The sequence below is a fragment of the Gadus morhua genome, chromosome 21 (genome assembly GCF_902167405.1).
Source record: "Gadus morhua chromosome 21, gadMor3.0, whole genome shotgun sequence".
NCBI classification, from domain to species: Eukaryota; Metazoa; Chordata; class Actinopteri; order Gadiformes; family Gadidae; genus Gadus; species Gadus morhua.
The window spans coordinates 9,399,927-9,462,426 of NC_044068.1; the positions used below are offsets into that span (position 1 = coordinate 9,399,927).

At 44.5% G+C, this 62,500-nt stretch overlaps 2 protein-coding genes across 5 annotated transcripts; both read right to left on the reverse strand.

Moving 5' to 3' along the window:
* Positions 1-410: 410 nt before the first annotated feature.
* Positions 411-32,704, reverse strand: akap7 (A-kinase anchoring protein 7). 3 transcript variants are annotated; one of them, XM_030346085.1, is made up of 10 exons: positions 32,053-32,704; positions 31,414-31,539; positions 30,859-31,010; positions 30,266-30,402; positions 29,242-29,402; positions 26,808-26,920; positions 25,739-25,785; positions 25,353-25,453; positions 5,040-5,078; positions 411-2,949 (listed from the first exon to the last, which is right to left on the reverse strand). In XM_030346085.1, the coding sequence occupies exons 1-10, from the start codon at positions 32,177-32,179 to the stop codon at positions 2,729-2,731; spliced, it is 1,224 nt and encodes a 407-aa protein (XP_030201945.1). In that variant the 5' UTR covers positions 32,180-32,704; the 3' UTR covers positions 411-2,728. The 3 variants fall into 3 exon arrangements, with proteins under 3 accessions (XP_030201945.1, XP_030201946.1, XP_030201947.1); XM_030346086.1 differs by lacking the exon at positions 5,040-5,078; XM_030346087.1 differs by lacking the exons at positions 411-2,949; positions 5,040-5,078 and adding an exon at positions 14,943-17,365.
* Positions 32,705-37,434: 4,730 nt separating this feature from the next.
* On the reverse strand, positions 37,435-57,683 carry hbs1l (HBS1-like translational GTPase). 2 transcript variants are annotated; one of them, XM_030346052.1, is made up of 18 exons: positions 57,506-57,682; positions 56,830-56,895; positions 56,318-56,449; positions 54,986-55,240; positions 46,805-46,913; positions 46,008-46,258; positions 45,200-45,365; positions 44,330-44,447; positions 42,420-42,566; positions 41,899-41,973; positions 41,537-41,654; positions 40,924-40,992; positions 40,693-40,797; positions 40,356-40,446; positions 39,920-40,028; positions 39,475-39,575; positions 38,812-38,956; positions 37,435-38,472 (listed from the first exon to the last, which is right to left on the reverse strand). In XM_030346052.1, the coding sequence occupies exons 1-18, from the start codon at positions 57,546-57,548 to the stop codon at positions 38,461-38,463; spliced, it is 2,112 nt and encodes a 703-aa protein (XP_030201912.1). In that variant the 5' UTR covers positions 57,549-57,682; the 3' UTR covers positions 37,435-38,460. The 2 variants fall into 2 exon arrangements, with proteins under 2 accessions (XP_030201912.1, XP_030201913.1); XM_030346053.1 differs by lacking the exons at positions 37,435-38,472; positions 38,812-38,956; positions 39,475-39,575; ... (9 more) ...; positions 46,008-46,258; positions 46,805-46,913 and adding an exon at positions 52,439-54,590 and having other exon boundaries at positions 57,506-57,683.
* Between the last annotated feature and the right edge of the window lie 4,817 nt (positions 57,684-62,500).

The window sequence follows — 62,500 nt, forward strand, 5'->3', positions numbered from 1 at the left end:
TCAACTCCAGCCAAGTCTGTTGTGCTAGTTGCAACAATTTAACAACTTTTAAATACAGTAGTGTTTAGGCCTTTTACATCTTAAATACACTTGTCACTAACAGACACACACACACACACACACACACACACACACACACACACACATACACACACACACACACACACAGATGTGAAATCAACACTAGGGACCACAGCAGGATATTGGTGTCCAAACTTCATATCCTGTTTTATTGTTCAAATATTATAGTATGACATGGTACAAATATCAGCAGCAGCACACACACACACACACACACACACACACACACACACACACACACACACACACACACACACACACACACACACAGGACAATACGTGTGTGTTAAAGGGGAACAAAGGAGTCATTAAGGATCTGGTGACAAAAATTAGGTTCAAAATATTCCTTCGTTCTTTTTATTGGAGAAATCTCACCGTATGACAGAATCAGCACATTGTGTTTACTCGAGGAGAATAGGGGAAATGATGTGCAGGTGACAGCGTTTACAATTACTTTATGCACACATTTGCTGTGAACGTCGCGTCGGCCGACAGGCCTCATGTCAGAGCTGTGTGTACCATGGTGAACGCGGAGGAAAAATAAAGCGTCAAATGAAATGACTGTTGCTATAGGTGCCAAACATACACATCCATGTATGAAGGGCGTTGACTAAGGAACTTCTAGCGTGGGGTCGTCCTGTTGGCCAGGATACCATGAATTCTGCCCTTGGATTTTTTTATGCTTTTGTTTCCTTTTTTATTGGTAAGCAAAAAGTATCCTCAGTAATTTCTCCTCATCAGTCGAACTTCAAATGTGTGGGGAATAAATGAAAAAGCATCGCAACCTATTGAGCTGTTGCAAATGACAATGTAGAATTTATCTAAATCTTTCCTTCTTTGTCATCAGCACCATAACCTCCATCAATAAAATATTGAATTCAATAATCAATTAAAAATGATTCAACACTTGATTAGTGCAGACAAACGTCTTGATTTACACTGAATACGTTCCATCATGACTTTACGATTTTTAATAGACTCCCCCGCATCATAGCCAAGTAACATAAGAAGCCAGATGGAAGACATTGCAATAGCATGTTGAGAGGTTTTCAGGCAAAAACAGTGAATATGTGATTCATCATCATCGTGGCAGACGTCTTCACCACCGTCGTCATAGATACACACTGGGTTCTGTGGCTTTGCTAACCAGCAACAGTGCTAGCCAAGGCCTGAAGTGCTCTTATAACATATGCTTCCGTATGCTAAACCTACCAATTAGGGATGGATCAGGATGTAGCAGTCAGGCTACGGTACATTAACCACCTGGACCATAAAAAGGGAATATACATCATCCATAGCGTGTGACGTTTGGACTGGGACTATATTTGGTCTATTTTTAAAAAGAAATCTCTTTAATGGATGCCAAATTATGATCGATTTTCAAATAAGTGTTTGTCCTAATAGAAGGGCCAGTGCTTTTATTAACTTGTTTTCATAGAAAAGGGAGTTGGTATTCAAAGTGTTTGTATACTATAAGTGTTATAAAACGCATTGCAGCAACAAGATTGACACGTTCCATTGCAGACATTTACTATGGGAGCACTCACCCAACATACATTTCAGCATGTTTGTTTTAGTTGCTGGAGTGTACATCACTACACTAAAAACTTGAGGGGTTTAGTGTATTTCGTAAAAATGATTCATAACTTTCGGTATTTATTTTTTGTTGCGCTGCCTACGCTGAAGGCAGTTAGCAGAAATGTAGCTACATGCCCAATGCTGGGATCAGGTTACTTTCAATTCAGTCGGTTAGGCCTTAACACATTTAGACCAAACCGGGTACAAAAGGAGATCGAAGAAGGGTGTATATTTGAATAAAACGTGTTGAAATTAAAAGGTTTCTTGTACTACAAAATCGAACAAGTCCATCCGTACAGGCCCATGATGGCATAAAATAAAATAAAAACCAAGTGTAATAAAATATCCAAGCCACAGTCAGTTCAAACAGTAGTCACCTTGTCCCAGGAAATGCAGTACCGAACAGTACAATATCCTTCCGGGCACTCCATGACATCCGCTTTTGTTTATCAAATCTCCTAGTGTACTATGTGGGGAATCACATGTTTCAAGACAAAGACAGTTTATACCAACAAAAAACAAAAACAACCAACAAGTTCCATAAAAAACCTTCGGTTTTTTCAGGACTTATTCAAAACGAAAGATGATCTGTAGGAATCGTATCACATGTTGTCCATGTGGTGCATTGAAGTGCAAACACAATGAACAGAACTCATACCGAGCTGTTGTCTCATAAACTTTTTGCACTGAATGAATCCGTGCTGCCGAAAAACGAAATCAATCTATCAATCAATCAATCATTTCCTATTGGGCAGCTGACACGACTGGATAATTAGCCTGTTAGCATGAGGGGACAGCATACACGGATACATTTTCTCATTCAACTGGAATGGTCTGAGTGGCTGAGTCTTACTATTTCGCTGGCCACAGCTAGTGTCATCCGCTAGCTTAGATGGTCAATGAACTAGGCGGAGCCGTTGGTTTGCTTGCAAGAAGTTCAGATCGTTCCTCTAGCGCCACCCTAGCACGTGCTTGACCGTTGACCTCCTAGGTAGCCCCGGCTGGCAGACTGTTTCTCTTGGCTCCCTTGTTTTCTTTTCTTCAGTCTCCTCCTCCCAGTTTGATGCGCTCACTTCCTGCTCTCTGTGGTGGAGTTGGCGCTCGTGTCCAGCTTTGCCGTGCTCTCCTTAGTGTTTTCCGGGGGCGGCACGGCTGCCGTATTAGGTCCACCCCCGTTCTGCAACGTCTCCTGTTTGTATTGGTTCAGGGCGCGATTGACGGCGTCCTCGACTAACCGCTTGCTCACCCTCTGTAGCTCCGCCTCACTGGGCTCCTGATGCTGGCGGCCACCTGTGGAGAGTAGTAAGGAGAACGTTACGTCCTGCCCACACACACACACACACACACACACACACACACACACACACACACACACACACACACACACACACACACACACACACACACACACACACACACACACACACACACACACACACACAGACGTATGATTATATAGAAAGAAAAGGAGAAATCGAGAGTGAAAAAGCTAAATGGGCAAAGAAAGAGTCCAACAGCCCTGAATTAAGCACGCTAGAGTGATCATGGAGCAGACACACAGCCCTCTCTGCAGCTTTTCATTCAAAGACAAGAGGTGTTTGATGAATAAAAGCATAACCTTCCATGTGCAGAGCTTAGAAAATGTGGGTGCATTCACACACACACACACACACACACACACACACACACACGCACACACACGCGTTTGAGTACGAAGCCAGCTACACAATGTAAACACTAATCGTGGGATCATTGTATAACCTATTTCCCACTCAGAGCACCTCCTTGTTGACATTTGGAGTAACAAATCAAGAGTGTTGCTATAAAAGCATTGAACAACTCTTCTATCTGACTATTTTACAAACTGGCAGAAGATAGCACTAGAAAACAAGCTCTAATTATTTAAAGATCTCTTTCAAATTTGTATTCTGTGTGGGTTTCAAGCAAGCTATTTATTCACAGATTATCTATATTTACAACGGAACGAACATCAATGAACTAACAGCCTACCCGACTCATTTCAATGTCTTCACTGCGTGAATAAATATCGTTAATAAACAATGTGTTGAGCTGCACTCAAATGCATTTAATTAAATAACTAATGTTTCTGTTTTAAATTTTCACGTCAACACTAAGACATTGGAAAAGTCCCCTGAATTCAAGTGTCTGAGCAAACCAGAGAAATATAATGCTGAGTCCTAAGCATGGTTTATGTTTTCATAAAAAATATTGTTTGTCGTTATTTTCCCCCCTCAAGGGATCTCTCGGCTCATAAATTGTGCAATAGAATAGATGTCTTTTTGTTTTTACTACTCAAGTGAGACCAACAGCGATAATGGATCGGTTTTCTCCAACACCACTTTCAACTCAATTAAAGCTCCCCAGAGGAATTGACTAACAGGAGTGTTTTCCATCATCCACACTACGTTTACAGTAAACTCTCAGATTCTCCGTTGACCCACGCGTAATGGTCATGAATTCAATTGGATACAAGTCATGGGGAATTATATGCAAATGTACAGAGGTTGTTTAGCAATTTGTTAATGCATCGGTTATCTGTTGCTGTGACTTGTATAGTGTGCGTCGTAGTATGTGGATCGCACTCTACTCAAGAAATGTCAGACTCGTCAAAAGTCATTGATAGATAGGTCAATGTTTGAGTGATTGCAGAAGATGCAACTCCTTGGGAATACTTTAAAGCTACGACGGGCCGAATTTTTTCCAATTGAGTGATAGATACTGAAGATTGTAGTGAATTCCTCCGTCACCTGCTTGGAACAGGAAACGGATGGAAAAATGGACGTTGTTTGGCTGCAATATTTACTTCGCCTACTTTTTTTATTAATTTTCACTTTACTGTTTCACTTTATTTTTGATAGATCTTGGTGTAAAAAAGACCTTGCATTTACATTCGATGTGTAAAAATATAGATAATCATATAATAAATATATATAATATACAACAATTAAATTATTAATAATGATTTCTATCTATGGTTTTAGTAGTCAATGTATGCAAAGGCGAAGAAAAAGATAAATGCTTTTAAACTAGGTTAAAGGTTGATTAGAGGCTTGTGGAATGTATAATCAGCATGTAATTACTCACAATCAATTCCAGAGCAAGAAGACACTTTTGATTGGTGTGCAATTATAAACGTTTTTCATACTTTTCTTGAAAGATTTACATGAATTACTGCAGGTTCCAACTCTGTAATTTGAACTATTCAATGATTGGATTTGGTGACTATATTTGAGTGCATTCCTTTGATTACATCCAGGATAGAAATCAGGGCATCATTGTGAGCTTTTGAAGGATGGCTCGCGCCACTGGCGATAGCCATAGTGATCGAGAGGGGCGTCGCGGAACGGGGGGAGACGTACTTGTGCGTTTGGAACGAGTGAGTGGGCTGCGAACCAAGTCTGCAACACAGAACACAAACAGAGAATGAAAACACTCAATTGACAAAAACAAAGACCAAACCAAAAGACATAACAAGGAAAGGACATACCAAGACATGTTTTCACAATACCAATATTGCTCTAATATTTTATAACTCTTCTTCAAAATGCAACCAAAGTTCAACAGCTATGGATACAGTTGTCTGTCCCTATTTTTTATTTATTTACCACCTACCTTTTGTTACCCCTCTCTATGTTACGTTTTTTTTGCTAGCTCTGTTGTCATGGTGACATTTGAAACCGTGCACTTCAACTTTTAACAATCCATGTGGTTGTGACATCTCAGTTCCTGTCATTACTGTGCAATCTGCTGCTCAGTCTCTCCATCAATATGGAGAGACTATCTCTCCGTATGGAGACATAGAAAGGGAGAGATAAAGACAAAGAACACAAGGTACCACTATACACCTGCTCACAAACCATCCCAGAAATAACCGATAGAAAGATGTGTGCATGTAAGTGATATTGGAGTGATCATCTCTCTCCAATATCTCTCTCATCCGCTTGTGGTCTGCAAACAGTCGATCACTTTGCCTGCCTCGCTCTGTCTCTCGCCCCCCCCCCGCCCTTCCTCCACCCCACTGTCTGCCCCTCTCGCTCCCCAGCCACACTCACTGGTTTAATTCCCCGCTTCACATCAATTTGTTGTTGTATTTTCAGTTGCATCCAGCTTGTTTGTCAGCATACATCCTTTCAACACACACACACCAATGCGGTGTGTGTGTGTGTGTATGTGCTAATGTGTGTGAGTGTGTGTGTCTCCCACAAGCGGCGCCAGACAGACCGGCTAAATGCACCCGGCGGCCTCGCCTGGCATGCTAATGAAACCACGCCGGCTCCCCGGTAGCAGAGGCTCTCCGTCTCTCTGTGCCTTATCAGACACAGTCAGTCACTCTTGCACTTTAATCCCAGGTTTTCGGTGCTCTGCTTCCTGTGACATGGCATTACGACTGAGGGGAGATAAATGTGTGTGTGTGTGTGTGTGTGTGAGAGAGTGAGTGAGTGAGTGAGTGAGTGAGTGAGTGAGTGAGTGAGTGAGTGAGTGAGTGAGTGAGTGAGTGAGTGAGTGAGTGAGTGAGTGAGTGAGTGAGTGAGTGAGTGTGCAGAGCTTGAACCATGGGCGTCTTGCATAGCATCTGACCTTCTAACGCAGTATTTTTCCTTCCCTTTACCGTGGTGGCTGCCTGCTGTCCTCTCCTGTCAGATCCCGCCTACATCACTTTAGCACAATTGATTGCCTAACAATCCTTCTCTAACCCCCTCCGTCTCCCGCTCTGCCGAATCCCCCCCCCCCCTCCCGCCCCGCCATCTACTGTCGTTGGATCAGAGAGTCAGCTATTCGGATCGCTTGCCAGTCGGGCTCAGTGAAGTCCTGAACTTTCCACTGTGGAAAAAGAAACACGAAAACAGCCCCGGGAAGAGGAGCTCGTGGATTGGCTGATGAGGCGGCTGTCTTTTTTTTGAGAGTTCATCTGAAGTTCTCGCCCTTTACAAAAACTGTGCTGTAGTGGACAGGAGGAGCTGCAAGAGGTGTGTGTGTGTGTGTGTGTGTGTTTGTGTAGGGTTGTGTGTGTGTAGGGGTCTGTGTGTGTGTAGGGGTCTGTGTGTCTGTAGGGGTCTGTGTGTGGGTGTGGAGTTGTGTGTGTGTGTGTAAGGGTGTGTGTGTGTTGTAGATGAGGAATTACAAGGACAGAAAAAATGTTGAGGGGGGGCTTAATGGAGGAGCAGCTTCCTGAGGAAATACCAGAAATCTTCTTGTGCTCTCGGCACGCACGCACGCACGCACGCACGCACGCACATGCAACACACGCACATGTAACACATGCAAAGCGAGCATTGCATGTGTTACAACCGATAAGCCGTCCGCATGCCTCTCCATATCCCACTCTGCAAACACGGCATACATTAATAATCATTACCATGGTAACCCCTCATTCACCCACACAGGCAAGTGGGAATCAAACGCGGACACCACACCGGTTGTGTTGCCGTACCGCAGGTTAGACGAGCATGCAGTTAGCCACGCGGCTTAGGGGGGGGGGGGGTTCAATGTTTCGCCAATAAAAAGCTTAACGCGTGCGGAAACTAAATGGATCTTAGTAATAGGTGGAGGAGGGGCCTTCACTCTGCGGCTCATCAGCAAGGTCAGGCTGACTCAGACGGAGGCCAAAATACATCCATCATCTACAGGAGGAGGCAGGCCAGCTGGGGGGGGGGGTCACCGTGGAGTATATGGTTCAGCTCATACCCGGTCAGGTCGGGGAAAGGTTTGATTGCGGATTGTGCCTTGGCGACGGGGGATCTGACTGTTCTCTGGGGACAAACTGGCCTTTTCTCAGCCTCTCCTGGAAGGCTGCGTTGGGCAGACCCAGCAGGCCAAAGAAAAGCTTCACTGTGGTTTGTGGCGGTGTGTGAGTCTTTTAGTTTCCCAGAATGGGGACAAGCACGTGTGTGTGTGTGTGTGTGTGTGTGTGTGTGTGTGTGTGTGTGTGTGTGTGTGTGTGTGTGTGTGTGTGTGTGTGTGTGTGTCGAAAAGTAACCAGGCAGTTTGGAATTTGGCGGCGCAACGAAAAACCCCATGACTGGCGACCATTAGCTCAATTTGACTGTTAGAGGGTGAGTGGTGGTTTAGAGAAGAGTTCATCTGGCTTGTTGGAGGGGGGAGGTTTCCTTCCATGAAGTCAGATTTGCGAAAGCCCTCTGCAAGTCACATAGTAATCACAGTAACTTGTATCGGAGAGAATGCTCTAATTCTGTACAAGCCCTGCCCAGAGCTGTGACTGAGCGGTGATGCACCGTGTCAATAACAGACCGCACTCTGCAAACAACCCGCGTTAAAGAGCTGAACGTTACGCCGAGGGATGGCTCCGAGCTCCGCAGACGAGCGCGTCCAACAGCACAGCAGGAGTATTACGAGCGCGTGCCTCTCTATAAGCTAAGTCACGGCACGAGGAACGAGTCCCTAGCCGCTCTTATGATCAGGCTGGTCGCGCGGCGCTTTGATCTCAGCTGCAGCCCGCCCCGGCTCTGGACCTCCTCGGCCCTGGAGGGACGATGGATCATCAGCTACTCAGCAGTTTTGCGGGGGCGGTGACGTAGCCGTGCTGACCTAGTTCACCAGGCTGGTCTAGTTTTTGTTGATTTAGTTGATGCTGCTGCTGATGCCGCTGATGCTTACTGGCCTTCGGGGCCCGGCATCTGTGCTGCGCTAATCAAGGCATGGCAAGATGAGAGAGGGTGAAGGGGAAGAAGGGGACATGGAGGAAGCATGAGGGAGGAAGAAATAAGGACCTGATGAAGTACCTGAGGAACGACGGCGGGAAATAATGCACGAGAGAAAGAATGCTGAAGGGTCGACCAGATGGAGAGAAAGACGGATGGGTAGGGGTGAACCAAGAAAGATGGATGAATGATAGTAGCTGAAGAAGGAAGCAGTGAGGAATATAGAGAGATGGGACAAAATAAAACAAATGAAGTAAGAAGTACATACAGAGATCGTGGGGAAGAAAGAAAGAAAGAAAGAAAGACATGATGGGAAATGAAGGAAGATAGCGAGTCAAACCGTTGCGAAAAAAGGTTCAGGGAAATGCCATCTTTGCCCTCCCACGTGACCACTGTGCTACACGCTTCAGCAGCCATGATGAGCTGTCACCCGTCATCACTCATCGTCGTCTCCTGGCCCTGTCTGAAGCCACCTCCTCCGGCCCCCTGCATCTCCCCACTGTGTATTTATCTATTAATAGATATCACACACACACAATGCATCTCGTGTCTCCCACTGGGCTGATTATTTATCACACTTGTATCCCGAACAAACCCACCCTGTGTGTTGGTTTAGAAGCCCGTTATTCTTCCCCCCCCCCACTTAATAACACCCAGCTACTCGTGACCCAGAGAGACGAGTTTACAATGCGTTTACGGTGTGTCAGGGTGAGTCCAAATACCCCATCCGTCTGCACCGTCACAGCTCCATAGTGCCATGATACACGCCCCACTGTGCGTGAACTCAGTGTAGCGTAGTTCGACCGGGCTCAACCCCCCGTCTTGATAAATGTGTGAAGATATCCCCGGTGACAACAACAACAACAACAACAACAACAACAACAACACCCTCACGCTCGCTTGCACCTACTCAGAATTATTTCCAAACACGCCAACAGAAATGCGCCGGAAAACAGAAATCGATATTAATACACCATAACCGCAGGTCCCGCTACAACACACGGACCAATCACAACCCGGCTGACCCCATTAGTGTGGAGATTAACTACGGCCGCGGCAATCAAATGCTTTATGGATTAGGATCAAAAATGGAATCGATTGCAGCAAAGCTGAAGTAAGTGGTTCCAGAGGAGAGAGGAACAGACGATGTTCCACCTCGCCTGTGGGGTGTAGCGGGCAGGTCTCTGGTCAGGGATCATCGCCTGAAGGCAGGTGACAGACCCCGTTTCCCCGATAACACGGTGTGTTAAAACACAGGTGCAGCAGCACCCCCCCTGAGGGGAGTCGAAATGTAATCGCTCTCCGCAACTTAACTCAAGCCCACAGCGGTGTCGTTCACCGTGTTGACAACAAAGTCAGTCAAATAGCGTCCCGATCGCATGTAATGGTTATCGTACATTTGAATCGAATCAACGGAACTCCCTCCATAGTCCGTGAGACTGTTTCGTTGCTTTGATGTCTGGCGACAACTCCCCACTCACTGAACATTTCAAACCAATATGATCAACCATGTCTCAGCGTCCCCCCCCCCCCCCCCCCCCCGAGACCATGCGGCAGACTCTTGAGTGAGGTCACTGTGTCACGATCCAATCCTGGAAGATCAGATGACATTGCCCCAACGTTTACCGAAGGGCTAGTCTCCCGTTTCAATATTGATAACGTGTCCGATTATAGAAACGCAGTATGAACGGATGGCATTTCCAACGTCTTTAACCTACGGCGGCTCACGGTAAACCCGCTGGGGTAGAGATGGCAAACAGAGCCTCCCTATGGGACAGTGACTCAGATGTGGAAGCCAGCGTGATGAGCCTCAATGTGCTTATGCTCTGGGCTCTAGACTTAAGGCAAGCCCACACCGGACCGAAGATCGGCGTCGGTGACGCGAGTCTATTTGGTGTGGTCGCTCAAATCGGCCACGTCGGCGTTCATTGCAGCCGATTCAACATGTAAGGGATAATGCCCGACGAGGTGTCCATTATCAGGAATTAATGGACGACGTGGAGGCGTGAACCGTCCGACGCGAAGCGGAGGACGGTTGGACACCTCGAAGGGCGTTATCCCGCTTATACCACGGTCACTTACCAACGGTGACCAAATTAAGACCATTAATTTATATTTCCATGCGTTTTACAATCTGAATATAAAGTTTTCCACAAAACATACATTTGTTTCCCTGGTTACGCCTGAGGGTCCGACTAATACCCGGAACCACCATTACACGCCCGTTGGGTTCTCATGCAACAGAAACGTTGTTCACTCCTCCAGTAATTAGGACGGACCATAGCTACGACTTTAGAACGGGAGGTAGCGGGAGGTATTATAGTCCGCTGAGCTTTGCTTTGTTTCCCGTTGCTATGGTTACTACTATTTTAGAGACGATACGCCAGCTAGCGCATTAATTGAGAACGGTAAACAGACAATTTGACGGAACTACTTGTCCAGGTGTCCGTATATCAGGAGTTAATGCACACCCTGCATCCAATCAGAATCGAGTATTCCCGCAGACCGTGGTATAAGTGTAATTAATCGGCCATTCGAGTCGGTCATTCTTTTACCATTCTGATTGGGGGAGGTCTAGCAGCTTGACTAGCGATTCAGTGAAGCCCGGAAGTGAGGATGGTAAACATACCAGATAAACAGTGTAATCGAAGAAGAGGACCTGCTACTTCAGGTTTTCGTGTTTTTTGACCCACAATACAGATTAGCGCCGCCTGTTGTTTTGGAGACATTACATCTCGCGCAAGCGCGGAACGTCCGGCGTCGGCTGTAATCCCGTAGGTGGGTACCACCCATGACGTTGTTCGAGTCGGCCAGATTAAATAGCCCGACTTCATTTACCGACGCGAATCGGGCAGTTGGTCCGGTGTGTGGTTAACTTTAGGCCTCCTTAAAAAAAGGCTCTATATACTGTATGTGGGAAAAACAAATAATGAATCACAGCCCAAAAATAAATGCTAATTACGCATCGAATTTCATACTGTGCTGCGTCAGACATACTGAACAGAGGGAAAGAACCAGCACACTTTCTTCTGAAGGCCTTCCATAAATAAAGGCTCTAAAAAATCCAGGTAAAGACCGAAATAAAACAGTAACACCCACATCCAAAGCCTGACTCATCACAAAAGTAGGCGAACTGTGTCTTTATCACTCATAAGACATGCATTATCAACGCTGCAATTTACACACACACACACACACACACACACACACACACACACACACACACACACACACACACACACACACACACACACACACCTAATGGCTTCATGTGGAATGTCAAAGGTTGAAGGCAATACGTTTTTGTTTCCCATGAGAAGGCATTTATCTTATCTTGTTACGGTGACACAAGGATCAATCACGTGGAAACTAGATAGAAGCCTGGGAGCGTAAAACAATAACGACATATTGGGACTACTAAAACAAGGCACTTCTAAACGGACGACTAGCGCACCATGCGTTACTCTGGCTGTCTAAACACATTAGGGTGTATGTGTGTGTTGTGGGTGGTTGTGTGTTCAACACCCGCACTGAGTGCGAACAACGCTGCATGTCGCCTTGTCGAATCAACAATGGTTGAACACACACACACACACACACACACACACACACACACACACACACACACACACACACACACACACACACACACACACACACACACACACACACACACACACACTATGACCCGATCCCTGTTGGTTATGCCCCACCGTACTCCTAAATCTCCCTCGACCTTCCTATCTCGGAATAAAACTCATTGCCAATCCCCAAAAATGGATCGATCTTACTCTCTCCCATGTCCCCCCCCCCGACCCAGAAGTAGGACACAGTGGTCTGACTGTGTGGAGCACTGTGCAGCTGCACCCAGAGAGGGAGAGAGAGGGGGAGGGAACGCTGAGGGGGGGGGGGGAGAGAGTGGGAAATAGAGATGGAAAGGGGAGAGAGTGTAAGAAAATGGCAGTGGTAAAGGAATAAACTCAAACCGAGAACCAGAATGGGAGCTAAAGAAAAGCAAACGGCAGGCAATGGGAAAAACAGACTTGTGCGTTTATATTTAGGAAAGTTTCCCAGATACAAACACACAGCTTGCGTTTCCCAGCAATAACCTCTCTCTAGCGATAGTGTCAAAGTCTGCATTTACGACCGGACGATAAAATTGAGCGCAGTGTGTACACACAGGCCAGAGCACAGCTAACAACACAGAGACGTGAACGTCATAAATGACAGGTGAGCCGTATCGCTTGGCACTAAATGCTCGGTAGTTGTTATCAGTGAGTAATCCAAAGCTATTACATATGAAAGGTAAATCATAAAAAGTGATAAATGTGTTACTTCATAGTTAACAGATTTGACTGCATTGCTCAGGGTTGGGAGAATGGTGATACATTTGCATCTTGTTTACAGCGTTCAAGTGGCCTACCTTCAGATAAAACATTATACTGAACACCCATCTGAAAAAAATAAGCAGGTTCAACTGCATTGTGTTGTCACTTCTGTCATGGGAAATAACCATAAAGCCATCCATCGTCCCTTTTCTATGTCCTCTTCTCACGACCAGGGGCATACAAGCGGCCTGAACCTGATTAACTGAATCTGAATGCTGAATCAGAGCATGTGTAAACAGCTGCAAAGGGGTTCAGACCACTTTGATATGGAATCCGTATAGATCTGAAACATTTATGTGGTCCGTCTTAAGCTACCATCATTCCCTGACAACATGCATCACCCTGCTAGGGTGGGAGATTTTGAAAGGTGGAAGGACTTCGAAGTGTTTGGAGTGAGGCGACTCTTTGAGTTGTTTGGACTTCATTATCTAGCTAAAAATGACAAGTTTTGCTTCTGTGCATTATGCCATCTTTTCAACAGGACTTTATGTGTCTTACGGTGACAGCGCACGTCAATTACTCATGGATGGGGAGATTTGGAGTGCTTATTCGACATGCAAATTACCACGCACAATCTTTGTTTGTGAGTGCAGGCCCCTGGAGTCATTTACAATAATGTGAACAGCCGGATAAAAAGGGGTCATCCAACATGGGAAGAGCGTTGTAATTGAAATCTAGCGTGAACTTAATCTAATTAACGTCACTTCTAATTAATCCCTTCTCTCGACCCCAGACAGGCAAGGACCTGTGAGTGTGAGGTTGTGATATTCTTTGTCAGGATGTTGGTGATAATTTGCTTGAATCCATAGCTTCCTGGGTCACCCTGGGAGTAAATCAAACAGCTCGATTCCCAGATCACCACACAAAAACCCTGTGACTGAATGCCCTGCAAGTGTTAAAAGTGTCAGGCTTGGCTCTGAACAAACACTCTACGACACTGGGTATAGGGGCACAAAGACAGGAAAACGAATCAAAGAGCCAGCCCCTGAAACGTGCATGCACCCACACACACACACACACACACACAATTACTTACTTCATGAATCACATTAAAATCAGACGCGTTTCATTACTCAATACACAGGAGAGGACAAGTTGGTCCACCAAGGTCCCAGAGCAAACTCACACCACATCCACGTTAGCTTACAGCTCTACACAAGGATGGTGAACTACACCACCAGAACTGAGCCTCGGCACAATAGGGGAGTGGTGGTGCCTCCACACTAGTGGTCTATGTCTAATCTGACACAAAGACACATACTGGGATCCCACAGAGCTCTAGAACAGTAACACCCTTGCACAAATCCACAGGGCACCACAGGGAGACAATAAAAAGGAGCTATAATCATTAAATTAAACAGCCATCATCATCATTCCAGCACACACAAACACAAAAGAACACTTACTGATTTTCTCCTCCGTTTGGTTGAAGGGAAAACAGCATAACTGCCCCATGGCGCCTCCTCTCCTCTCCTCTTTCCCCCTTTCTCGTTCTTCCCCCCCCTTGCTAGACCGCCAGACGCAATGTTACGGGCGGCTCCAATCTGACCGTCTCCCTCCTCTCTCTCTCCCGTGTCACTTGCTGCCTTGCTCGCCCCTCGCTCCTCTCTCCTTCTCTCCCTCTGTGTGTGCGTCTCCCCCACTGCCTCGCGCTCCTTCGCTGTGCCTTAAAGGACAGACGACGGATCAGAGCACACAATGTGTCTTCTACCACTCTGCAACGCGACGGCGCTCCCAGTCGGAGCCAGGGAACAAATGAACGAAAGGGAGAGAGAGCGAGACAGAGCGAGTGACTCCGCTCCTGCTCCACTTTACACCGACACACAGGGAGGGAGGGGGAGCGAGGGAGAGAGATAGAGTAAAAGAGGGGGGAGAGAGAGAAGAGAGAGGGGGTGTGTGTGTGTGTGCTAGTGTGCACGTGCGAGGATGATCACGCATGTGTGAAAGAGAGAAAGTGTGTGTGTGTGTGTATGGGGGCTGGTGGAAGGGAGATGCGTGCTTGTGTGTGTGTAAGATAAAAAAAGGAGTGTGTATGAGGGCAGCTGAGCGTGTGAAGGGGGAAAGGGGAGGGTTGAATAGAGGAGGAAGGCTGTGTGTGTGTGTGTGTGTGTGTGTGTGTGTGTGTGTGTGTGTGTGTGTGTGTGTGTGTGTGTGTGTGTGTGTGTGTGTGTGTGTGTGTGTGTGTGTGTGTGTGTGTGTGTGTGTGTAAGAGAAACGTATGTGCTCTTCACATGGCTTATAATGTGTGGGATCAAAAGTGTCACTTGGTCTGGATGGAGGAAAATATAGTATATTCATACATATGTAAATGTATTCAACTCTGGTGGAATTTGTTGGAGCATTAAAATAATAACTATTGCCATGTGACGGTTAGCACAAATAAAAATTCACTCGCTAACACAAATCCTGCACTGCACACCGTCATAAAACAAGGAAGGAGGAAAACATGTCCACTTCAATCTCCCATGATCTTGAACTCCATCGACATCTGTATTGCTTTAAGACTGTGCAGAGCAACATCAATTAAAGCAAAAGCTATTCTCCACCCCAGGCCCAGAATCGTCCAGGTTCTCCAGAGACGAGCACATAGTCGTGGTTTACCTCCTCACCTTTCCCCGTCAGCCTCCTCTTCCTCTTTTTCAATTAGTCCCAGTCCCTCTCCTTTTATCTTCTCCTCTGTGTGAATACCCATCTCTTTCTCCCCCCTTCTCTCCTCTATTCCTCCTCTCCTTCTCTCCGCAGCCCCCTGTTGAGTACGATCGATCAGGTCACACATTGATTTTCCGTGTAACCGAGCGTGGGATCACTGAGAATAAAAATCTGGTCCTTCCTCGAACCTTTTTGAGACCTCAGCTACAGTTGCCACTAGCAGCTGACCATCAGTCAGTCAGTCAGTCAGTCAGTCAGTCAGTCAGTCAGTCAGTCAGTCACACACACACACACACCAGTGGCCGAGCCAACAAGCCTGGTCAGTGTAATTAGCCTAATGAATGCTGCGCTGCACTAGCCTGAGCCAGATAAGCCAGAATGATGCAGAGATTCTGTACGCTGCAGTCATAAACAATCATTTACAGGTGTTCACCGCAGGTTCAACTCCTTATAAAACAAGCAGAATACAGAAGGAAATACAAATCCTAGAAATGTGGATGAAACTACCATATCATTTTTTTTTTGACCCATAAATAAATTCAAATGTCGACCAAACAATTGCCCGATTTGGTGATTCGATGATGGGTTGGATAATTACACGGCATGTCTGGTTGATTTATGTTGGTTTTAAGAAGTAATTTTCCACCTTTATTAACACAGCTATTGGGACCATTGACATTAAGGCCCAATCCCATTTCTACCCCTTACGCCTTCCCCTTACCCCTTACCCTTACCCTTACCCCATCAAAACAAGGGGGAGAGGGAAGGGGAGGGGTAAAAAGGCTGCCGGGTTTATATCCCCTTGCCTTAGAGACAAAGCAGGTGGGAAGTGTTGAAATGCATGGCAAGCACGCTTTACTTAAGGCTTTCAAAGTTTGGTTGCCAACAGCTGAAAGGATTTCAGCATTAACTAATCCCTATATGCTCCATAAGTGAATCACAACGCACTTTGTCGCCAGCCTCTTCTTTAGAGGTTGTTTCATCCCTTGTGACCTTTACGACGTGAGAGAGAGAGACGTGTAGTTAATTCAAATGTAAAAGTGTATAAATATATAAGCGGTCCGTGTTTGTACACAAGGGAAAAGCATACGGTTCTCTTTAAAAAAAGGAAGAATGAGTTCCAAGGAAAAGGGATATGCTCGTTTACACATGCCAAAATAAACAACGGTTTTGCATTTCTGCAACTCGGCTGTAACTGAAGACAGTTGAGCCACAAGGACCGTAATTCACTCACAGCTGCACTTACAAACAGTACGCTCAGTATGCTCAAACACACACACACACACACACACACACACACACACACACACACACACACACACACACACACACACACACACACACACACACACACACACACACACACACACACACACACACACTATTAAGCAACATTGTTACACTTGAGGCCATTTTCAAAGATCTTTCCGTGGATGAATTTGGATATTGACTTTGGATACACAAAGACTGTTTGGGCCCAAAACAACACAGTTTGAGGTTCCAGCAGATGAGGCAAAACGGGTAGAATACACACAATGTGAATGCTATTTACATTCCCTTGTAAACATGCATTAAAAAAGCATAATCTAGTTTCTACGGTTCATTGTAATTATTTAACACATATAAAAGAAAAAGTATATATACGTAGAATAAGTATGACAATATTAATCGGTCTGTACATCATATCCGGTGTTCATTTTTCACACGAAAATAAATAAAATAAACAACCTTGAATTGCTAAGGTGGATCAATATTAATTGCATGGAAGGGCCTCACCCCACCACCGGCCTCTGCGGAAGATGAATGTGCTCTGTATGAATAAATTACTGTAGGACTCAAAATAGCACAATGGAAGACGCTGGTGTAGACTGCCATCCGTAACGCAGTTGACCTTGAGCTTATCGGGGTCAACTCCACCACCGCGCCCGAGGAGCAGCCACAGCATGACATGGCCACCACACAGCAGCATGCAAAGGGCTTACTCATGTACTGAGAGGGCGAGAGAGGACGAGAAACAAAGAGAAGGTGAGAGAGGGGGAGAGAGAACCATACAGGGAAAGAGAAAGTAAGATAGAGAGAATGAGGGAGAAAAAGAAAAGAGTAAGTGAACAGACAGACAGACAGACAAAGAGACTGAGTGTATCAGCCGATAATGGTGACTTCAATATCCTTACTAGTCCTTTTCATTATTATCTACAGTATGTGCACCTGGGGAGGATATGGAAACAAACAGTGAACAGGCAAAGCAATAATGGGATCACACAGGGCGATGGTGGTGATGGGGTGGGATCCATCGGCAATAACTTCCTGAATCGATTAGATTCCGATTAACAAGGGTCCGATGGGATTCAATTTCCGAAACCCGAGTAGATTCAGTAAGGGATATTTTACTTACAATACCAACTAGATCGTTGAGAACTTGTGTTGTAAATTGTACCAGGATACCTTCTAACCCGTTGCATTATTTAGAGGATTTATATTTACATTAAGAATTCGACCCAGAGCATATACATTGATGCACTTTTAAATACAATAAAATGACCAACAGACTGCAGAAGTCAACACAATATAACCACTATAACCAAAGGCTGGCCACGCGGTACTCACGAGGACAGCACTTCAAGCATCCGCGAGAAAAGCCGTGTATAAATGAGCAATCTCTGGGGTGTCTCAGCGGCTCACCCTGATAGCGCTAACCCTGCAGGCTGTACGCCTTGTTGCGAAGTGGGTGTCTGTACCCACCTGTGGTTCGATGCTACATGTCACTTCCTGTCCCCCGCCGCCTTCCTTTCCATAAAAAGCACAACAGAGCCCGTGAAAAAAAAAGAAAAGGAAAATGAAACAAAAGATTGATCGCCGCATCATACAAATCAACACCAGATATTTTTTAATTGAAGATCAATTAGATTCAGGCAAATCTATTTTCGTACACCCATCCCTAGGCTCTACACCAATGTCACAAATAGCTTGCTGTTGTCGTTTGGTTTGCCCTTTATCGTCACTGAAAACAGCTTACTCAACTCCGTAGAACACATCGTCTGTATTCCTTTTAGATTGTATTCATCGATCTGCACTAGACTAGATACTTTGGGGGGAAAAAAACGTGCAAACAAAAGCAAACAAATCAGTACTATTATCATCTAATGATGACGGGGTCCAAATGGTCTACCATTACCACACCGGCACACGCACGTATACTCATCTCATCACACAAGTATACGGTTGCAAGGGGTTAGGCCAATCAATAAACGCACGTCTGCAGCGTATCCACCATTGGTAATAGCCTGGCCCAGACTTCCAGCCTCCATCTCCTGTCATATCGTGCTGACATTTACAACGTTGATCACGACACACAGCCATATTTCATGCTTCTCCTTTTGCTATTTTATCCTGCATGCAATCCGCCAATGCCCCCTTTACATACTAAAACCGTCTTGTCCCCCCCCCCCCACACACACACACACACACACCGCCTCAGCCCATCCCCACTCGCTGAGACAGAGCGTCTCGTCTTCCCCGGAGCCTTATCAGGAGACGAAGGCTGAGTCAGGGAGACTCATCATCCGTCCTCCGGTGGACAAAGACGAGGGTGCTCAAGGCTAGGGCCAATCAACTGAAAGCCCCACGAAGGCCCTAATTAAACTGTGAACCCCCCCAGGGTGCGAGCGGGGAGCCTTGGCTTGGGTTGCCACTGATGGGAATCGCGTGCTGCCGTCCACTCCGTTAAGACCCGATGTTTGGATGCATTTTTATTTATTGGCCAATATCTCGTTATTGATGAGGTCACTTGATGTTTGGGGGGGTTGCGATAATTGATTCACACAAGGCGGGGGGGGGGGGGGGGGGGGGGGGGTTAGAACTTCCACTGCACGTTGCAAACGGGGGCTGGATGACAGTGCAGGGAGGGGAGACATGCATCATGCAGTTAGAAGACAATATTTAAGATGTGTGACACATACCCCATCGTCCAAAGCCACTGCAAAGGAAATCAACCACAGCGGTACTATAGTACTATTCTTTTTCCGGCGGAGACCTGACCTCCCGAACTAATTTCAGAAACCTCTCAACCATGGTGGTGGAATGGAAGCCCCCTTTGCTGCCCCAGGGAGCAAAGACAGTCAGGTGGGCAACAATATGACATTGTTGATGCTGGCTTATCCCTAAACACAAAAGGAGGTCACACACTCGCAGGATGTTGCATGTGTGATTAAGTATACACACAAGCTAATGAAGCTATTAATAAATGCTAACAGGGTGATGCATGACGGCAATTAGAAGATGGAGGACAAGGTAAAAAGCGTGAGGGAAGGAAATGTTGGCTTGGTTGCTTCTTAATTTATTAATTGGCATGTACAGTATATACAAAGTTAAAAAACGAGCACATTTTGTGTAAAAAAGAAAATGCCTAGCATAATTAAATAGATCTCAAATAAGCAGAAATGTGTCTAGAATAAAAGAGCATAGTATGATAAAAAAGAAGAAGGAAATAATATAAGAGAAACAGAGAGAAAGGAGATCTCCAACCTATTTCGTTGGTTGCGGCGGAGTCTAGCCCTTTTTTAGTCGCTTAAGCTGTCAGCGCTGGTGCTTGGATTCTCCCTGGCCACAGCACTTCCCTTTTAATCACCACCCCTCTCTTCCTCTAGCTCTCCCTCCCTTTCCTCCCCTCTCTCTTCACCCTGCGTCCCCCCCTCCTCGACCACACCCACCATTCTGCTGCTCCATCTTTTTTTTTCCTGGACCAATATTTCATTCTAAAGGCTCCATAATGTCACCTGTCCTTGCGCCCTCTCTCTAGCTTCCTTCCCTTCCTTCCTTCCTTCCTCCCTTCCGTGGCCGGCTCATTTCCCCCGGCTCGCCCACCCTCCCAGGCCTCAGTTTAATCTCTCTCCCTCTCTCCAACTGTCCCTCACTCATGTGTCCGTTTAATCTCACTTGTTCTCCTCTTTATCCTCTTCGATCTTTCCATCTCTTTTTTTCCCCCATGGCACTCCCTGTCTGGGCTTTCTTTCTCAGAGCCTTTAGTATACAGTCTATAGTCATGGGGGAAAGCCCTATTATTGTACATATAGAACGCCGTGAAATGCTGCTTCTCCTCCTTTGACCAATGAATCAGCCTTCAGAACAGCTTGAACAATTTCTGAGTCAGCCGCCACATGGCTAACTCATGGTTATGCATTTGACCTTCACCATGTGCTGCACACACACACACACACACACACACACACACACACACACACACACACACACACACACACACACACACACACACACACACACACACACACACACACACACACACACACACACACACACACCTGTTGTTAAAGTCGAGAGCAGTAGTTCCCAACCTTTGAATCTAGATATAAATTGTCATCCAAACCTTTCGCGGACCAATTCACATGCAAACGGTCAGAAAGGGATAAAATTCACGTGCGGTGGCTTAGCGTAGAGTGACAACGCCTTAATACACAATTATTATTGTGTGAAGGCCATGGCCAGTGGGAATCAGTGGACAGGAATAATCGGCCACTCTGCTTGTGCTCCCAGTGTGCTGTTAAGCAAACAATTGTACACAACACATCAGTGGAAAACGCCCCAATAGAAAACCCATGATGGAATACACAAAGCGACAATAGTTTCTTTATAATAACAAGCCGTAAATCTATATTTATCTAACAAATATCTACAATATGTTGCATTACATTTTCTACCTAATTTCTATTTCCGGGATAAAATCCCACATACCACCAGTGGTACGTGGAACAGAGGTTGAAAAACACTGGTCTAGAGGGTAGGTTCGAAAAGAAAAATAATGGCCTGACTTACACAACAGAGCTAAATTGAATGTTGTGTAATGTCAACTGAGTTTGTGTGTGTTTGCCGTGTTCATCTAAACCTCTTCACAGTTTGTGTCCACGCTAGATTATTCTGGGAACAACCATACAACAGTAATCTGATCAAAAAAATATAAAAAAAATAAAATAACCGTGAATTCCGGTTTGGCTGATGAAATGTATGCACATTTAAAAACACGTGGTTCACTCTGTCCACCACTCAGGACTGCCTCCCTAAAGTCATCACGGTACAGCGAGCCCCTAGAGCCACGCTGGGGAAACATGATGTTCTGCTGTGAGAGAGATCATTGTCTGGGTATGGACACAAGACCAACAGAACACAGTCATGTGAAACACACAGAAACAAACAGACCCACACACACACACACACACACCCAGAGAGAGAGACGGTGCAAGCAAGGTGAGGGTGCGAGAGTCCGGGCGAGGGAGAGACCGAACGAGAGCGAGAGAGATGGAGCAAGGGAGAGAGAGCGAGTGAGAGAGCAAGGGAGAGAGAGAGAGTGCAAACGAGCGAGAGACAAAGAGGGGGCAAGGGAAACAGAGCGAGAGCGCTAGTGTGCAAGCGAGAGATAGATAGGGAGCAGGAGGCAGACCGTGAGCGGGGAATAGGTGCTTACTATTCAGTGACCTAGTTCTGAGGAGCCGTGTTCTTCAGCCATATTTGTTCCCTTCGGTCTAAATTCAAACGGACACGACTGCTTTACAACCCTCAGCCCTTTTTCCAAACCTCGCCGTGCAGCTGTGTCTCGTCTGGCGTACACAACGTAGCCCCCGGCTGACGGGAGGGTGCCAAGCGGGCGGTCACCAGCTGGATTCGAACCCGCGCCACATCCCCCTGACGCGCCAACCCCCAGGCCTTCAGTGGGATGTACACGCGTGACAAGCTGTATCGCAGACCTCCGTGTCCCGTCTGTTACCGCTATTCTGTCCATGGCAAACCCCCCCCCCACCCCCACCTTCTTCCGTTAGTGAAGTGGGTGGAGGGTGATCATGGTTAGGGACGATGGAAATCAGCTAATTTAATTAGCACACAACCAGAAGAGGTTAAATGGATGGCTGTGCGATTGCAAATGAGCATCTTGCCTTAATGGCTTCTTCCGTTCATGTAGGGGGAAACAGGGCAAACTGAAGAGAATAGAGCAGCAAGAGGGTTTTGCAGAGATGTCACCATCGCTTAGGTCAATTGATGACAAGGAATTCATATTAAAAAAAACGGTATACATAAGGCCAAATAGCAGGCTGAAGCTAAATGAATATGACTGCACAATAGAGAATGTGTCTTGTTCAGACACATTGTTCACTACCTCGTTGACGGACAGGAGGCAACGTAAAGGGCTCCCACAGATGAGGGCCTCCCCTCCTATTACGCATCACTGGAGGCCATGCCTCGCCCTCCCAGCCTCACTGCTGTGGCTTTGAGCAGTCCCGGTCCACACGCCTCCTACTGCAGCTACAGTCCATAGTCAGCGGACACAGGAGGGGTACCCGTCGGCCAATACCCAGCTTAGCATGTCCATCGTGGGTCAATAACGACGGGTCACCGTAGCAGCGTAGTTCTTTGCGTTGTCGTTGCGTTTGTATGTCGTTTTATGTGGAGCACAGGAGCACTTGCTTAGGGTTGCTTAGCTGCCAGCTCACGAAGGAATACTGTTGGGCAGCTCACTTAATTTCATTAAAATGATTAAAACAGACAAAAAAAAAAAGGGGGGTTTTGGTTTAAGGTTAAACAAAAGGTGGATGTGCACAACACGTGCTTGAAATAATGAAACACACCTTGAAGAGAATACTCCGGAGGAACTAGACACTGCCGGGCGGCCCCAGGTGTCCACCGAACGCAGGTGTGATTGAAGATCATGACCCTTTAGCAGCAGCTCCTTCTGGCTGCTACCACCAACTCACACTGCCGCCTCCATTTCAGAACTCATCCCCTTGTAAACCGCCATGACCCTCTGAGGAATACCATTGATCCAGCACAAGGCACTTTTTCGGTGTGTGTAGCTGGCTACGTACTCCCAACACAACTGTGTGTGTGCGTGTGTCCATTTCCCAGAGGATCTCATTCCCTTATCTTCTAGCTGCTCTGACTAGTGGCAGGACATCAAGGTCAACCACACAGAGACAGAAAGAGAGAGACCAGGAGGGAGAAACAGAAGAAAGAAAATAAATTGTGTACTGGAGATATCATGAGGCAAAGAGAGATCAAATCCAAACTAAAGAAAATGTACCATTTAAAATGTATGAATGTATGAATAATTAATTCAGTTCATTTTTACACGTTGACATCCACGCAAACTCATCAGTCAAAAGCAGATCGATATGTTTACGGCCCCTTGCTTACGGACCTGGATTCATTTATTATTTCCAACCTTTTCTGCTAATGCAATATTAATTGTTTCCATCAAATCTCCCGCACTGCCTGAATATTTGATGAAGACAACGCTGTTTGGTTAAACTTAAAACTCAGGTTGCTCCGCACACAGGGGGGGATACAAAGATCCTTAGCTTCCATCTAATATGAGGACTCGATTCATCCTAATCTGTCATTTCTGTTTATTGGCAATACATAATTTTGTGGGGGATTTTTATATATTTTGAAATATATAAACATCTGTACAAATCCCACAGTCATGCGTCATTCTTCTTCCTCGGTATGTCGTGAATTGCTTTTGAAAAATATGAAGAAGTCCATAATTTGGACGCTTTGTTGTGGAAGGAGAGCCCTTGACTAGAGTTCCCGCCTTTCAATAACAGCGAGTGTGTGAGTGGGGCCACTCTTCCTGTCGTCCCTTCCTCCCACACGCCCACACGTCTCTCTCTCTGCCACCCTCTCCATAATCACTCGTCCACAACGCATGCATAAGACCACAAGGACATTCTAGCATTGAGTATGGGTGTCAACACCCTCCACGTTGCCACACTGGCTGAGAGTCAGGGATGGTGTCCACGTGTGTGTGGACGATCGCCAACACGTTAATGGTGTCATTTGGTAAAAAAAAGAAGCGATGACTGAAACCGGCACCGCTATAAAAATCGACTCAAGCTGTAAAATACTGAATCACAAAATTGAGCATTGTGCTACGTCCTCATGTAGCCTGGACAGTTAATGCCATTATAAAGACAAACATGGGTATAGCCTTTTTATTCCATTTGCATGGATCAGTATGTGTTATGGATCCATATCTATCGCCATCCTACACTGGCACACATCAGACCACACACATAAAAAACACAAACAGGGGCAACTGCGTTTTTACTAGGCCACTCATCTCCTTGGGTTTTTTCATGTTATTATGCAATAGGGTTTTTTGTTATTTCCCTGCCCTCCACAGTAGTGGATGTCCATAATACCCAGGCCTAACCTAGACTTGACCTTTGCTGTGATTTTGGTTCTCGCTCCAACCAATCAATGGGGAGATGATGGGCTACAAGCCAGACACGCCCCCCCCCCCACCCCGCAGGCAGTGGACAAGCTCCAGTGGAGGAACACACAGGCTCTTCAGGGGGTGATGGTGCTGCGAAATCAGCGCTACGTGCTAATTAGCAGGCGAGTCCATCACACAACTGAAGTGGCGTTGAGAGCTGCGGCGTGCTAATGGCGCTCTGTGGCTACGCTGTCACAAAGGGGAGCAGGGACAGGATTTTTTGGGGGGGTATTTACTTTATGCGAAATCAACAGGCATTTATTAGGCATTTATAAAATAATTAAATAAAAGGACAGTTCAACGCTTGCTCACTCTCACAAATGTAACACTTACGACTTAAGTTTCGATTCATAAACGCCCATCATTTGATGATTTTGAATGACCAAATACGTCCAGAATGCTTAACTGTTTAGATAACTGAGCTCCTGGAAAGCCCTAGTGAACCATATGGGTTAATAGCGCCCTCTGGGGGCTCAAAGAGGGAACAGAACTACTAAATAGTTTGAGCAGTATCCAAATTACAAATGTAACTTAACCGTGCCATAATAGTATAATATACTGTCACTGCAAACAATGATGGTTGTGCCATAATGAGATGTGTGTGTGTGTGTAGGGAAAAGGAAAAAAAGAAGATCAAAGCAAGGGAGACAGAGGGACAGAATGAGAGCGTTCGAGAGGTTCTCCACACAGACTGACCTAACTGGAGGGAGCTCTCGGTGTGGTAATACCCGTCTTCCTGCTTCTTTTTCAACATGGAGCAGAGATCCAGCCGATCAACCCTCTGGTCTCCAAAGAACCTGCATGGGAACATGAGCTCATATTCACACCGACAATAGCAGAAACAATATCTACAACCACCTAAATGAAAACGTCGTCATGGATCAGGTCCTACATCAATAAATGCTAATGCACGTTGACAGACTTTCATTTTATGTCTGAACTCTTGCTAACACTGGCAACATCAAATGGCTCATTTACTGCACCAACCAATGTATTTTGGATAGGTGTGTTTGCTTAGATGTGGAGACTAAGTTAATCTAGTACAGAGATGAGGCTAACTGTAGGTAGGAACAACCACCTACCTGTCCGTATAGCTGGAGAACAAATCAGGATTAACTCTTTTTAGGCCCTGGGAGACATGAAGGAGGACCAAGTAAAAGGAAAAGAAATTAAACTAATCATCAAGTACTGTTACTAACTAGTAATAGTACAATACAAATAAAGTATTATATTACTGTAGAATTAATTATAATTATTATTTGTATAACTATTGTTCAACAAAGAAAGAAAAGAAAACATGCTAGACAAGTATTGCATGTATTAATAATTCTTCTACAACCATCCTCCTGCATCCCATGCAGGGTGTTTTTGTTCTGAGTTCACCACTCCTTTTTGTGGGCAGACACACACACACACACACACACACACACACACACACACACACACACACACACACACACACACACACACACACACACACACACACACACACACACACACTGTCTGACGGGCACCAGACAGGATACAGCGTCATCAGTCGGATAGATTTATTTTTTAAAAGACGCTCAGTCCTTCCCTCCCCCATCACTCCCCCATCCCTCCCCCATCCCTCCCCCGCTCCTTCTCACTAATTCCGGCCTCTCTCCCTCGACTTTGCCCCACACCCCCGACACTCAACCAACTTTTACACTGTTTGTCAACGGTTTCACTGCAGCAAACATCAAATACTTTTAGCTTGTTGTGCGTTTAACCTGAGAGAATAGTTAGTTTGTGTATCTGCGTGTGTGTTTACCTGGGGGAATAGTTTGTTTAGTGTGTGTGTTACCTGAGAGAATAGTTTGTTTAGTGTGTGTTTGTTTACCTGCGAGAATAGTTTGTTGAGTTTGTGTGTGTGTGTGTTTACCTGAAGGAATAGTTTGGGTATAGGTACCTGAGATAATGGTTTGTGTATCTGTGTGTGTGTGTGTGTGTTTACCTGAAGGAATAGTTTGGGTATAGCCTATACCCAAACTATTCCTTCAGGTAAACACACAGGTACCTATGCCGTATAGGTACCTGACGTTTTCGTTTGTTTAGAGAGAGAGCGAGAGCGAGAGCGAGAGAGCGAGAGCGAGAGCGAGTGAGTGAGTGAGAGTGTGACAGTGTGTGTACCTGGGAGCGTAGTTTGGGTGCCTTGGAAAGCTTCATAATAGTTAGGTGGGGTTCAAACCCACGGCACTCTCCCTGGAGGAGACCCTGCTCCTCAAAACACCTCTGCAAAACCTCTGCAACACAAACACAGTATTTGTTTCATTATGTTATCAACCACAAATTTTAGAAAGCTGGCCGGAAAGCTTTTATTTTATCCATAAACTATGAGTCATGTTCCACTTATTTTTTCCTAATGCCAGAGACAGTGGCGAGACAAATTGCAGTGTACAGACAAAATGAAAAAAAGAGACAACATTAGTGTGGGCAGGTTACTATGTATTAAACAACGCAGGCCTTCTCGTTGTGTGCCAGAGTTGATGCTTGTGTTGGCCAAAGTAGAGCACTAAATTGGATGTTAAGTTTCCAATGAAATAGACATTTTATTTTAGAAAGGGATCAGAGCCATCCCCCTTGAACATCCAAGTAACAACAGGAACAGTCAACCAAATCTGCTATTGAATTTAATCTGACTGCACTAGCAGGTGAGTGAAGCTTGAGGAAAACTATATATATATATATATATATATATATATTCTTTTTACTACTGCAGACAAGAGAAAACTCGCTGCAAGGTAATCCTTTGGGGGTATAGCACCGCATCAATGTACGCCCCTCTAAAAGTGATTGTCCCTCTGAAGGGACCCTTTCAAATTTAATATGAGCCCGTCAGTGGCAAACACGAGCACTTTTATAAGGCCTTACACCAACAGGCTGTTATTGCCCCAAAGGAATACACTGCAGCCCATTTTTGAGGATTAAGGCTGGAGCGTTCTCAATCAATACTGGAACAATTTGACAAATTGTTGTTCACATTTTTCCCTTGGGCGCAAAACGACCGTAAGATAGGGTCCAGGTGAAAAAGTCACACACACACACCAACACCCACACACACTAACACAACTGGTGAAGACCAATGCTATTTTTGGACAAGCGACTTGAGCAAACAAAGGTAGGATGCAATCAATAGTGAGGGAGGGGAGTGAGAGGTCAAGAGACGGAGAGAGAAAGAGGGAGATAGCGAGAGAGAGCGAGAGTGAGAGAGAGACAGACATGGAGCAACATAGGGAGAGGGAAAAGGAGATAGTAGTACTGTGATGACGAAGAGGATATTTGTGTCAGGAAGGGGTCATGGAGGGCAGAGGATAGAAGAGAAAGACATCCTGAGTCTGTCTCTACGTGTCTGCCTCCCTGTCTGCCTGTGAATCTGTGCATTCTCCATTTATGTGTCTTCCATTAAGGATATGGAACTATACTTCCACTTAGAAGCACAGATCAATAGGTTATGATGTGTAAACGTATATGGCTCTTACAGGCAAAGCCAGTCACATTAGTTCTTGCTATCGTTTCCACATTCAATCCAAGTAATACCACTTATTAATATTAACAGAAGTGGTGTGTAGGATTTACTGGTAGCAATGACGTTGCAGATGGCAACAAAACAGCATCGAGGGTTGTCAAAAGATGAGGTTCCTTTGATTTATAAGTTGTATTTTGTTTTTTGTCTTGTATTTTGTACAAATAAAAACAAACTGAAAATCAATTGCTGTGTATCCCACTTTATCTAACACGACATAACACACTCCGAGAGATTTAGTCTTAGTGCCATCTTGTGGTGAAAGATAATCCCTGTTTTGACACTGGCTCTTTAACAACGCAAGGAAAGGTCTTCACTCTGTCCGTGCGTCTTTCTTTTTAGGTTTGCACAAAAAGAAGTCCCAGAGTTATCCTTATTTACACACCCTGTTGGTTTAAACTATTGAATCATCTATAGACGCATAGATAAAGGGTTCTCCCTGCTCATTCTCTCTACGTTATATGAGACTAGTGGGCCACCCTGACGCTTTAACGGAAGACGAGCGAGAGCACACACATTCACATTTTAATTGATGTGAAACCTTGAGCACTTCCATTGCATGCAATTTTTTCTATTGAATTAATTGAATCATTGCTTCAATGCGTTATATTTCCATTAAATTAGAGCACGGCACAGAATCTGATGTATGTCAAACCAATATTCTAACCAATCTCCAACTTCTATTTGTCTTTATCACCAACGAAACCAGGATTTGTTGCAATCTTAAGCATTGAAAAAAGGCATGAATTCAACAAAAGTTATTTAATTCATTTGTATAACTAATGTATCCTTGGTGCTGTGAGTGGTATTGAGCTCAGGTGTAGCAGAGTGCTCTGCTATAGAGCGTATACACAATGCCCTTTAATATCAAGGGAGCCCTGCACACATGCACACACACACACACACACACACACGGAAAACATTTGAGACAGTCATACTACACACTCACCGTGAAACACCAGACACAAACATGAAATATAATATAAAACTGAGGGGAGAGAAACAATGCAAATACGATGTGTGACGTGGGGCGTGACTCACCTGCCAGCTTCTCCAGCGTGTCCCTGTGTTGTCCCGGGGCCAGCCCTACAAACACAACCTCCTTTCTGAAGTGACCGACCCCAGAGAAGGGCAGCACCAAGGCCCGCCCCACCAGGAGCTCGGCCAATGAGGGCATGGCCTTATCCAACGCGGTAGCTGCACTGAAAGGGAGAAAATATTATACCAATAAGCAGACAGGCAAACTCTACCTAATCCTCCCTCCCTCTCCTCTCGCATTACATAAGAGAGGATCCGGTGGTCATAAGAACACAATCTTCCTCTTAGTGCAGATTAACGGTGACCGTCAACAGCACTCTCTGAGCGCCCTAGGTCTCACTCATACTGGGGCCCAATCCCATTTCTACCCTTCCCCCTTCCCCCCATCCCCTTACCCCTTCAAAACAAGGGGGAGGGGTAAGGGGAAGGGGTAAGGGGAAGGGATAAGGGGTAGAAATGGGATTGGGCCTGGAAATCCACTGGACGTTACACATCCTGAGAGCACTCCAATAAGTACGCTGACATTGGAATGTGGGAATATTTCAAAGGGTTGTATATTTAACGTCTCAGATTTTCTCAAATATTCTCTCTGCTCTAATACATACATGGTATTCAAGAAGGTAATTGTTTGAGGCATAATTATTTTTGCTTTGTATCGTTTTATTTCCACACTAAAGGCCTTCTTACAATATAATGCATTACCAATTTGTCACTTCAAATCAAGGCAGTAATTTTATAATATTTTTTGTTTTTATAAAAAAAAGACTTCTAGTGGTTACATATATGCAAAACATATGTGTAACCACTACAAGTCTTTAGACCTGTGGACCATCCTGGAATAAATCAGCTCAAATAGGGCCAAGATAATATGATAAATTAAATTGTGTGTTGGGGAGTGATCCATCATCCCGTGGATTGAAGTATTATAGAATATCCGTCTTTACAATTGATTGCACACATTTGCACACCCTCTCAAAAGAGGGGTAAGTGCATATATGCTTGCGTGGGGGTATGTGCGTTCACTTACAGGCTTATTTGCTCTTGACTGGCGAGATGAGTGACCAATAGGGTCATGTGCAAAGTGGGGGCAGGGATCATCGCTTTGACCAATCGGGGCTCCTGTTGAAGCACCGACTCCTGGACCTCAACAACAGCTGCACTGATCTGTAACAGCAGACGTCATCACACTTCAATATGAATGCATGCTCATCACACGTTTCATATCTGAGAGAGCCGGCCTCTTTCCCCTTACTTAGAACCTCCTCGCACCCGGTGTCTCTGCTTGGCTTTCGTATACGAACTTCAACGTCACAAATAAGTCATCAAAACTAATGACATCATAACAATACTATTTTCTGCTGAGTAACCAACATTGTAGAAATTACATGGATACTGTAACGTAGAAAAAAATGGCAACAAAAAAAAAAGGAGCTGCGAGTTTTGTTTAATTCGGATGTACCGTCATAACCATAGAATCAATCCAAAAACAAAGTACTAACTTTTTGCTCGACTCCACCTGAGTGGAGGCAAGCAACAACTACTTTTGGAAGACCAACACTGAAACAAATATCATTCCATGTCTGTGTAAATGGGGATATCGGCCTCCGTCCAGACACTGACCTGAGCGTTGGTGATGGGGATAGAGACAAAGTAGTTTGGGCGCTGGCTCCCTTTCTGCTTCTTCGTCTTCTTCTCCTCTTCGCTGTCCACACGGGCTCCGGAGTCCCCTAGCTTCCTCTTCATCTTCTTCTGGCTCGACTCGGACTCTGTGACTGCAAATGAGAAAAATACAAGCCGGACCCAGTTGAAGAGCTGGAACATGATACAATGAATCTCATGAAGTTGTACGTTTTTTATTTCCATTTTGCTTTGGAAAACGATTAATTAGCATTTATATGGTTTCGCTTACAAATAAGTAGACAGGATAACGCATGAGTCTAGCGATTTTTTCAAGTCTTCAACATGTTGCATGATGCTACATTCAACAGCTTGTGCCTTCGGTACTGCATAAAGCTAAGCAGAGAGCCAAAAATTGCTAGGCACATTGTCAAGTTAAAGTTGTTTGGTCTATCCATTGGAGCCAAGATAAGATGTTGGAAAATGCGGAAAGTTTGTTATTTCTATACAAAATTGGAATGAAAGGATCCAAGGAGGGGATAAACAATTTATACGTACGTCCTTGTTTTGATGCAGCAGAGCCCTCCGAGGCTGGTGAATGATCGATGACGGGGGATTTTTTCTTCAGCATTTTTCTTCTCTCCCTTTTCACCCTTGTCTTCCTCTCCGTTGGGATATCTTTGGCTGCATAGGAAGACATAACAGAAGTCAAAACAGAGAGGTCTAGAAATATACGAAGGCAGGACAAAATCGGACAAAATTGTGTATTAGGGAATAAGATGATGGAGTGGGGGGGAAGCCTGTGGTTGCTCACACAGCGCTGTGTTTAATACTCTAATGATATAAAATAAGGAGTTCCCTTCCCACATGAGGGCACGCAGCTTATGAGCATGTGATGATACTCAAAACACAAGCCTGAGGGTGTGTGTGGTTAATCCTTGCAAATGTTTTCATACCCGTAGACAACAAAATCTGTTTAAAAGAAAATCTTAAAATCTGACAAACGTACACTTACTTATAGGCCTACACAAATGTTTATGCACAGTAAAAAAAAATGACAAGCAGGGGTGCAAAGTTGTTTGACGTTTGTCAAGCATCCCATACATTCTTTGTCATTTGTACTGTACCTATATAGAAGCTATTTGAATAAAAGGTATCACGAAATATTGGCAAGGTGAGGCAGACCAGATCACTCACCAAGCGGTGTGGAGGTGGATTCGTTTTGGACTGGATCCATCGCGCCCGTTGTCACGAATACATCATTTTGACTTCTGTGTCCTACAACATCATCCCCGTCATCACAGGGACCAGTAACATTCTCCATGCCCCCCAGCTACTACAGACAACCATATACATGTGTTCTCCCACCGTCCCAGCCTCTTAATGTCTGTAGGATCTAGGCTACAACCGGCGACGATTACATTTTCATAACGACCTCGGTTTTAACTCGTTAAAACGATCGATTTAAATATACAAATGACTGTCCCGATCATTGCGTGTAACGCTATGCTGCAAATTACAAAAAATGTAACTCTTCCCAAATTTGCTGAAGAAGATCGTACAGGGGAATCGGGGGGATCCCTGGGAAGTGATCACCTGTAGCAAAGTCTCAAAATGTACACTGTCAAGAGAGGAGTAGATTAGGGTTGGAGTAGGGCTCATCGCTGGCTAGCCGACAAGCTGTTGTTTCTTCACTAAATGTATAATGAATAGTTAAATCCGACAATGTCAAGTATAGACAACGCTCGTTGATTTAGCAACGGTTAGATGTTGCGTGACTACTTGCCATTGCAAAAGCATCACATGCACCAGCTACTAGCATGTGCTGAATGTGCTTCTTTCACTTCCGGGAACCGCTACCGTTTGTAAACAACGCAGCCAGGGCCATGCTTTGGGGGAGTTCGGCAAAAAGGGTGTACAGAGCTTGAGCAGGCTTGTACATCGTGACGTCAGATCGCAATGAACGCCTCGACTTTTGGTCGCAGGGGGTGAACTTAATATAACCTTAGAACAATTGGACTAAAAGTTACATTTGTGATTTTGTAGGTTTTCAATCACCGAACAGCGTTGATCAGCAGCTATTGTACGAACCAAGAGCGGGGGGCGGAGGGTAGACTTTCAGAGCTACAATTGTGTTGCTAGTATTTTTTGTACTTTACTTCTGTCACTCTGGTGCCTCTAATTTTTACTACCTTACATCGAAGTCCTTTCTTCATTGCCAGACAGAGTCTCGTGATGAAAAGTAACCTTACATTGTTAGAGTTAAGTAGGCTGGTGAGTTTGGACAATTTGATGGACAGGTCTCAAAAACATTATTGATGCATTGAATTAATCCATTGCCTTTATTTGAAATGCTTCATAGTAAAAATATCTGTGGACTCTTTACATTGCATAGTCACAGAAGCATATTGAACGCTTTGGTAAATCTTTAAGGCTTTATATACTTTATATACATTGCATTGGTTATTGGTACATTGGTCTCTGAACTGAAGGCTTAGTTGTTTTTTGAACGATTTAGCTTGAAGGAATGCAACATGGTGGGGTTCATTAACATATTATTTTCTATCTATGAAGCATTCTTGTAACAGTACCTTATTATACAAATATAATCATTAAAAAGATAAGCCTACCCTTTGATCTAATACAAAAATATGAACCCACCCCATGATGCCATTGTTTCACACAAAACATAATATTCCTGATTGAGGAATAAAATAAAAAAAACATTACTAGCACTGGCAGCACATGGATGAACAATTTCCATCATTTCCTCTTAGAGAGGTTTCTTACACCAGCTCTGGTTCCTTGATCTACCTTACCAGCACTGTGGTCATTACCATCCGTACTATTACGTGTTCTGGCATTACCACCAAAACCTACTTGGTTGCCATGAAAACCAGAAGTGTATGTGTCATTATCACCCCTCAAACTGCTGTGACGTGTAGCGACATTATAAACCATACCTTTTGGGTTGCCTTGGCTTCCACTGGGACGTGTATCCACACTAGGAACCCTACCACCCCGGTTGTCATGACTACCATAACTGCTGCTACTACTAGTGCTTTGGGAGAAGACATTACTACTAGTACCAGTGTTGCATTCATGAGCAATATTGTCATTTCCTGATTGAACCAACGATTCGGAAGCGCTGCTATTATGACTGCAGGGGTCCGACATTGCAATGTCGCTATCGTCGACACATTCACAGATGCTTTTTTCACAGTGTTTCATTAATGTGGTGTGCATTTCATCGAGCGCCTGGTTGTTCATGACGCAGGGCACCAATCCATGCACGGTTTCATGGTAGAAAACGTTGACAACCAACGCAATGTTCCATTTCTTGAGGACTGACCCTGGCTTCTGGATGACTACTTCGTTGGGATTGTATCTGTGATGCATCATCACCAAAATAACAGGTTTGTCAACCAATGACTCTACAAAGAGAAGAAGGGGAGAGGATATTTTAGTGACGGGGCCTGGACAAGCACTACATAACGATAAAAATCACACTGATTGCCAATCATTAGCGGACATGTTGCACTTCAATGTGTCTGAAGGAAAATTAAACCATGGCCATTACCTGGATGTTTATTCATGACACTCTCCAAGTCTGAGTCAATCCGTGACGTGATTGGACAGAACACAATAATGAGCTGGGGGCTGTCTTCTGTCTCTGTAAGAATCACTTTTCCCCTGTTCCTCAATTGTTCCAATATGGTATTTTCGCAGTTTAATGTTTTGCCGCTTACAATAGACTGGAATGTTACAGTATGGAGTTCTGAAAAATAAGCAGGAAATTAAAACTATTTATAGAAAAATAATTAACTTAATTACGGTGTAATTTGTTGTTTTTTTGTATGGTCCGTTCTTCATAGATTTTATGCTGTGGTGCAACAAAATCTCCAGGTCGCCAAAACTTTACATTGATGTTGGTCCTTGTGATTGCTTATATTTGTCTATGTGTACGCAATATTCTGTTGAGTACTTACTTTCAGTCATACTTATCTGCTGTGTTGCAACAGAGGATGAAACCTCTGCTACAGGCTGTGCTTTGTGGGCTCCTAGTGGCTCATCTGGGTCCACGTTGCTGGGATAAGGATCTGGGTCAGTATCTGATCTAAGGTCAAAGCCATCTTTTTGACCGCTCTCTGGAGAGCTTGAAATGGGGACTTCCTTAGCATGCCCGTAACCTTGGGAGCAAATAAATACAGCAAACAAATGAACAAAGAAAACACAAAATATGTAAATTGCAAAGTAACCTCACAATAACCGCCTCCATTTTGGAAGCGTAGGAGCATTGGAAAGAAAGTTATGGGTTGGTTGCGATGGTTTAGTAGGTAATCGTGAAATAATTTTCATTATAGGCAGACATTGTTGCGTTTGAAAGTGTTTAGTTTCAAAATCTGTCTCTCTTCCACTCTTTACAACTCTCAAATCGCACCTTTAGCTGAAAGAAAAAAAAGAAAATCAAGGATATTTGAGTGACTGCGAATGAGCATAACATTAGTTGAGCTATATTTACCAAAAAAATTCCAGAATCCAGGTGATGAACTTTTACCTAGCAGATAAGTTTAACAAAGGGTTAGATGAGCACCAATATGTTACAGGACATCTAAATAGGCTCATACAGAGACAGCTGCAGTGAATTCAAAACAGATTTTTTCACACTAATATAGCTGACGAATGTCTACGCAATTTTAACTGGATGGTCATGGGACAAAAATATGATTTCTAAGCAATAATTCCACACATACCTGTTGGTGTTGGAGGTAGATTGCTAACTTGTTGCGCATTACTTCCTGTGCGTGGCACTGTTGAGTCAACAAAGCGCATATTTATGCACATGATTTTGAAGATTCCTTGCTTTTGTTTGAGCGAAATAATAGATAAATTGTGTTCTGGCTCTCAAGAAACACATATGCCAGGAAAAGGAGATGGTTTATAATGATTTTTCTGTTATGCTATTTTATATTGCACAATAGATAGGATGACGATACCTTTCACCGCCTTATAATCATAACTGTGTTCCTCCAGCAGGCTCACATGTGCCTGCAAAAATGATTGGACCTTTCCTACTTGGGACGTCAAGTCCTTCATGATCTGCAGGTAGCCACTCAAGACCCCATTCTCTGTCAGGGCAGCTATAGACAGAGAAATGCTCAGTAGCAACAATAGGAATAACAGTGGACATTACAAAGAACATGAACACCCAATGGACATATTTTAGGGGATAATACACACCTTCCAAAGATTCTGCAGGGATAAAAGCTTTTAAGTCTTTTAAAAGATCCCCAATTGGCTTCTAGAAGGGAAAAAGTTACACAAAAAACAAATTCATTAGTTTAAAGTTAAATGTGTCATTTGTAACTATACTTAGGAATTATTGCACACTTTGTTCTCACATAAAAAAGAATGAGACAATATAAGACATCGATTTTATATGATATAAAAAAAAATATATATATATATATATATCTTGTACATTTGTAATACACAGTTCAACTGTTCATCATGATATGAATTGTTATAACCTCTGAAAAAATACACTTGGAACACTTAGGAGACCAAGAGCACAATGTGGTGTTTCACACACAGGCCTAAACGTCAAACTAGCTCCAGGAGCAGATAAGCTTACCTGCTGGTGTATCAGTTCATAAACGGCCTTTCTCTGCTTGAGGTTCTTAGGGCCAAGCAGTTCATGTAGATCCTCCTTGGTCAATGTCCGGATGTCGTCGTCACTGCGGAAATCTTCTTCTGTCCAAACAAGCAGGATTAATGTAGGCTATTGACAAATAAGCTAAAGCCATGTTATATATCGATTATTCTTTACTTAAGGTGTCTGGCTGATTCCTGCGATTTACATCAGCCTATGCTTAAAAGTAAACCAATAAAACAAACATGACAAACAATACAAAATAGGAATCCGGCCTGAAAACTCATTCAAGGCAAGGAAACTTAACTTACTTTCAATTGCTCTTGCCTGGTCTGGGTAGAGGTCTTTTATTTTTTCTAATAAACCCGCCATTCTTAAATCCTAAACCTGATGGTACATAGGACGAACTTTAAAGCATTGGTTAAGGATAAGATATAAATGAACTATCAAATTATTTGATTTTACAATGGCATGGCCAACTCACCCTTTTGTCCAAGGCAAAATAGAAAGTGAAAGACGCATTTTAATTGGTCAATGCAGTGATTGACAGAATTCGCCCAATCCAAATTGCCAAATATATAGCGCCCGCCTGCACATAAGGAAGTAGGCTGAGAGAAGACCTCAATATCTCGTCATTACAGTCGCAATGCATTTCTGGTATGATCTACCTACGCTAACGAGAAAAATGCTATGGTAATTGGCTCATTACGCGATGCGTAGGTAATCTGTTAGAGATGGTTATACTTATATATTAGTTAAGAGATGGCTAAAGTATTATTTCTTTATTCAAACAAGGACATATACTGTAGTGACATGATCTGCTCTTAGCATAACAGTGTTGGTCAGCCCCACCAACTTCCTTTCCCCACATTGCATTGCACACATTGTATATCATGTGAAATCAACAAAAAGATAAAACCAACAAATCTTAGGTCATGTAACCTTTATTCACACCATCATCACCACCACCAGTCTGTTGTATCAAACTGCCTGTTCTGCCTCCACGGTCTCCTCGGTTGAGAAATCAACACACACCTCGTCCTCTTGGAAACGCTTCGATGACGCCACACCCTGATCATTCACATGGGCTCATTTGTTAAGCGCAAATAATAATAAAAATAATTATTATTATTTAATCATTAAGGGCACCGCTTCCTTTTGCGCTACAAAAAATAAATGGGCCGATTGATTATCAGTCTATCCATAATAGATGCAGTCATATATGGTCATTGAGGAGGAAAATATAAATGTCTTCGCCGCCAATTTTATGGTGGCTCATAGCGCAGCGGCCCTAGTCATCGGGACTACGGGTTAACTATCGAAATACAACGCATGGTTGAAAACATTCAGTTGAGCGGCAACCGTCCAGACGTCCACCCAAAAACATTCGGGCAGGAGTCACCAATTTGTTTTTGATCAAACAAAAATCTAATAATTTTAATAAAAGATAAAAAAAAACCTTGGCACAGTCAGGTGGCCTTGGGACTCGGGCTGTAGGATCGAACAATTGGGAGAAGCATCTGAATGTTAAGGTGCTTCCTTATCGTTTCTCTTGACATCCAGCGGGGTAGAGTCAAGCCGCATTGTGTCTTGGTTTAGAAATGAAATCTGGGAGACACAGGACGGTAGGCTTGTTTGAGGAGCAAAGGAAACAGGAGTTTGGGAAGGGTGGAGGATGTTTTAGTGGAGGTATAGCATTCACTGTGCCGCATCAGAGATATTTTTGCGTTATCGCAGCATGCATGGTTGCAGCGGTCTTCATCAGGTGGCTGTGTGTGTGTGTGTCTGTGTGAAGATGCTGTCCAGCTGGCTGGTGAGGGGACGGCTGTGAGGCTCGGAGGCTCCCGGGCAGAGAGCCTCTTAAAGGAAATTGCACTTTAACTCGTCTTTAAGGTCGCCGCGGTGCGTCCACATCCGGCCTCCCCTGGCTGCTCCTGGTCCATTAGTGTCCCTCATTCTTTGATCTGCGTGGGGAATGGAAAATGAATAAAATCAATGACCAAGTTCTACAATGACCTTTATTTTATATTAATAAAGACTTTCTCATTGAAAATGACCATTTATTTTACATGAATCCGACTGCCTTCCAATGCGTTTGTGACATGAATAAACATCTCCAATAATCTGCATTCCTACAGTGGTACTGAGGTCTGCCATTTTGGGTGTGTGTGCATAGATAAGATATACTTTTAAGGAAGCCAGCGAGGAAGAGGCTGGAGAGTATGGACGGCAGACAGCATCTAAACCCAAGTTTCCTATTGAACGGGAGCCCTTTGTATGCGCTAACTCCTCCAGGCCTCTACCTCGGTGACCACCCCGGCTGCGATGGTGGAGCCCACGTAGCGTAGCATGAAGCGGCCTAGCTCCTTGTAGTCCTTGTAGAGCTCCAGCGCCACGGGCCTCTGCGTCTGGACCTCCACGATGGCGTTCATGCCCTTCACCAGGCACCTCGACGTGGGGGAGTGAGGAAATAAACACTGAGGCTTTTGCTGACGATGAAGGCCCTTCCCTCCCCCCATACACTTAACATTGCATCACATCTATCCAACTTTCCGTCGGTTTAGCAATGATATCCTTTTATTGAAGATGAATTTATTTATTTATTATCTACATTTTATTTTTACAATTGTCCTGCTAAGAGTGTAAGGCCGGAGCCATCTGCGTCATTGGAAGGGTATTATCAGCAAATGTTTTCAACAAATGTAATCAGCATGGCAATTGCAGCTGCAACTGAGCAAGGGCTGATAGTTGTGTTTACATTAGTGATAATTAGTAACAATAACCGATTTTTTGGGTCATGAAAGGTTTTCCATAATTTTTGTCTTGGCGGCGAGATATAAAATAAGTTGAACAGTGAAATTGTAATCTATTTCCACCTACACAGACAAACTCTTAAACTATTCTCTTCTACACCTTAAAGCCTGACAACCTAAATGGTCTGTCGGTGTTTCCTTTCCAAGTCTTACTTTGGTTTCTTTTTGAGCACTTCCCCGTTACTCTTGTGTAGAACACTAACAAGCTTCTTGATGGTGGCTGGCTCACTGACTGTCTGGTAATGCAGCAGCACCTGGCAAGGGTCAAGTAAACACACATATAAACACACCTAGACCTCAGCAAACAAGACAAAAAAACACTAAGGCACACACAATTCCGTGTATGTTAGAGATGTTAAGATATGAAAATGTTGAATCTCTATTACAGTAGTCAATTAAAACAAATTATCTTGGTCATCAGTATCATCGCATTTTTCTTCCAAATATGCAGAATATGTTAAAACAGTGTTACAATGTAGTAATACACACTAAGATAATTTAAAATGATTCCAAAAACTGAGTTTTTCAAAGAGTGGAAATCCAACACGGTAACGTTGTGCGTTGCATGTGCGTCCGTGCGTGTGTGCATGTGACTCACAGGGAAGCCCTTTGTGATGGGCACCTCTATGTTAAAGAGCAGGATTCGTGCTCTGAAGCGTGTGCAGGCTCTGATTGGCTCCTTCGGATCACAGAACACATAGCCCACACTGGGAGACGGGTACACAACAGACAGTCAATCATAATGGGTACATGTATGCACTTTGGTTTCTATTGGTTAAAGCACTTCCATTTAGGACATACCTTACTTTGTTGAGAACTAGTAAGTAACAATAAAAAGTAAAATTACATTAAAAGGAGAATATTCTTAAAGCATATTTGTCCAGCACATTTGCAGTTCGTCCAAAATATATTTTTTGCTTTCATTGTTCTCATTAAGTAGCTTTTTAGCAACTGCCAAATACTAATGACTTCCATTTTTCGTTTCTCCACTGGTATTACTAACGTGAAAACATGATTATGAGTGCTGGACTAACTTGATCTTAATGATGTCCATGCCCGTGACAGTGAGGTTGACGTGGTCTCCTGCTGCAGCCCAGTCCAGGGGCTCATCGTGGAGCGTGATGCCTGCGTGGGACAGACACATGAAGGTCACACAAATTGCCACAGGGTGGCAGTGTTGTATAAGCAAATGCAACAAGACTCCCGATAACAATCAAAAACTTCATAGGCTTTACTTTGGACTGAGGTCATGTCCCCCAGCATATTTTAATGTTTGAGTGTGTGTGTGCGTGTGTGTGTGTGTGTGTATGTGTCTTTGTGTGTGTGTGTGTGTGTGTCTGTGTTTGTGTATGTGTGTGTGCGTTTGTGTACCTTTGACAGTGCATGTCTCGTTGGGAGGCATGGCAAGCATTCTGTCCCCTGTCTGAATGTAGCCCGCTTCGATCTTCCCTGTGACGCAAAATCCTGACCCCTGATCTGGGAACAGCCAGGCACACCAAACAGTTATGAATAATACACACTTAAATACATATATATATATATATATATATATATATATATATGAACAATACATAGCAAGTTGCTGCATTTCATTTGGTTCACCTTTGTAGACATCGGACACGCACAGTCTGAACGGCTTGTCCGTAGACCTCTGGGGCGGTTTGAAGGCATCTAGGGTGAACCCAAACAAAGAAAATGGGCGGGAGAACAGAGGAGAGAAAGAGGAAGTCAGACCCTGGCGATGGTGAATCATTTTCCCTGCAAATGCATGATCACAAAGGGTCCGTCCTAGTGAGAGGAATCCAGCCACATCAGCAACTTGGATGCGAACAGAAGCTCTGTCATTGTTGCGTCTGGGACGTTCATATAAAAGGGTTAAATTATATTGGGTCCGGACTATGTCTGCTTTCCAGTTTTGTTTGGGAAAGGTGCGGTTCAACGATGTTGTTAAATTAAAATAAAACCATGGCCGTGTGTCAAATATTGAGCAAACATGCCAAATAGACCGGTCAAAGAGGCTGGGTTGATGTTTATCTGAGTGGCTGAAGGTAAATCAACCAGAATGGATGTTGAGGGCCATTCCCGAGGACACATAACATTGTGATCGACACGGCATAATCAATGCTTCACATTTCAACCGATTACCAAACGGCGTAGACTTCTATACAGAGAGTCCAGCACAGCAATATGACAGCATTACTATAATGGTCAGTACCTATCTGTTCTAGCAGGCTGGGCCCAGAGTACCAGCAGGTGAGCTCTGACACAGCACTCCTGGTGGTCAGGTTCTCTCCTGACAGGCCACTGGTCGGGACGAAGAAGACATCAGACTCCTGGAACAGAAGAGAGGAGTTAACAGATAACTCTGACCACACCCATACCAGGATCAAAGGCTGACAGTAGTAGTAGTAGTAGTAGTACGAGGGAGGGAGGGAGGGGGGGTTGGTGGTGCTTTCTCTTTCGGAGCCTGATAAGGCCAATTGATTTACAGTCTGGCGGCGAGATGCAAGGGGTTCCATGGCAAGGAGGGTTGCGCAACATCCTCGTAGGGTAAGGGGCCCCCAACTGCCAACTCACCTTGAAGCCCGCCTGCTTCAGGAAGTGACCAAGTTTGGCGATGATTTCCTGGAACCGATCCTGCTGCCAGCTCACCTATTGAACATGCATTGATCATAAAAAAAGAAAGAAAAGGGAGAAAAACCAAACGGTAAAGTAACCCATCACGTGGGGGGTGAACTGAGCTCGGGTACTAAACTAAGCAGAGATAAAAGTGTGTGTGAAGCGCATGCAACTCGAGACAGCGCGGGGGGCTGCGCAGCCTCGTTACACGCATTTGCAAGTGAGTCTGGGTCTCCAGGCATCAACGGTCACCGAGCAAACAAGATCCCATCAGGCCCTCGGCAGGTCCCCCCCGAGCCGGGGGGGGGGTATCCCAGATCGGGGGTCAGGATTTTTTGACACAGGGAAGATCGAAGCGGGCTGCATTCAGACCGGAGACAGAATGCTTACCATGCCTCCAAACGAGACATGCACCGTCAAAGGCACACAAATGCATGCACACACACACACACACAGTGTGCTAGACTACTGCGACTGACCTGGTCCATCTTGTTGACGGCCACGGCCAGCTGGGTGACGCCCAGAGATCTCACCAGCAGGCCGTGCTCCCGGGTCTGACCGCCCGCCTCGAAGCCCGCCTCGAACTCGCCCCGGCTGGCGTCCACCACTAGCACGGCCACGTCCGCCTGGAGGGGGGGGGGGGCAAGGGCACACACACACACACACACACACACACACACACACACACACACACACACACACACACACACACACACACACACAAGTGCACGCACACAAAAGCAGGGTTACATACCAACACACACACAAGCAAGTGCCCATACACACATACAGGCGTTCGCACACAAACACACGTGCGCACACAAGCGCACGAATAGACACACACACACACACACGTACACACACACACACACAAACGGATTAATAGATAATCAACTAAATAAATATGGTGGAATGGAGGAACTTTTAGCCCTACTTTCAACATACCAATTAATTAATGAAAAACATTGTTACTGCATAATTTCCACTCAGATGACATAGTTTAAGGTGCATGAGGTCCATATTAAAAGCATCCCGCATACAGGTTGCTGAACAAACATGGCAGGTAGTCACTCGAGTAGACACGTCCCAGGTTTCGAAGGAAAGGTTACAGTCTGCAAGGGAGTCTGTGTTCACAGGTTCCCCCTCCGAAAAAGCCCCAGAACGGGGTGAGGTTGGATGGTTGGCGGGGGCGGGGGTGGATGAGGGCGACACACCCTGGTTCTCTGTCGTGTGTGTGCCTGTGTCCTGTGTGTGCTTATGACAGCATGTATCGCTTCACATCACAGAAAGCACATCATAGAAAGCAACAACGTCCAAAAAGAAATGTGATCGGTGCAACACCATTTGTGGGAGGACAAGTCATTCAAAGAAAAGCGAAATGACGCCTGCAGTCAAAGAGGCAGGGTCTGACGATGCATATAGAAAACACACATGCAGCAAAAAAAACCTTTTATGGTGGCCTGCACCCTGGACTATGGGGTGTGCTTGAAGAGCTGAGCTGGCCAAATTAGAAATCTTGAGGGAGGACAGGAGGAAACTAGCCTAGGAACTAGACAAATCGTTCCAGCTCATGATTCATTTGCTCTGCAGATAGGTCTGGCTTAAGCCCGGTATGAAATAGACCGACCAATCACAACCGTTTATCTAACATGAGGCGGGACGAATGCGATGACTCTGCAGGCCCGCTGTAGAGGCATTTTGACAACAGAGATGGCTGCCGCTGATGTAGAACGGTCGGTTGATGCCGCTATCGGGACAGCACTAAACTAACTGGACGGTGCATGTTCACTAAAAGAAGAACAGGCGAATGCACTTGAAGCATTTGTTGAGAATAAAGACTTAATTCCCTCCGTCGCTCAGCGCTGCGACACCGGTTTCGTTGCCATGATTGCTTGTAGGCGTATCCAATTGCATCCGGACACATTTCGGGTGGGGACGCCTTTGGAAATCAAAAATGAACGGAGAGATTCCAGACCAATTGCAGTTTGCAATTCGTCTGCCAATGCCAACAAAAAGGATTTGTGTGAAACGTGTCTTTGAATTATTTGATCAAGTTGTATGACCAAATCAGTCACAGACTATATTTTTGCTGCCGGCGATTTCGCTCTTCACGAATATGCCCTGTATTCTATACAAACAGTTTGTGACACGATCAATATTCACTTAAGGGTAAACCCCCACTAGTCGAACAGGTCGAACAAGTTACCTACTAATATTAACAGGCTGCTAATTCGGTCATATACTATATTCCAATTTATTTTATTTTTTGGTGATCCGTCTTCAAGAATATTGCATTTATTTGTTTTAAGTAGTTTTGATTTAAAAGGGCTCATGTCAGGCCAGCAGGTATGGGTGTAGACTGAATAGCAGTGTGGTTGGAGGGGCGTACCTGAGCAGCCCCAGTGATCATGTTCGGGATGAAGTCTTTGTGGCCCGGCGCGTCCATCAGGGTCACGACCTTCGAGTCCGTCTCAAACTTAGTCATACCGACGTCCATCGTCACACCTCTGCAGCAACACAAATGAAGGACGTAGAATGGTTCACACCACGGCTACTCGTCGCTAGTCAAGTACACTGGATTGTTATGTATTGCTGCCACAATTCTGACAGAGAAACAGCCTCAGAAAATGTCTTCCAGGTCTATTTTAAAACCATACTGACATTGGCTGCTCTCTCATAAACACGGAAATTAAAAAATAAATAAAATTAAAATTGGAATGCAAAATCAAAACAATGAAAACCCAGTTCCAGGAGTGTGTTCACATAGGAAGGCATGTTTGAGAAATACAGATTGTAGTATACACACAAACCATTCCGATGCATGCAAGAGTTTAAAATATGTTTATTGTGTGTGTGTCTGTGTGCCTGAGTCTGTCTGCGTGAGTCTGTCTGCATGCCTGAGTCTGTCTGCGTGCCTGAGTCTGTCTGCGTGCGTGAGTCTGTCTGCGTGCGTGAGTCTGTCTGCGTGCCTGAGTCTGTCTGCGTGCCTGAGTCTGTCTGCGTGCGTGAGTCTGTCTGCGTGTCTGAGTCTGTCTGCGTGCCTGAGTCTGTCTGCGTGCGTGAGTCTGTCTGTGTGCCTGAGTTTGTCTGTGTGCCTGAGTGTGTCTGTGTGCGTGAGTGTGTCTGTGTGTGTGAGTGTGTCTGCGTGCGTGAGTGTGTCTGTGTGCGTGAGTGTGTCTGTGTGCGTGAGTGTGTCTTTTAGCTTGTGTGCGTCCGTCTGTGTGCTTCTTTCAGCCTGTGTCTGTCCGTGTCTGTGTACCTGTCCCTCTCCTCTCCAGTCTCATCCAACACCCAGGCGTAGGCGAAGGAGGCCTTGCCGGCCTTCTTGGACTCCTGCTCGTACTTGTGCATGGTGCGCTGGTTGACGTGGCCCAGCAGGAACAGCAGGTGTCCCATTAGGGTGCTCTTCCCCGCGTCAACGTGACCTGCGGGGGGGGGGGGGGGGGGGGGGGGGGGGGAACCAAGGGGTGGACAGTGAGGACGGGTCAAGTTTAATAACAGAAGTGGGATGAAATGGATTGAGATTGGAGTGATAGTTAGTTCTTGTGCGTTTATGCGTCTGCCTACGCGTCTTTCAGTTCTGAGAGGGGGGAAACTGGATCAAAGAGAGTAAAGGGAAGGTGTTGCATCTGCATTGGACCAAAGATTCGCTTTCTCAGTGCAGCTGTGAATGCCATCATCATGAAACTGAGATTCAGTTTCTATCAACATGTTCCCCCCTATTCTTAAGTGGCCGGCCCTAAATTATAAACAGATGGATTCAAGAGATCTCATATCAATCAACACAATGGCTCAATGTTCTCACTATGTTGATGGTTTTTTTACGCCCCATAACCACTTTACTATTACGGGGCGGATTTGATACGAGGACTGTACAGAGGAGCGCCCTGTGATTGATAGGCAAGATGGATTCCCTGAGCCAATCTGATCGGCCCTGATCGCATGTTCTCGAGCACTAATAATCGTAACCTACTGCACCGTTTTTCTTTATGCTGGTGTTAGTGAATGTGTTTGCGTGTGTGTGTTTGTGTTTGAATGTGTTTGCGTGCGTGTGCGTTCCCGCCCACCGATGACCACCAGGTTCAACAGAGGCTTGCCGCCCTGCCTCTTCTCCAGCTCCACCTTGATGTTGATCTGCGGCCTGGCCTTCCCGGGGGTACGTCCCGGAGTGGATATGATGGAGTCGTCTCCTCCCACTCCTCCGCCTTTAGAGGGGGTCTCGGGCCGCCTGGATGGGGTCTCGGGTCCACCTGGCGTGCCCGGTGCCGGACTGGCCCCCCGCCGCATGGAGGCGCCGCTGACGCCGTTCTCCTCGGCGCTGCGTGGAGAAGCGCACCACCGTGCTCTCCGTTTAGCGGAGACGATTTATACCCCAGATGCTTGTCCGCCTCGCCGTACTCTGAGATGACTGGGTGCCTTGATCATATGCTGGACATATATATGTAGCAGTATAATGTTGTTGCGCTAGATTGCACGGAGAGACTCTTGTTTTGAGTTACATTACTAGATATGCAGAGGTCTCTTATTTTGAAGGGGCAGAGTGGCAAAACTAATGGAACTTTGCGTACACACTCGGTTGCGCTCTCCGTTTCTTGACTTTGAATCAGAAGATGCAGAATGGTAATAATAACTACGCCATCATCTACAGAGTCGTCGTAGTGTCTTCACTAAAAACACACAACGCAGGGTGAACCCCTCTGCATATATATGCAAGTATATCGGTGGGAGTGTATTCCAGACTAGTGAATTTGAATGGGGTCGTATTAAGGGACACACGCTTATCTCAACATTGCATCCAACTTTTACAGGTGAAAGGAATGAAATGAATTTGGAAGAATGTGTCACGAGTTAAAGCACGGGTCACCTCGGGACATCGAACCCCATCGTCTGCTTCTTCCCGGACACCGTCATGCGGGCCACCTTCGGTACCACCTCTGTCTCCAGCTGGTTCTGAGTCGAACCCCTGCCTTTGGCTGAATCGGGGGACAGAAAAACACAGATGCACTCTCACAAACAACACATCAATCCCACGCCGCAGCAACAGACCATGTCTACAATGGTCTCTGGACTGCCGAGAACAAGGCAACCCTTGATAGAATAATATTTATTAACAAAAACTCAAGTGATGTTCTTTGAGTCACTGATCATGCCGAGGCATATGCAAACACACATTTTCTCTAATGGCGGCAGTTACAGCTATGTTGTTAGATAATGAAATAGCAAAGATTTTCCCATACACTCATGGATAATGTAGCCTCGTGAGACCATCCAGATCTTCTGCGTTCACATTCTGTTCCTCTCTGTGGATGGGTCTGGAATCAATCCGGTTTAAAATCTAAAACTGTTAGGGCCAATAAGTACTCAGGGATGGAGTGGAGTTTGAGTTGATGGCCAACAAGGAGCACCGCAGTCCGGCAAAAACAACGACTGCGCCCAAGGAAAGCGAAGCAATCAAAACTTTTAATGCCAAATAGACTGTACTTTTTTTTTTTGACTGGACTCCTCTGAGCAACGCAAGGCCGTGGCCACATTTGAAAAATCGATTACTTCCCAGCAAAGGCCCGACCGAAACTCCCTGCCTAACACAAATGTGATATAAGGAGGGTCTCGTGAGACTTGGGAAAATGACTAACAATTGATGCTCCCTACTCATCTTAACCCTCGACCTTATCTGAGAAACCTGTTCTCTCTGTCTGGTTTCCCGCTCCTGCGGCGTCATCGCTGTCCCGAACTGGTTGACAGTTCCAGTCATAAACAGCCCACGACTGATTCATTTCGATTGGGCTGTACGACCAAACCCTGTGCAAGCTGGGTGTATGTATGTATGTGTGTGTGTGCTGGGTTACATCCTGGCTCTGAAAGGGTTAATTTCAGAAGTGGCAGTTGCCCTCCCATCTCCTTGTATGTAGAGCAGTGTGTGACACAGCGTTTCACAGAAGGATTGTTTGAAACGTGTGTGAGCTAGAAACCGCTGCATCAACGTTTATTGACTGTAATTGGTACCACACACTATATAATATAAAAAAAAGAAAAAATACATAAGTATCCCCTTGGATAAATAGAGGCTGGGTAATAAAGAAACATTTATCATTGTTGATTTATCACTGTCCCGTTAACAATGAGGATATCGATATATATCCCTCGATATGTTTATGATTTAAAAGCTCCATTATAAATAGTTTAACTGAGGTTATTTAAATACACATTATTTCTGAGATTTCTTCAAATTCCAAGACCATTTCTTTATAATAAATTATTAAAGCAAGACTAATGTTCATAAATAAATATTTATATATATATATATATATGAGAGAGAGAGAGAGAGAGAGAGAGAGAGAGAGAGAGAGAGAGAGAGAGAGAGAGAGAGAGAGAGAGAGAGAGAGAGAAATTAATTGACTTTCTCTAACCAAATTTTCTTAGAATGACTCCCACATCTGATCCACACATAATGATACACAGAATGAATCACACAGATCACGACACCCCAGATAGCTTTAACCCCGGGGTAAGACATCTGCACCATGTGAGCACTGAGCAGGCATTTCCACTAAGCTGCACCTCAGAAAAAATATATAAAACCTGGGGGAAATGTAGGGGAAATCCAAATAAGATGTCATGGTATGCGCTCAATCTTGACCGTCTACTAGAAATAATACCACGCCAGTCATTCAAGTGCACCCAGAGTTTCACTTTAAATTTTGGTCACAGATGTTTTGTATTTCTAGTGAAGGCTGTTCTTTCCAATTACGTGACTTAAAATTATGTGTTTCCACCATTTGAACTAGGGTTAGTCTTTAGTCTTTATTAGGGTATTTGTACACCCAGGTACAGGTGCTTTATTGTGTTTTGATGAATTTTAAGTAACTAGTCTCTCTTGTGTCAGGGTCAGATATCTTTCCAGGTTGGGTATGGCTCGTTGGACCTCTGTGCAAAGTGGTGATGGTTACCCTATTTCTAAAAACCCTCCTCCTCCCTAAAAATAATACAAATAAATCATTCAATCTGAGTTATGACCGTAGCAATATTTAAATGACAGCTGAAGCCATTGGTAGGGGTTTTCATGGAGCGTTTTATTGCACGCCTCTCATGTTATAACCTAGCTTTTTCAGGTGGGAGATCTAGATATGATGACCGTTTGGTGGATTACATCATTGAGGCAAAACAGCCAACACAATAATTGCCCCAAAATAATAACACAACCCCAAATCAACAAAAAAAGACTATCTTTAATAAAAAAAACAAGAGCTTGCACCAGTACTATGTTTTTGTCAGATCTTCAAGACAATACTGTGACCTGGGGTAAAACAGACAGCCCATATCTTCCAGCCCCCCAGGGTCTTCCACTTTTTACTGTTTTTGGTTCTAAACTGCCACATATGTCCCAAATAGCAGCACTTCATCGTTCTACAAACACAACCGACTGATCATTTGGTGGGGCTGCCTTGGGGGCAGCAGTTTGCTCGGGAAAGTGGTAAGGACAAAGGGAAAGTGAGTGGGGTGGGGTGGGGGTGGGCGTATGATGGGGAAAAACCAGAGTGGAAGAACCGGGTACTGAGACGGCCCACTCCAGGATGTGGGTGTGAATGACTGGGAGCTAAACTGGTCACAGCCTACCCATCCAGGATTTCAGACAGGGGACCCTAGGTGGAGTGGATGATTCACCTGTACGCCTTGGCCCCAGGCCTTAACTGAGCACAGGATGGCTGAAGGACTCGACCCAGGATATGCAAATACCGCACCACCCCCCCTCGTCTTTCCCCAGCCCCACCTGCACCCACACACACAGAGGCACTATCCCCAAATATGTACACAAGGTGAACACGCAAGCCTAAGGTAACAAGAGCTCTGGGGTTTAAAAAACAGAACACAGGACTGCCTTATGTCTTCAAGCTGTGCTGTGCTGTGAAAGATGAGGGGGAAGATAAGGGATGGGTTCAATAAGACGAGAGAGCGCCGTGGAACGAGGGATAACCGAGAGTCAGAACTGAACTGACTGAGTAAAACAGCGCTGGAATCAGAATGCTAATTATTGCCATTCATTAATTGAACATCTGGTGAACGAAGCGGAATGTGTTGATCTCATACTATGCGTCATTGTAGTCACTAAGAATGATGTTGGGCTGACTAACCCTAACCCTTGTAAAGTAATTAAGTTTGTAACTAAATTGCAAAAAAAATCAGAAGTAATTGTGGGGAGCACTGAGCTGCTAGCTGGAAAATAAAGCTTTTAGCACCTGGTAATTTGGACATACTGTATATAGTAAAGTGATCTGAAGTAACGCTGTAATTTAATGGTGGCTGCAAGGGCTCCGGAAGGGTTGATAAAATGTTCTTGGGTTTCTATGGTGTTCTAGATAGTTGCTAGGGGTGTAATGGGTGGTTGCTTGGGTGTTTTGAGGGGTTACTAGGTTGTCGTCTGTGGTTGCTAGGGTGTCAAAGGGGGTTGATAATGCTCTAGGTGGTTGCTATGTGGTCTAGCTGGTTGCTAGGGTGCTCTAGATGGTTTACATGGTATTCTGGAATGGATGATAGGGTATTCTAGGTGGCGGCTAGGGTGTAGTGGTTGGTTGCTAGGGTGTTGTGGATGGATGCTAGGGGATACTAGGAGGGAACTTGAGTGTTTTTAATGGTTGTAAGGATGTTCCAGGCGGTTGATAATGTTCTATGTGGTTGCTATGTGGTCTGGCTGGTTGCTAGGGTGCTCTAGATGGTTTGTATAATATTCTGGAATGGATGATATTATAGTTGGTTTCTGGGGTGATCTGTGTGGTTGCTAGGTTGTTCTAGATGGTTTCTTTTGTGTTATAGATTGTGCCTATGGTGTTTTAGGTGGTTGCTAGGGTGAACTAGTTGGATTCCGGGGTTACTTGGTGGTTGCTAGTGGCAACCAGAAGATTGCAAGGGTGTTCTGGGTGGTTTCAAGGTTGAAGTACCTACTTTGGGACAGGTATTGAATAAATCGATGCTTAGACTGAGCCTCATCATCCCCTGGGGGGGGGGGGGGGGGGGGGGGGGGGGGGGGGGGGGGGGTGTTTCTTGGTTTAAAAGGTCAATGTATAGAGGGTTGATAGTAAGGTAGTAAGTACAGTTTGTATTATTGTTAAAGTATGAAGTAGGAAGGAGAACTCAATGAACCAATAGCCTTTTTTTTTTTAACAAATTGAAAGATATTTATATTTTCATTGTATGTAGTTTAAAAAAATATTTCAGAGATACATTTCCCTCCTGGCTTTTGACTTCAGTGGAAGGTACCAGAGCACAACAAATAATCAGTATTGTGCAACTCCAAAACCTTCTCTGGCCAGCCTCTGAGTAGAAGCAAAGTGAGTTTTTTCCAATGTCTGCCCCAGAACACACAAAAAGGATGCCTTGCAAAGAAGATACCGTGCAGAAAACAAAATGATTTGATCTTCACAAGCTGACAGCCATGACGATATCTTTCCTACGTAGGTGGTGTCAGCCGTACAAGAGTGAAAAGTAATTGGCTGTTGAACAAAACAATGTGTACCGCGTTACATTTTTCCCCATAATTCAGACTTCCTGCACAAACCCACGCAGTCACTCAGCTGCAAAGAGCAGGCCACGGTGGTGACTGGACACACACACACACACACACACACACACACACACACACACACACACACACACACACACACACACACACACACACACACACACACACACACACACACACACACACACACCTTACCTTTTCAACAGTAAAAACTGGTCATATATTGTTGTAAAACATGTCGACAAGATCCCACGACAACATGCCGCCATTGAGCACACAGTTTTGTAATCCATTTCAAAACATCATGAGACGCTGTCTGAAAGAACAGACGGATCGTCACTCTCCAGGCTTGCCGTCTCCTCAACCCGACTATGAGTATAGTATTATCCTCATTCCTCACCAAAAGGATGATCACACTCAGGGTCCATGCTCATCACCTTTCTGCAAAAGGTGCGAAGTCTACACACACACACACACCTTGCCGCTCCATTGGCATGCACACATTAAGGCAAGTGATACTATGGTTTTGGCATACGCAATATAAGAGGAAAATAAACAATTAAGACGATCAGACAACAGCCAAGCGCAGGCTTCAGCATCCACTTTCTATGTATATAGAGCTCACATGATAACACTAAGGGTACGTTTCACCGTTGATGTGCGGCAGTTCAGAGACCGTAGCTGGTCTGGAACCCTATTGTGGGAAATCCTGAATTAACAGTTCCCTCTAAAGGTGATTAGTATTAGTAGTAAGTAATTAGTATTATAAATACACAAAGACTACAAAAAGAGGAATCCAGTGCATGTTTATAAAATTACAAACTCGCTCTTTCGCAACCTACACAACGATCCACACAGCCAGAGTTTGTAGGTTCTATAAATGATGTCATCTTTGAAATTGAAAAAAAAACAAGCACTTCCTGCACTCTTCATCCAACCACTCCCCACCTCAACATAGCTCTTAAAAAAATGATGTTTCATACATTCAAGGTTAAATTTTTATTAGTGATTAATACAGAAAATGTTTAAAATGATAATGGTAAAATGTAACCTAACTTGCATTACCCATCTGCTTAATACTGAGTTTTTTGTATGTGCTGCATATGAGAAATTCTACAGGTGTTCTTTGCACCACAATGTCTCCCCATGAACCAGAAAAAGTAAAAACCAGAACATTGGTTAACTGATCCATATTCCAAAAGCTGGTTCACACCTGCGAATAAATCAACCCCTTTTGGAAGGAGATGCACACAGCCGCTTCATTCGACTACAACTTAAAAAAAACGATGCAGTTTAAGGAACTTAATCTTAAAAATGTAAAATTCTCGATCAAATTTAACAACTGTTTAAGAATACAAAAATAGACCTCAGTTAAAAAAGCATGTAACAAAAAAAGTTAATCCATAAATGCTGTGTAATACAAAGTAAACAATAAAATTTGGTAGAAATTCTTGGAATTATTATTTGTAAGTCACTCAGTGCTGAAGATTTCCAAGCTGCCAAAAGGGATTTGAGATGTATGTTTGAAACTTATTGGATTGCCTTGATTCACATGTTCGGGCGAGGCCGGAAGTAGCATATACTTCAGTTCATTTACTCCATTTATGCTAAATCTACCTGGTAAAAGCCTTCTTCTGATTGGCTCTGACAAGGTCATCGGGGGAGGGGGTGTCAAAACCGAAGGGCTCGATTGGGGACAGTTGGTCCTCATGGTCTTCGGCCGGGGCCGGCTCTGAGTGTGAGCTGCACAGGAGAGCCTGGTAGTAGTTATCTTTACGCTGGCTTACTCTCCCCAGCCTTTGCTTTCCCCTCCTCCAGCCGGCAGTTCTGACGGAAAGACTCACGGCAAATACAGAAGGTCTCGCGAAAACCGACGGCTTCAACTCTAATGCATTGGAAAAAGGCAAGGGCGAGTGGCCCTGGTGACGAGCACCCATGCCGCGCGACTGCGCGATGAGAGCGCTCAGGTCAATCGTCTGACCTGACTCAGGAGTGTTTTTGCTTGGTTTGAGTTGCATGGTGTAGGGTTTACGTTGGGTTGCCCTAGTTTCCCTCAGTCCTCCAGGTAACCCGACGTCTTCCTCACACGTTTCCTTTGATTTGAGCAGCGAATGGAGGGAGTATTCTGAAGGGTTGGAGCTGGCTGAGCTGGTGACTCTGTGTTGAGCAGCTAACTGGAAAAGAGAGAGTGTCTGGGATTCTGACTGCTGATGAGGTGTTTTCACTGTTGAATCAGTCTCAGCCAATGAAAACAGAGACAGGGCTGGATTGGGTACCTGTTTCAAACCTAGGGCCGACAGTGAAGGCAGCCCGCCTACACCTAGGGAACCAGCGTTTATTGAGTTACACAGAGTAAGACTGGGCTTGCCCTCTTTTGACATTGAGCAAATGTCCTTGTTTTGGTGCAAGGAGGCAAGCTGAGATAGTGATAGCATCGGTTGTGCTTCCACTATACCCAGTGGCAATGCAGAAGCAACAGTGCTATGAGCACCGGAAAGGGAGCTGTACAAGGATGGGCTTTGGTGTGAGTGTTCCTGGATGAGATCAGCCAATGAGGGGCTTCCTTTAGGATGCTGCACTCTGCTTTGAGATCCAATTTCCATTGACCGGCTACTCTGCAGGACAGAGCTGAGATTGCCAAAGCCAGGGGGAGGACCACTCTGAGCAACACTTGCACTCAAAACTTCAGAATAACCTAAGGTCAAACTGCCCAATGAGGCTGTAAGGTGTGAGGGGGGAGGAGGGGCGGGTTGGCCCGAGCTTTGACACAGTGAAGGCATCTGAAGCGACGCCAATGAGAGACCAGCCTGGGGCACCGAGCATGGAGCTCCGCCTAGGAGAGCACCTAATGAAGATGGGCCCGAACTCTGCCTCGGGTAACCCATTCCCAACGGCTGACCCTTCTGCTCGTGTTCAGACATGAGCTGGGCCAGACTGGCACCACCGCAAGTACTTGACCCATCGCCTTGCTTGGAAAGGGTCTGCCTTTCAACGCTGCGAACCACCGGAGCGAATTTAGACTGGGCTTGGAGGTCACATAAATGAAGTGTCCCGGCTTGCATGCATGGCTTTGTTTGTGCGGTGGGGTTCATGGCGGGCTCGGTTGTGGATGTTTCGGATGAATAAAAGCAAGCTCCTTACCTTACGAATGCCAATCGCAGTTGACGAATGAGCAGAGAATGGTTCAAAGTGGGGCCGGCAGAAGGGGCGTACCAAGTGGGGGAGAGGGAGACAACAGGCATTTTGTTAAAAATTTGAAAATGAAAAAGTATAGGTGATTTACAAAATATTATCGATTACCATCCCTTCTGTAAGGAGAGTTCTATAATTAGATCTTAACTTGAGCAGATACCTTAAAAGCTGTTACAAACATTCTTATTTACATAAAACAATCAAACTATGGACCTGAACTTCAATTATACTTATTTAGATAAGATGGACATTAAACCTCAACGGCTGAAATCAATATAAATATATACGCATACTGTTACGCATACACAAACACACATATGCGACCTGCTCCAGCTGTACCTTTCTCTGGTCTTGGTGCCGCCAAACCCTCTGGATTGGTTCTTTGTGTTGCCGGGGTCTTCTCCTCCTGGGCTGGTGCCTCTGGTACCGTTCTGTGATTGGTGGTTTTAGAAGAAGTGCTATCTCCTGACAGCACCGCGTCAAGGGACTTCTGAGGGTCGAAGCCGAACCGCAGGGCGGTCCGGGTCAGAACCGAATCGGGGACAGTGTCTCCAAGCACAGCCCGCATTTGGTCCAGACAGGAGAAAAGCTTGGCTGCAGAAACATAATTACCATGAGTGTGCAGTAGAACTTTAACGGATCAACCATTGGTCATGGATGTTTTCTAATGAAGTAATATAATAGTAGAATGACATTCTATTGGATAATCTTTTTCTGTTGTAGTTTCGACATGATATCTTGACATACAGGTGGCTAGTCTAGTATTGCATTGCAGTTCATGATAATTCCTTATAGGGTTTGTACATCTTGACATCCCATCGCAATGAATTTTGAATACATAGGAGCATTGGAATGTTTATGTTGGTAGTAATGATATTTTGGAAATAGTTAAGTTATTTGTCATTATAAGGAGACATTTTTATGTTTGAAACTGCTACAGCTGATATACAAGCCCTATGCCTAATATTAGGGATGGGTCAGAATATTCAATTTTTTGTTTCCGAGCGTCAAAGTCGATTTTTAACATTTGGACCGTTAACATTTTTTCCCATTCAAATCAACAAGAATTAACGGATGGAACTAATGTTGGACAGGTGTCCAAGGGCATTATCCTGCTTATACCATGGTCACTTGCCATAGAAAATAAATGACGAATTTCGAATTATAAATATGTACACTTTATGTTGAAATTATAGACCGTCGCGATTCCCATTGAAACGAATGACGCGGTGATTATTCTTCAAAACGAGAGCTGGTAAATTGTGAAAAATGAATTAAACTGTAATCAGACAACGCGGTTATATGCTATAGACCCTATAGTATCTGTGTAATATCGCGTTTCAGCCTTTATACCACAGATACTATAGGGTCTATAGCATATAACCGCGTTTTCGGATTACAGTTTAATGCATTTTTCACAATTTACCAGCTCTCGTTTTGAAGGCTGAAGAGACAATTAGACTGGAACTACTTAGCAGGTAGTTGTTTTTTTGCGTTTAAGATACTGTGATTTCTTGCCGACGATTCTTGGCTGCCTTTGTGAATGTCGGCACACATCGAATCGATTATTCGTTCATACCAACCACCGATTATTCAACCATGAAAAATTTGAGTTATTTACATCCCTACTAAGGATTCCTGGTTGCCCAGCCATACTGCAAAATAAGTCACCTTGTTCAAGAGGGTCGAGGCTGGGACTGACAGTAGGGGACATGGGGACCTCCTCTTCCTCTTCAAACCCCTCCTCCACAGGCTCCACATTGGGTGTTTGCCTCTCCTGCCGGGAGTAGATGAACTGTGCCGCTGGGGAGGCGAGAAACCTCACAAATAAGTTGGCTGGATGTATGTTAGTAATTTAAACTTGCATTTGAACAGATGAGTCCTGTTTTTCTTTATACATAATTTATTTGGGCCTGATTCTTTATAATTTACAAAAAAAACATTTTAAGGCACAGTCTGATTTTACATATTGTTGTTGGACTAGAAGGCAATACAAGTAAAAATAAGGAATTATTATACCCTTACAATAATACATATTACAATTTCCCAAACAATTCATGAATCAGCAGGTGTTATTTTCACCGTATAAAACATATATGTGGTAAGGCTGATACATGGAGAAAGTGAAATTGATGTGAAAGTGATGTGTATGGGGGATAAAAACTACACTTGTGGACACCAACCTGTTGCTGGTGAAATGCAGTAGTCATCGTCAACAGACTGTCCATACACGTCATCATCGTCTAAGTCTGTGGATAAACATAAATAAGTCAAGGGTGTTCTCCCCAATGGGTGCTCCGGTCCATATAAAGATGAGTTAACCAGCTTTTAGCTACAAAAATAAGATTACTTTATTGTGTGACTGACAGCTGTCATTTCGCCTCATCAGCAATAACAGAAAAGAGCCCACACTAAAAACAGCTTGCCTGGCTTAGCTTGTTAAATGGTCAAACGAATTAAAAGGAAGCTGTATAAGAAGCCGGTAAACGTGCTGATACATTTAGGGGTGCACAGAGTCACCCCGTTATGTTATTATATGTGGGAATAAATAAGAGTATCGGCCAAGCTGATATGGGCTGAAATATGTCTAGGTAAGGTTAACCTTGCTGAGAGTTTATCGTCATCCAAACACAACAGCGTGGCAGGTTTATAACACGCAAGTGTTTACATGTATCTATCTGTAACAAGAACATATATATTTAAGGGGTCAGGCGCCACTTGACAAATATCCTATTATGATGCAGGCTAAGTTAGCAGCCACAGCTAGTTATCTGAGCTGTTGGCGCTAACGCGTTTAGCGCTTTGAGGCCTTGTTTACTTTCTAAACTGAAATACAACGTTACAGTCCAAATGGTCTACCTTCGTCGTAGTTGTACCCTCGGACATTTCTGTGCCGAGACATTTTGCTTAATGTCGTCTGAGAGCCTTAATGTGTTTCGGGTAAAAGAGTATTGCAATGTGTCGTGTTTCACTCTCCGCCTGCCATTGCAATGTGAACGTGTGTAGCACTGCGCCGACTCAGAAGCGTCTCACTTCTGCATCGTGGTCAGATCCCAGATCAGTTTCCTACATCAGCTTCAGTTTTGGAGCGCCAGGAAAAGAGCGCTACTGACCTGAAACCTGTTAAAGGCTCAAATGCGGGACGCAAATGAATTGAATTGGATAGTGTATATAATTGCGTTAACATACGTAAACATTGAGTAAGTGCAGTTTTGCTTATTCTTAGGAATTGTGTAGAATATTATAAATGAGCTAAATTAGGAACTGTTTAATTCAGCACTATGACGTGGTGCACAACACTTTTCAGGTGTCACTTGGGCTCAGTTTATGGACTGAAATCCCAAAATATTAGTACCGGGATTAGAAAGACAAAGCTGTGTTTCTCAGAAAAGTGATTGCAATGATATTTCTATTCAAATAAAGAGCTTGACACTCAAACCTAAACAGAGGTAAACAGCCCTCAGACACGCTGATATAAATACTACACGCAAACGCACTTGCAGGCACACACGCACGCACACACGCACACACAGACACACACGAACACACAGATTGAAAAGTAGTTTTGTACTGTGTACCTTTGTTTGTGCACACCAACAGAAATAGTAACACTGCGTGATTATCCTGACAGTAATGTATTTTAAGTTCTCTAGCTTTAGCTGACCATCTCTGACTCACACACTCTCCAACCAATACACAATTAACTACATACTACTACATGTGTGTTTGTTTGTGTGTATGTGTGTGTGAGAGTGTATGCGGTGTGCGTGCATTTGAATCTTTTGAAAAGGGTTTGGACTTTGGTTGGCTCAATCTCGTCACTGTGCGTGACGACAGAGGAGACGAGAAAATGTCAGTGTAAAATATGATACTGCTTGCAATGGTACAGTTTCAGTAAAAAAGAGTGACATATCTGCACATCGATATGAAACATGAGGTTTGGCGTGTCTCCCCTCTCTAAAAATAGACTCGTAATGAAAGACAGCTGCTTAGGTAATTCTAAAGAGCTTTTCATTGGAATGGCTCATATTGCAGGTGGCGGTTTGATGCGGTGATGCTTAGATTGAGGAAGGTCTGTAAGCAAGGGAAAGGTGGAACAACAGAGAGAAAGAAAGAGAAAGGTTTACCTCACACTTAAGTTGCCACTTGACGCGTGTTTGTGTGTGAGTGCACGCACACAGGCATTTTTGTGGAGGTCTCCCATCGAAAGGCCCCCCTGCTGAAGTTCCACTTCCTGCATTTTGATGTTTCACACACCTTTAGGCTTTAGATGCTTGCATTGCAAAAGTAACTACATCAAGCACGCATACACACACACACACACACACACACACACACACACACACACACACACACACACACACACACACACACACACACACACACACACACACACGCACACACACACCCGCACACGCACACACACACAAAAAAAGAGAGACATTGCATGGCAGTAGCACAGGTGAGAGAGACATCTTTGCATCGCTTAAATGTTTCAAGGGCATTTATTGGCAGTATGTTACATCACTCACACCCAAGTATAAAAACACATACAGCTGTCATCTGCCAGGCTAAAAAACGGCTTCTTTGTTTGTTGCTGTTTTTTTTAATTTTCGCTCCATACTTCTGTGGTTTCAAGCTCCAATTTCTAATAGTATGCAGATCTTTTGACCAATCACCATTTTGGTGCTTTGGTGAAGACTTCAGACGAATGTCTAAAGTCTTCTTCCACCTGCCATCCTGCCATGTCTCATGTCTTTCTGACATGCCTCACATATGACAACCGTAGAAGTGTTGCGAGGCTGAGGTGCAGCTTTCACACATGTTCACGTATTCCGAGGGTTAGGTTCCTGTGACAGTCACTTCGCTAAAGCTGTGCGAGCGATAAAGTCAGGCGGATTACCAATTAGAGCCGATGAGTCTGGATTCCTGAAATGAAACTGAATGAGGAGCAACATAAAGGATGCAACAGATGGGTGGACAGATTGGGTACAGTGGCTGAACGGATCAGGGGCCCCGCGTGTAGGTTGTTCATGGGGTTTGTATGAAGCAGATTGCAAGATAAACACACAAAACCCTATACGATTAATGCCATTTTTACAACATGTGCTCACCTCCCACGAACACACGCATGTAAACACACACTGACGCGCACAAACACACACACACTGGCATGCGCACACACACACACACACACACACACACACACACACACACACTGCAAAATTGGGTTGGAATTGGTAGCTGGGGACATTCAGTAATAGAAAGAGACTGCAATCTGTCCACAGCAGTGTGTGGGTCGGAAAACACAACTAATCCTGGCAGGATTCCGGGGTAACTTAAAGCTACCGTGCATGTGGTTGAGGGGAAAAGGGTTGGCAGTGGGTATGAGGTAATGCTTTGCATAATGTGCCAAGGGCTCCACGTATGGCTGCAGTCACAGGCACACACCTTCAGAGAGAATGCAAAGCACATCCCCCAGCAGTCTTTGGTTGGACGGGATGATGAACAACTCCACCAGAGGAAGAACCATGGTGCCACTAAATATGAGAATATTTGAATATTTATATTGAATATATTCTGTTAAAAATGGTATTAGCTCTTTTTGGAGTAATTATTAATTAAAAAGTTATTGGGAAACGGACCCTTGGGGAAGTTTTATTTTACTTAATGTTGCAGAGCAATGTTGATTATTGAATATGATAAGCCTGTATAATTGTTATGCCTGAAAAAGTGCATGGTAATAAAGCAAAGAGTAAACTCCCATGCACAAATTCATACATGCATACATTCATTCATTCATTCATTCACACACATGGTGAATGATTCGGTTTTCCCTCGAAACAGGCTGCAAACACACACACAGACAGACAGAGAACACACACACAAACAGTACAAACACACACACACACACACACACACACACACACACACACACACACACACACACACACACACACACACACACACACACACACACACACACACACACACACACAAGCACAAAGCCAACAAAGCACTCACAGAACACACAATTTACACACAAAAGTGACAATACACATCTGTTTGGACTCTCAAATAATGCATTTGAAAGCCTGGTGGGATGATATCTCCAGCCCTGGGGGCAATCATTAAAAATCATTCAAATGAACCAACCTGTGCACACAATGCTTTGCAAAGGGGCAGCCCTCGTAGTACTTATCCTTAACCTGTCCAATCGTGCCCATGCAAATGTTCACAGGCCCCAGTCAATGGAAGAGGAGCGCTCTCCACGACTTACTACAGGACATTTGCATGGTTGTCTTCCTTTAATTTAGCTTTAGCTATCAAGATGTACTTTACTTTGACCCTAGTAGAAGGGAACCAAAGGTTGGTGGAGCAATACGGCACAAGGCAATACATATGAACACCCCCCCCCCCCCCCCACACACACACACACACACACACACACACACACACACACACACACACACACACACACAGACACACATACACACACACACACACAAACAAACAAATGTACGCAAACACACTCACACATACACTCACACACACACACACACACACACACACACACACACACACACACACACACACACACACACACACACACACACACACACACACACACACACACATACAAACAAATGTACACAAACACACACACACACACACACACACACACACACACACACACACACACACACACACACACACACACACACACACACACACACACACACACGCACACAAACACACACACACACTTGGAAGAGTGCTCAGAGGAATACACAAAAACCCACACAGAGAAAAGCTAACATTGTACCTATATTATGCATTATATTTGTTGTTATCTTAATATATCATAGATCCTATATTATTTGTTTTCTATTACATTCTCATTTAAATTAGACCACCAATTTGAACTTATACCACAAGCCTTCAAACAATTAAATGTATTGGCATCTCATGTATTTGTTTTCTTGATGTTGTGCAGGAGCCTGCCTAATAAATGTCATGGTTTTTAATAGTAAATGTTAAAAACGAGAATGGGCGGGAAGACAACTTCTAGAAAGTTGGCAAATAGTCTTAGTCTTAAAAGTGTCATGGGCAAATGCTCAGCATCCAGAAAAATAGCGAAACATGGATTGCATTGGGGTCATTGTTGGTTATTGTGTGCGTGCGAGTGCGTGTGCGCGGGCGCTCACCACCTCAACATGCCGCCAAGATGACTGCGCCGAGACAATGGCCCGGGCTAGGGTGATGGTAATTATACATGACCGGGACAATACGGTCGCGTATGGAGGAACTAATACAATGAAAAGACACTTTCAAGCAAAACAAAAACGACTATGTCCATCTCTAGTAACCTATAAAAGGAAAAGAAAGAACGATGTTATTGGCGGAGGCATTGCGGGTTTCAGAAGAGGAATTTGCTGTTGGCCCAATGTAGGCTACAATATAATGATATTTTCCTTTTGTTTGATTTAAACCTAAAATATGAGGTGAAAAAATAAAAGTGAAAGCTCATTGCAGTCTGGCCTACGGAACGAAGGTTGGCCAACATCGAAGTGTATGTTATCGTCATAGATATGAAGGAGCGCTCGAGACGAGTCGCACTTTTATCTCCCTCCAACATCTGTTTCTACAACACCAGACATCCCGTTCAGGTACATTGGAGGATGGCAACTTCACTCTGCATTAGGTCTACCCCTCTGGGGAAAAAACAAAAACATTGGAAAGTGGTTTTATGATTAACTGTTTTTCACAATCTATCTCTATCCTTCTGTTTATCTCAAAGAATGGGCTTCCATTAAAATTGTTTAGTTTAGCGCGCAGGCGGCGAGAATACGC

Excerpts from the sequence above, each read along its gene's own strand:
- hbs1l (XM_030346052.1), bottom strand. The coding sequence starts at position 57,548 with ATGTCTCGGCACAGAAATGTCCGAGGGTACAACTACGACGAAG. Across the intron at positions 46,259-46,804 it reads ATGGGGTTCGATGTCCCGAG|CGCCGAGGAGAACGGCGTCA; the intron begins GTGACCCGTGCT and ends TTCTCCACGCAG. Across the intron at positions 45,366-46,007 it reads GTTGAACCTGGTGGTCATCG|GTCACGTTGACGCGGGGAAG; the intron begins GTGGGCGGGAAC and ends CCCCCCCCGCAG.
- akap7 (XM_030346085.1), bottom strand. The coding sequence starts at position 32,179 with ATGGAGAATGTTACTGGTCCCTGTGATGACGGGGATGATGTTGTAGGA. Across the intron at positions 31,540-32,052 it reads ATCCACCTCCACACCGCTTG|CCAAAGATATCCCAACGGAG; the intron begins GTGAGTGATCTG and ends CTTCCTATGCAG. Across the intron at positions 25,786-26,807 it reads CACCCAAACTACGCTCCCAG|GGCCTAAAAAGAGTTAATCC; the intron begins GTACACACACTG and ends CATGTCTCCCAG.